The sequence below is a fragment of the Nothoprocta perdicaria genome, unplaced genomic scaffold (genome assembly GCF_003342845.1).
Source record: "Nothoprocta perdicaria isolate Ctin4 unplaced genomic scaffold, notPer1 scaffold_48, whole genome shotgun sequence".
Lineage (NCBI taxonomy): Eukaryota > Metazoa > Chordata > Aves > Tinamiformes > Tinamidae > Nothoprocta > Nothoprocta perdicaria.
Window position 1 is genome coordinate 4030302 of NW_020455732.1, and position 59741 is coordinate 4090042.

The window sequence follows — 59741 nt, forward strand, 5'->3', positions numbered from 1 at the left end:
TAGCCCTTTTCCCACCACCACCAGCTCCACCGCCCCTTTCTGGAATTCGGTTGGTGCTCCTGGTTTTCTTCCTGTCTTTTCCCTGTTCCAATTGCCCATTTTTTCCTTTCCCACCACACTGCTCCTCTCCTCGTGTCCCCAGGTCCCCTTCCTCCAACTCATCCTCTTCCCCAGCATCCTCCTCCATCAGTCCCCTCTTCTGCTGCTTCCTTTGTTCTTGTTTTTCTCCATTTCCTCCCTGTTTCCTCTTCAGGTCTTTATTCCTTCCTTTCTTAGCAATCTGCTCCTTTTCTCGTGTCCCCAGGTCCCCTTCCTCCAACTCATCCTCTTCCCCAGCATCTTTCTCCATCAGTCCCCTCTTCTGCCGCTTCCTTTGTTCTTGTTTTTCTCCATTTCCTTCCCATTTCCTCTTCAGGTCTTGAGCATGTGGCTCTTTCTCTGCTCTCCTTCTCTTCTCCACATTCTGATCTGCTTCATCCTGGATGGTCTCTCCCAAACCCACCAGCTCTCCATTGACAGATGCCACCTCCTGTAACACATCCTGCTGCCTTGACACCTTCTGAAACAGAAGGGAAAAGAAAAGGAAGAAATATTTGAGGATTTTCAGTTGGGAAAGATGATCCAAGAGTTTCAATGCACAGAAAGGAGCCACCACCACAGTCCTTGTCAGGAAGTTTCCTACCCCAACTCTCGGTCTCCTCTGTCCCACTGTCTTTCCTGCTTTCCAGGGCTCAAGCTCTGACCTGCAGTGAACAGCACAGCTGCTTTTAGCCACATTCGCCTCCCGTGCACATGTAAGCCGAGAACGCAAAGCATCAACATCAAAAGTATCAATAAAGCACTGAGATATTTGTATTCCAGGTTGGCACCATTGTGGCTGCTGCGGCTGATAGAGAGCTCTCAAAGCAGCAGAGACCTGACCCATCTGCCACAGCAACGTGGTGGCCCCAGATTGTGGATTTAGGGATAACAAAGCTCAAAAGAGCAGGACCATGAAAGTCTCAAGGGAAAAAAATAGAAAGATGGGCAACAAGTGGTAAAAAAAGGCCAAAATCTCTACAGGACCAAGGCCATGGTGGCATCTTCAGGAAATCAGGCAGGGTCACAAGGCAAGGCGGGGTCAGGCAAGCTCTGCTGGACCAGAGGTCCAGTTGCAAAACCTTTGGTCAGAGCCTAAGGAGGATTTAAAGGGTCCAGTTTCAAAGTACCATCAGCTCATCTGATACTACCTGGAAGGAAAGCCTGGGACCAGTTGAGTTTCTCACCCCAAAGTGAGGTTGGTCATGCTTTTAATCAAAGCATCCCACAGAGAGGATTCCCAGAAAGGGGAATTTGGGACTTCAGTGCAATGCAGGGCTCAGGATAGCCCCAAAGCAAAGTTGTGGTCAAATAAGTCATGGGGTGCTGCTAGTTTTCCCCACTGCCCTGCCCTGGCTCCGCAGTTTCCTTCCCCAGGATGCCCGGGACTCCTGCCGCAGGAGCAGCATCAGCATGGGGGAAGCAACAAGCTTGGAGCTGGACCACTTTTTCCCTGCACTTCTAAAGCTAACATTGCACAACTTCCACCCAACTCATTAGGGTAAATAGTTCTGCAGAACAAGCTCAGCTGCCCCAGTCTCACTAGGGAGAGAGTGTGGTGCCGAGGAATCCATGACTCAGGAGTCCTGCAAGGTTTCAGGATCAGCTCCTTCCCCAGAAGGTCTTTAATATTAGAGGCTTCTCCACCGGACATGAAAGCCCCTGAGTCTGAGACGCAGAGAGGATTAGTTGAGTTTAGTTTCGTATCTCTGCCCAGATCTGAAAGGTCTGCAAGAGGGAGAAACGCCCGTTTCCCAGGCTTTGGTCCCCCCACTACCACATTTTTCTGGTTTTAAGATCACACGAAGAATGTGGAAGTGGCAAAGCGGCCCAACGGACCTACCTTGGAATGCTCTCCTGCCCTAGAGCTGGTCCTTGGCCGAGGGTGGGTTCAGGCTGCTCCTGCAAGAGATGCATGGAAGTGGCGGCTGGATCTCACCCAGAATCATCAGAAGTACTGTGATGCTGATGGCATCTTCCCTTCCTCCTCCATTCTAGATGGAAACCAGGAGCAGGAAAGCCCAGAAGAGCCATCCCAAACTAGCTAGGTTTTCTCAAAACATAGGAACAGCTCAGACATTGTTCAGTAATGGGAAGACCAATGGTTGCCTCTACCAGCATTAAAAAGGTCTTTTTGGAGCTAGAACGCAAAAGCCATCCCCAGTCCAAATAACCACTTGTTAGATGTGATGCTGCTATTAGGGATATCCAATGCAAAGACCCGGCCAGGATGCACAAAGAGACAGGAGGGCTCCAGGAATATGATCCCGAGTCACAGTTTTCAGGCATTAGTGACAATGTCACCCCTAGCAGATTAAATGACAACTATAGCAAATGGTGAGAGAGATGGGGTCGAAAGCAGTAGGCAGGCAGCAGCAGAAATATGAGAAGGGGAAAGAGCAGGGAAGGAAGAATCGACAAGATGCAGAAATGGGGGAGAAAAAAAACAGATATGGAAGCTGAGGACAATATCTGGAATAACAGAAAGTGAGCTCAGGTGGGACTTAGCTGAAAGTCCTAAAAATTGACCTGCAAAGGCAACCAGAAACATCACTGTGCTGTGGGTACGTAGGTTTTAAAAGTTGAAATGGTCTCATCATGCCCTAAAACCAGGCTCAGCTGTGGCCAATGCTTGCCAACCATCTGGTATTTTGTTACCAATTCCAACTCCCTGAGTTGCCCTTTCCAAGGCTTTAAAGGGAGCCCAAAACCACACAGGGATTTCTTTCTGCTGAGAAAGAACTACGTTAACTCATTAAGGAGGAGGACAAAATAAAACAAAATAACAACCCCTGAGTTAATTAAAGGTTGGCTATGGCTACAGATACTTTCAGTCCTTGGGAATATGCCTGCTCTTGAATTCACAATCCTTTGGTCACTGTCAAAAATCAGCCTGGTAAATTCAGGAGGGTGCCCGCACCTTTCAAAGAAACTCTGCACATAAATGATGAGGGTTTGCAGTGGGAAGAGGGACAACACCAGGACATCATCAGGGAGGATACAGCTCAAGCCTTTGTCCTTACAGGGCCACAAACCCGCATCCAGGAGAGAGCTGAGGTACCTCTGGCAGTTTGCAAGAGGGATGACAAGTGAAGGGAAAAGCAAATTCCAAATATCTCTTAAGCAGCAAATGGTCTCATGGATGGGTATCTGCCTGCCAACATGCAAAGACCCTCCGTCTTCTCCTGAGCCACCAGGTTCTATTCACCAGCCCTGCTGGTCTGACATATCAGTTGGCCAAGTGTGGTCTGTTGTTATGGCCAGTTCCCCATCTATCTTGCCTTACAGCCCTCTCCAAGAGCAGCAAAGACCAAGCATTTTGGACAAGAATGAGTCACCAAGATCCTGATGCTCCCCATCAGGGACAATTCCCACTTTTGATCCAATGCTCAAAGTGACCCATCCATCCCCAAAGTCATGCATGTTGGTCAGTGGGGTACACAAGCAGAGAGTAATTTGCTCTTTAACATCCAAAGCAAACTTTCTGCTTAAACACAGACGGGACACTGCAGCAAAAGGAGATGTGACAAGTTTTCCGGAGGCCACTTTCTATTTGCAAGATCTTCTCAATCATCCACATGCTTTATCCTGGACTAGGGAAGCATTAAGATCTTCCAGTCTCCTGAGAGACTAGACCAGAGTCAAGGGCAACCTAGCTGCCTTCTAAAGCTCCTTGCAAGGTCTGTTCTGGCCATGCCATTCAGGGCTTCTTGGATTTAAATCCACGTGTTCAAAGGAATACTTTAAGGGGCTCATATCCAACTGCAAGGCCTCATGTGTTCCTCAAAAGCAAATCACATGAGTGCTTAATCTGTCAGCATAGGCACCATCACATACCGGTCCAGATATGGCTTCCTCTTTCACTTGGATCCCGTTGCACAGAGTTGAGTCAAGACTATTGCCTTCTGCAGCCTCTTGCTTTAGAGAACTTCTTGGCAAAAAAGAAAAAGTGAAGAGAAAATGCAAAGTTTTTTCTCCATTAAAAAAAAATAAAAAAGATTAAAACAACTCAAGGAAAATAGAGCTATCTCTTCTCTCCATGCAGCATCCTGGATCTCCAGCAGCTTCTTCCGCAAAGACACCCAAAATCTTCTCATACATCTCACACCTCTCCTTGAGACCCCATTCCCACTGAGCAATTGCATCAACTAGGGCAGAGTTGGGGAAAACAAGTCTATGGATCAAACTAGGAAAACTCCATCCCATTCTGTCCCAAAGATTCCAACATAAGCACTGGGAGAGAGATCCAGAGCCACCCTCAGCATCCCAGGAGATCACCCTTTCTGCTGGATGTGCCCAAGGGCTTCCAACACCTCCCCAGCCGCCCCTTCCAGTCCCACTTTTAGCAAAAACATGGGAAAAACTACCTGGTGATGACATTTTCCTGCAGTGGCTTCTCCTTCACTTTGGGTGTTCTCTTCTTCTGTTTCGAGGCAGGAGGCTGCACTCAGGCCAGAAGAAGAGAATAGTTTAGAAGGAATAAAAGGAATAGAAGGGAATAGTAGTAGACAGACAGGGCACAAAAGTTGTTGTACTTGTGCCCAGTGGGATCAGCTCCAGGGTCACCTTCAAAGTCCACACAGGGAGCGTGGCCAGCAAGATGCCTCCTACCTGATCTGTGCATGGAGTTTCCTCCTGCTCCTCCTTCACAGCCTTTCTTTTGGGCATCTTTGGCACATTCCCTCCCTTTTCCGACTCGCTCTTGCGTTTCCTGGAGAAAAGTCATTCCATGAGCAAAGGCATCCCATCATTACCACGGCCAACCAACATCTCCCAGTTTATGGCAAAGCTGCAAATACCCCCAAGATGAGCTATGAAACCACATTGCCAAGCCCTTATGTCTAGCAGCACCAAAAAAAAAAAACATCCCTAAAATGAAGTTGGGAGCATCTATGCCAGGGAGTTCGCAGCGTCCTATTTTATGGACAAGCTGCCTTACAGATATCATGCGTTCACTTCAAGTAGAGTTACATAAAGCTTGGAGATCCCAAGCCCTTCTTCCTGCATCCCACTCAGGATAGCAAATTGTACCCACCGACTGATGCTGTTCTTCATCTCCACCCGTATCTTCATGCCCCTCGCCTTCGAGACCCCCATGGCTCTTTGTAAACAGGCACAGGGCTAATTCAGCATTCCCCAAAGATAACTGCAAGCAAGATGCAGCCAACAGCACCAAGGTTTTGCTCTCATAGGCAGCTCTGCCAAGGGGGTTGCTCCAGACTCAGTCCTGAGGTCCAGAGCTACAAGGAAGGATTCCTAAGGACTCCCCACCAAAATCATTGCTTCTACTTGGAAATTTGATCCAGGAAATGTAAGCAATAAAGCTATATCTGAAATAACAACTAGGTGTTCCCCATCCACAAACAGGGAAAGAGACTTCACCTTCTAAGGAAAACCAGCAATTTTCAAGGATAAAAACACAAACCATGAAGTAAAAGGAGAGGCCCTGCAAACTTTTCAGAAAATAAGGAACCAGACTGAAAACCTTTGTGCTTTATCAGCCCTTCCATAAGTAGTTTCAGCTGCTAGATCTCCACACTCACCTCGTGCTGCTTGAGTTGCTCCCTTGCTGCTGCTGAGGTTGGAATGAGATCTCAGCTACCTCCTTAAAGCCAATGCCCCCCCTCACATGGAGCGTATTTCAAGACTCCCTTAGCCCTGATTGGAGGCCCCCAGCCCAAGATGCATCCTGGGAAATGAAGTTTTAGCCTGAAAGATGAATTTTAGGAGACCCAGGGGTCAACATCTCTTCTGCAAGGGTTGTTGCTGGGTAGAAAGCACTTTGCACCACTCAGAGATTGGGGACTTCCAAAGAGGATCCAAGAACCATGGTGCAAACAGCTTAGAGTCTTTCCCTTTGGAGAAAGATATCACTCCTGTAGCTAGGCAATTAAATTGCTCACAAATATTGGACTTGCTCAGCTGCCTCTCACCCAGTCCCATCTCAGGATGGTCCCTGAGCACAAGCCTTGGAGCTGGAAGCCAGAAGCTACAGTCCATCACCCTTGCACTAAACTCTTTGCACCACCCTGTTCCCCCTCTCTCCCAGCCCTATTCATGCAGAGGAGTCTATTGCTTGCACCTGTGGTGTTTGCTATCAGGAACCTCCTATCAGCTGAGCCTCGAAATGGGACTTTCTATCCTCAACCAGCATTAAGGCAACACATGGCATTGCAAGGATGCCAGGAAGAAGTGCTGAGTCCTCCAAGCCTCTTCTCCATAGGGAAATTTCTCCCACTCTGCACAGCACCATGCGCTTCAATCCACTGGCATGCAAGTGTTCCCAGGCCAGCAACACCCTGATTTTTAAGGAAAGGAGAAGCAAAGGAATGGCCACATATCCACCTCTCCAGTGTGGACCAGTAGCGGGCTGCGTGTTCCCCTGGTCCAAGGTTGAGCCTGGTTGCAGACCGGGAGCAAGAAGTCGCCCTGGGCAGGACTGGCTGTGGGAGGGCTCCTTTGATCCCAGTTGCGCCATCCATGGAAAATGCATCTAAGCTACTTTTCTTGATGGATGAGTAAAAGCCGTCCAGGGGGTGGGAGCTGGCCGCGGGGCAGGGAGCAGGCGAGGACTTCTTGCCAGGGCTTGTTCGCTCTAGGCCTCCTTCCGCTGGGTGACAGAGGTGCAGAGCCAGCATATCATGGGTTTTCCTCTTTGCTTTCTTCTTTTTTTGCCCTGGATCCTGTAGAAATTTATTCACCTGGTTCCTGGTTGAGAGGTTCTCCCAAGTTGTCCCGCCAAAACACAACCTACCTCAACCCCATTGATAATCAAGATATTTTTATACATCTCGATGTAACATCAAGATGTTTTCCCTTTGCAAGGGCCAAAGCTTTTTGTAAAGGACGAAACTGGGGAGGTAGGGAGCAGCATTGCTCCGTCCAGGGCTCTTCCACCAGCAAAACCAATCCGGGTTGCAAACAGGTCCCCAATGTGCCCAAGACGCTGACAACCACAAGAGTTGCATTGGTGGCAATAACCTGCAAGGTGCTAGTGCAGATCAGGCTGAGCACGGCTCCCTTGTCAGCAGAAAGTGAACTAGAAAGACATAATGGCCCCAGAAAACTGTGCAGAGGAGCAGGAGCCAGCCATGCATTTGGGCAGCATCATAGCAGTAGCAATTGAACTGACAACTCGTGTATATTTAGAGTATTAGAGGGTATTTTAAGGAAGAGAAATGTCATTTCCGTGCTTCGTGTTTCTCAACAACCCTTTTTATAGGAAGTGCTGAGACTGGGACCCTTTTGCCCTTCTGCAAAGTCGCCCCTTGGGACCTTTGGTCTTCCAGGATCGCAACCCCTTCAAGAAAACTCCAAGGAAGAGACAAAGAATAACTTTGGGAAAGGAAAAAAAGGGAAGTGGCTTAGCCAAATCACGCTGTTATGAATCACGCACTGCAAACAGTTGAACGCACGTTGCACTCATTTTCTTTCCCTCCTTTGTTAAATACCCTGTTGGTAACAAATCAGAGTTGTCACAATCAAGTGCAAGTCTCATTAGGCTTATTTTAAAAAGAAAATAGGTTCAAGTGGGACCCTTGTCGGGTGACATGCACCAGCACACAGCCCCAGCAGATGCTGAGCCAGCTCCTGCATCCAGCTGCTGCTCCAGATGTTATGGTGTCTGAACAGCCTGGTGTAGCACAGGGTGACGCAGAGGGGGGCAGTTTGGACACTGCTTTAGTGTCAAAAGCAGCAGGATAGACCTTGCTTGGAGCGGGGCGGGGGACGACAACTGCGGCTTCATTGCACCCCTTCCACAGCAGCCCAGATGTTGCGGGAGGCGGGGTGGCAAAATCCAGGGGTTGTGCGGGGTGAGGAAGGTGCAAGGATGCAGGTAATGCAGGGGATTTGGGGGGGTGGGCAGGGGCGGGAGGGGGCGCCCAGATGTGGAGAGCGCGTGAGCGGGTGGGAGGGGGCGCCCAGATGTGGAGAGCGCGTGAGCGGGTGGGAGGGGGCGCGCTAGGGGGCGGTGCGCCCAGATGTGTCCGAGGGGGGGGCCTCGAGCACGCCCCGCCCCACGGCGCCGCGGCCCCGCCCCTCCCGTGACGTCCTCGGCGTTCTAATTCCCACCGTTGCCACGGGCGATGCCCCGCCCCCGGCTCACCTCGAACTGCTCCTTCCCCCTCCTCGCCCCCTGCCGCGCTCCCATTGGACAATGCAGCCGTCCGTCACCGAGACTCGCCTCTCCCATTGGCCGCGGCCGCGCTTGGCCCCGCCCCTCCGCGCTGCTTATGCCCCGCGCCGGCTCCGCGCTCGCTCCTCGGGGCCGGTTCTGAGGCCGCGGCGGCTCCTGCGGCTCCTCGGGGGCGTCCCGGGGCTTGACCCGGTACCGAGCAGCGCGTATCGCGGTCCCCTCGGCCTTTAGGGCCGGCTGCACGCGAGGTCTGGGGGCGGCGGCGCCTCTAAAGGGTCTGGGGGCAGCAGGGCCTGGGCCCGGCCTGGGGTTTAACCCCTCCCCACAAGGGCTTTTTTGGGGAGTCCTCCCTTTCTGGGGGAAAAATCTACTCTTTTAAATTTTTTGGGGGATAAGGCACCTTACCTGGGGGTGCCCCCCATAAAAGCTTTTCTGATACTTAGTTTTGCCCCATTTTGGGGATGCACCCCACCAAGAGTTTTGGTGGCACTTAAGTTGGACACTTTTGGGGGTGATTCCCCCTTTTAAGGATTTTTTTTTTCTCTTTGTAAGGTTGGTGCATTTCCACCTTTTTTGGGGGTGATTCCCCTTAGGGGGTTTCAGGGTACTTGACTTTGCCCCCTTTTTTTGGGGGTGAACCCCCCCTTTTTAAGGCTCTCTCCTGGGGCCTGCGGATGCCCGTCGGCGGCGATGCTGGCCCCCGCCGAGGAGCGCCCGGACGGTGCCACCGACGGTGACGCCGGCGTCGCGCTCCCGCCGGCGCCCAAGAGCGGCAGCGCCCGCAAGGTGAGGCTGGTGGCGGCAAGGGGACACTGTGGGTGACGTGAGGACCCTCCCAGGGGGACACAAGTGTCTTTAGGGGGTGGTTTGGGCCTGTCCTGGTGCCCACATCTTGCTGGGGACCTTCTCCTGTTGCTCCAGTAGCCCACAACCCATCTCCTCTTACTCCCTATTCCTCCTCCATCCTCCTTGCTTCCTCCTTGCAGCCTCCTTTGCAAGCCTCCTGCAGCCTCTTCTTTCCACCTGTCTAACACTCCTCTCTGTTGGCTTTTCCTCCCTTTTCTTTTTTTTGTTCCTTTTCACCTCTAGGAAGCCAGGTCAACCCGCTGGAGCATCGTCTCCTCTCCTGCTTGCTGCCGGAGGTAACCAGCATGCAAAGGAAGCCCGTGTGTGGGAGCGAAATGCGGCTGATAAACCCCCTGGTGTCACTCATAACCGCAGGGTGAAGCCAATGGGGGTTGTTCCAGGGTTGACACCAATCCATGGGGCTCAGTGTGACTTTCCACGGTGTTCCCTGAGTGCTTCAGGGAGTGCTGGTGACTCTACAGCAGTGATAAGGCAGGTGAACATTAGCTTACAGGTCTGCTTTAAGTGTCTGCCGTTAGCCCTGTCCTCTGGGAAGAAGCTTTAGAGACCTTGCAGTAAATTCTCCTTGTAATCCAATGCCTTTTACAAGGATATAATTTTAAAAACTTGTTCTCCAGCGGAGAGTCAGTGCTCTGAGCTCTTTCTGCAGCCCTGTGGCAAGGAAAAGAAAAACCTCTTTCATGCTCTGGAGGTGTCTTTTTCTCCAGTGCGAGGGTTGAAACTGCAGCTTGACAAGGATCAATCTGATCTCAAGTCACCTGTGCTAATGTCCAGCCTTTCTGACATCAGCTAAAGAGGCTGCAACCTTAAACCGGGTTGGAGCTCACCCAGAGCCTTGTCTAAACAGTAGGTGCTGCTTGCAGGGCAAGATCAGCAGGGCATCTCTTCCCCTGTGTGAGCAGTTGGTTTGCCCAGTTTGAGCCTCTTGGATGGTAACATGGAAGAGAATAACATAGGAAAATGTTGCAAACCATTTAAAAAAATTAAAAAAGCTGGCAGAGGATATGGAGCATCTGTCATAACATGATAATTTTTTTGACTGAAAAAAGCACCTGATTAGATTTCCTATTAGCCATGTCAGTTTAGAGACAGGGGAAAAAAATCGGTCCTGGATAGTCGTTTTTGTTGTGCACATTGGAGGCTGTGACTTCTGGTGTTTATTGTTTTGGCAGAGGATTGTGAATATTGCTGTTATCTTCTGCTGGGGTTAACGTGCTGTAGCCCAGGATTTAATACATCTGTTTCCTGCTGGCACTCTGCCCTGTGTTTCATGACATGCAGGCAACCCTGGGCATCCACCCATCTCCCTGGAGCCGCTGCGGGTTTCGAGAAAGGAAAGTGTGGATTTGGATTTGTGCAGGTCAAGCTGTTTGAAAAGCCAAATACTTTTTTTTTTTTTTTTTTTTTCTCTCCTTTTAATTCCCCCCTCCTTGTTGCTTTTGCTCAGTGCATTAGCCGACAGCCAGGACATTTCTTTGGGAAGTTTAAAACCCTTAATCCTCTGCTCATTTGTTAAAAGGCCGTGTGATGTAACCATATTCTCTATAAAGGTTTTAGAGGTCTTAGCTGGTAATGTCTCCCACAGGAAAAAAACGGCGTTCAGCTGGAGTGCTTCAAGAGATTAGTTTCACAATAGCAATTTTTATATGTAAACAGATGTTTGTGGTGGTGGCGGCTCTGGTAACCTACCTGTTGTCTTAGTGGCAGCCTGTGCTTTGAAAAAGAGCTTGGTTGGGAGGAAAATTATCCATAATCTTTTTAAAAGAAGGATTTGGGATTGTTTTTCTGCGCATGGAGGGGTCTCCTGGGTTTTATTTTGCTCTTGCTGGCTTGCTAACGTGGGTTAAACCAAAGTCACTCGTCCCCTTGCTCTGTGTTGTTCTTGTTCAGAAACTCGGGGACTGTAAAGAACATTAGCAACCTCAGCTGATGCTCTGGCTCTGTGGAGATATTGGTGTTTACACTCTAGCAGTGTTCAACATGAGCTGCAAATCAGGAGTGTAGCTTGATACGATGGTTAATTGTCCTCTTTGCTGTCAGTTCTACATCTGCAAACCCTGCTTAAAACATCAATTTTTGGGGGGATAAAACTTTCTATGTGTCTATGTCAGAAAATGAAGCTTTGAATCACCCCTTGTAGGCGACTGCTGGATGAAATTTGGAGTAAGAGCAGGCTGAGGTTACCCCTTTTCCACAACCCAAATCCCACAAGTGTCTCCATTAATAACAGTGGTGGCTTGTGTACTATGGCAGTGAAATATCAGCTCTTCCCAGCACAACCTGTCATGTGTCTGCAGATGTTAGTGTCACCTCTGAGCTCTTGTCTGCAAGCAGGAATTCCACTTTTTCTAACTATAGCACCAGTGTTGATCTTCTGGATCTGCACTGCACAGGATTTGAGAATGAAGAGCGTAACAGCTTCCTTTCACTTGCACTGCAGAATGTGCACTGGGTCTTCTCTGAATGTCTGCTGAATTAAGTTTGCTTTTCACTGATGTTTTCTGACCTTTCCAACTCCTGACTTTGAATTGTTTTTTCATCATTCCTGCTGGAGTTGCTGGGAATGATTTCCGAACAAAAACTGTTGGGTTTTCTTGAGCTTTAGCCCTTATTGTGCTATTAAATGTAAACTAGTGATGCCGATTAATGACTGGTGTTGGATTCAGTATGAGCTTGTTGCCAAAGGCAAGACTTACTAAAATGAGAGCCCTGAAGGATGGAGATCTTCAGAGTTAGCACCAAAATGAGTACAGCACTAGCTTTTCCAATGGCTCTGGTCCATGGTCCTGCCTGAAGGATGGATACCTCTTGAATGGAAGGAGGACTGAGGTGACATGAACCATTCCTTCCACAAAATCTGCTGTGGCTGCCAGATTCTGTGGTATCTAGAGTGTTCTCCTTATGGCTATCAGGTGTAAAATGGATTGCTGAGCTCTTCTTGTAGCCTGCTTTGCTCAGGTGCTCTGTTTTCTGTTGTGGTCGTGTTGTGCATATAGAAATAGCACCTGGAGTAGCTTCTGGATATAGCTGGGATAGAAGAAGATGAGACAGAGGTGAGTCATGGAGAGCCAGACCTGAGTAGATCTCCTGGAATTTTGTCCAAGCCGTATATTCCTGCCTGGGGCATGCAGCCTAAGCAAGTGATTGGTGCCGTGGAGGAAGATGATGATACTTAAGAGAGGTTGACTGGGTGAAATCACCCCTGTGTTGCCTGACAGGGGAATTGAACCACATCCTGTCATTTCCCTGGAGGAAAGGCTGGGAAGTAACACTTTGATGCTTCTTTACTTCCTCCCTTAGAAGAAAAATGTAATAACCTGTCTGGTGCCTCAAAGGGATAATTTATAAAATTCTTTTTTTTAAGAGAAATTCCCCAAGACTGAGGGTCATATGCAGAAAGTCTGGGGTAATATGTAAGCATAGCAATATAAGCTGAGCCTCATGGCTCACTGTAAATGCAGTTGGTCCATGCTGAAGAGCATGACAACCTCATGGCATCCAGCATCTCCTGAGTCAGTCCAAGCAGTGGAAACAGTTGATCTGATCCTGATACTTATCCAAATTTCCTAAGTTCTGGTTGTTTCTGGCCTTAGAAAACTGTATTGTCTTTTTTTTAGGGGGGGATCAGTACATAGAGTGAGTGAAGTTCCACGTCTGTGTGTTATCTGGCACAGAGGATAGAAATGCTACCACACATGTGCAGTGTGTGACTCCCAGCTATAAATCTTGGGGCAGATAATTCTCTTATCAGGAGAATGGGTGCCACCCTGCTAGAAAAGGAGGGCCTTACAGAAATTGCTTGAGGGGGGGAAAAAATGCTTTTTGTGAAGCGCCAATTTACGCCTTGCTGAGATTCATACTGTTGCTCTGTGCAGTATATAGATATTTACATAATTATACTATATGGTAGTAATATAGGACAAACTGCTGCCCCATGGTCCTACAATGATCTTCTATAACTTCTCTATCCTTGTGCACAATGTATTTTATTTTATTGGTGATGGGTTCTCAGCCTAGCTTGGCACCACGTCTCATCTTATTATTGTGGTACTGTGTGAATTAAACATCTTTTGGTTTCACCAGCTGTTCTGTGGGCATTCTTGAGCCTTTTAATTCATAACACTCCTGGTGATGAGTGTTTTGTGGCTGGAAAAAAAGCCCTGATTATTAGACTATGTGGTTCTTCGGTGATGCGGCCAAACTCTAGCTTTACAGATAGCTTTTGCTGGTTAATAGCTTGGGCTGTAACTAATCTCATAGCTACAGATCCCCTTCTGATTTCTATTTTGAGTAGATCTGTGCCTGGTTTATACAAACAAGCTCTCGAATCAAGTCTCTTCCTTCAGACAAGGATTCGGTGGCTGCTGTAAGCAACACAACTTGCGTTTCCATTTCTCTGCTGCTCGTAACTGGAGCTGCACATCCTCGGATCACATTTTCTTTTCTCACAGATGTGTCATGCTGACAGCTCACAGCCACCCTTTGATCACTTAATACGCTCGGCTTTTGTTGTTCCCGAGTTGCCTCCAGCTGCCAAGCGCCTATTTTCATAGCAGGAATTCTGCAGCAGAAATTAGCCGCTTTGTGCACGGTGGCTTTGCTCTTTGGACCTGCTGGCCTCCACCTCTTCCACGAGGTGATTACAGGCTTTATGTTAGTGGCGTTGCCTTGTCAGGAGACCCATCTTGTCCGTGTCTTTATGGTTCTGGAGACCAGAAGTGCAAAGTGCACTGGATCATCTGTAAACAAACATTCCCTAAGGACTTTTGAGAGAAAGCCTAACCACATAATTGCCCTATTTAACACCCCCACAGGAACGTTCATAAACTGGAAGAAGTGTTGGCTTTGGGAGTTACCAGCATAATTACATCATTCTATATGTTCCCTGCAAAGGCAGGGTTTAAAGCTGGCAGGAAACTTTGAGTTTGCTTATAAGGGGCCTTATTTGTCTTGGCTGCCTCTGGAAGAGCCTTTCTCATCTTTCCTTACCCCTTACCTGCCTCTAGAGCCTGAGCACTTTCTATAACATGGTTCTCCTTGCACATTGAGTGTTAAATATAGCATTTGGCAGGTTTCTTCCAGGCACAGAGTGGCCTTGCTACAATAATACTGGTTTTAATCCTCCTTTGAGCAAGGCAATAAGCTTCAGAGCTGGCTGTAAGTCCTGTAGCTTCATGGCCCTCATCTCATTTGTTTTCATCCTTGCTTAACATACGTGTTACTTGGTGTGCATGCGGTCTGTGCTGTTGTGCTTTATAGGTGCTATGCAGTTTATGGCCTCTTGTTGGTGGACAAGTTTGGTGCTTACCTAGTCTAAAGTCTTTTAGACTAGAGACTTAAAAATGCCACGTTCAACCTAGCTTGACAGGCACTCAACTTTATTCTTGTACCAATGTCCCTGGCCATGTCTGAAAGTCCAAAAAAAATTGAAAACAGCAAATAACCTTTTTTTCCCCCATTCTTCTGACCTTAAAGGCTTTATTTGAAGAGTTTATGCAGAGAAGAATTAAAGCAAGGAAAATCCCTTTTAAAACTTGCAAGAACTTTTTTATTGTACATTTTATGCCCTCTTATGCAAAGTATGCTTAAATCTGTCACTACTTGAGAAAAACTACTGTGGCTTTTAGCTCATGTTTGCAACTGAAAATGCATTTTGTGTGTTTAAATGTGAGCTCTGAGGGGCTGCACGTGCTTTCTTCTCTGGTCTCCCCCAACATCCCTTTCAATCTAGAGGTGGTCTCTGCTTGTGGTGATGTTTCCTTTCACCTTCTGTGTGAGCTGCCGTGGGCTAAACTTCTAGTTCTGGTGCTGAGTTTCCTTATTACTTCAATAGTTGTAGGGGAAAAGAAATTTCTGGAAGTCTTCAGGAGAAACCGGCAACTAGATGTAGTTGCTGTGGTGACCTTGGTGGGATGCTGATGTAGGCACATGAAGGCTGGTAATAATACTTCAGGAGAGATGGCAAAGCCTCTTGCAGCGAAATTGCTGCAATTTTGTGGGTGCAGTTACCTGGCTGCATAATGAGTGAAGAAAGTGAGGGGTGGGGAGATCAAGTGAAGTCCCTAGGGCAGCAACTCTTAAGATCCTGACTTGACATCTTCCTGAGGCTTTGTTACATCAGGTGCTCTAATACTTGACTTTCTGGTATCTTTTTTTCTGAATGGGAATAACCATCTCATTAAATCTGATTGAAAAGATGTGCAGCTTTCAGCTGGGGAGGAAAAAAATGCAGCTATAGAAATGGTTTAATTCCTGTCTTGCAGGGAGAAGCCAGGGCAAATCCAAACACTGCATCTTCCTGCTGCACCTCTTTTCCAGCTGCACCATGGCTTCCAAGCGTTCCTGGAAGGCAACCCCTCTAATCACACAGGGGAAGCCAGAATGATTAATTAATACCAGTGCTCCTGAGCTTGGATACTTGAGCAATGCTCTCTGCTCAGCCTTGTCTTCCAGACTTTGTCATGACTTGAGTTTTGCCTCCCTCCTTGGTGCTGTCTCAAGCTGGGCCTAGGAAAAGTGAGGAGCTGCCAGGATGATTAATTGCACCCTATAATTGCTTGCAGTGAAGAGCTTTGAATGCCCTCTTTGAATGCCTTGCAGAGCTGTCCTAGTGTTTTACACCTCTCATTTCTGCTGTAGTTGTCCTCATCGACCCTTGTCTTGCCTCCAGACAAGAATACCTTGTCTGTAGCCTAATGCTTGACACTCTTCTGTGATTTTGGGTTGTCCTTCTACATGTGCCTCTCTTGCTTCTGTCATTTGTCCTTGACAGCTCTGTGTCTCCTACTTATGAACTCATGTCCTTACTTCTCTTCAGTAAATCTTAAAACTCTCTGATTTCAACCAAGCCTTTAGAAGAGCTAGAGAGGTCTCAAAGATCCTGAAAGCTGCTGTAAGAGGAGTAAACCAAAGGCTAGGAAGGAAAGATGCTTTCTACCTCCCTCCCACACAGACCTCTGCTCTGGTGCCTCATTCCAGGCTTTGGGATGACCATTTCTGTGTACTCCTGGTGTGGGGGAGCCACTGCTGGGATTGCAGGCAAGGAGCTGGAGTTATTGCAGTGTGGAGGAGACTGCTGCAGGAAGCCAGCCTTTTTGCTTGTTTTTCTCCAAATAACTCTTGTTTTTCTCCTTTCTGAGAATGCAAATCTGGAGTTTAGCTTGACCTGTAACACGGTTTACTCCTTGTCCTCTCCAAGCTCAGCACAAGGTCTCTGCTTCTCTGGAGCTCTTGCTCTGGGGAGTTGACCTTCCAGCAGTTCTGCCAGATAGTCAGTGCCTGGTTACCTCTAACAGGTTGAAGAACCTGTTGTGCTAAACCCTAAACGAAACTCCTAGGATGCCTTGGACTATGTGGGTATGAAGAGCTCCTTTCCAGCCACAACTCTGTCCTTCTCAGTGTGACCAGGTTGGCTTGGAGCTCAGCCCCTTTTGCTGCCTGTATAAACAGCCTTCTCGCCCTCTTATCCTGCTCCTGCCACTTTGGAGGTTTGCACCTCTGTTTGCTTTGATTGCAGGTGATTAGAAGCAGTGCTTTAATGGACAAAACCATGTTTGTGTGAGAGTTGTGCCAGCCCGTTGCTTGGAGGTGCCTTGCTTGGCTATGGCCTGTCTTGTTCTCCACTGAGAGAACCTGGCACAACCCATCACTGGCCTGCGTGCTATGGGATTCCTCATCCTTTTCCACTTTCTTTCAGTGTTTTTGAGTTTCTCCTTGGGGGAAAGGATATGTATGGGGAAAGGGTGGGTTGCCCCCCAATGTTTCTAGAAAATTGGACCTTTCAGATGAGGGCATTTGTTCCTTTAACTATCCTGGAATTGGGATTTGTGCAGCAGTTGGTCTTATCCTTAATGTCCCATGTAATTACCTCTCTAGAATAATTGTCCCTCCAGCTTGCTCCTTCAGCCTCTAGTAATGACAACAAATTCATGGATTACTGCAAAACACTAAGCCTGTCGACTTACCAGATGGGCTGACTTTGATTCTTCGGTCTCTAATATCAGATTTGATCTCATAATTGCTCCGATTTAAATGAAAATGTGTTATCCCAGAAACTCTTTTGAACTGGACATTTCTTGTTTGACTGTAAATATATTCAAGAGAAATGTTTCTTGCAGACACTTAGCCTGAAGCATGCTTAAGACATAAAATTTCCCATTCACTGCAAATCAAAACTGGTGTCTTATTTCTACTTTTCTTTACTGAAAAGTGTATGTTTTTTCTTCCTCTTTTCTACCTCTCTGGTATTTAAGAAAAATCACTCAAACCCTTTCTAACAAATGATTTATTCTTCCCAGAATTTCATTGGGAAGATGCGAGACCTTCAGTTTTCCTAGAGATGTGACCAAGTGTTGCCCAAACCATTGGGTTTGAGACTGCCAACCATCCTACTGGATTTTCCAAACAAGGTTTCCTTGGAGCATGGTAGAGAAGAAGGACCTAGGGAAGAACTCCCCCAAGGGGTTTCTTTATGGAGTTAGCTGAGAAACAGCTTTTTGAGCATGACATGGACCACTGGAAATGGTTTGTCAGCACCCTACTGCTCTGCAAGGTCTCTTGGATGGCAAAGTCGCTTGTTTTGAAGGTGAAGGCTTCCCCAGCAGTGATGAGGGTAAAGGAGTAAACCCTCAATGAGAAGCAAATTGAGGATTAGAGCAAACAGGTCAGATTGAGGCTGCCATGTTCCTCAGACGCTTCATGTTGGGTGTTTTGCATCCCTTGGTTTTGGCAACACTGTCAGCATCGAAGACAAACACTTCACCCGGGTGTGATAAAAGGAGGCTCTGAGGTCTCCATCCTCCTGAACCACCCAGGCTTCTACCCTTCCAAACAGCCTTTTTTTTAATCTAGGGCCTCTGAGGGACCCTTTTCAGCTGTCTGAGCTGCTCCTGGCACAATAGGAATCATCTCTGCTTGGGTAGAACTTTTGTGGCCCTGATTTCCAACACCCCTTTTTCTCGGCAGCATTTCTGCTCGGAGCATTCCCCAGTAACCTTTTGCCCTCACAAGACAGAAGGATATTGCCATCTGTTATTTCCTGAAGTTGGAGATTAAATGTACTTCCCTGTCTGCAGCAAGTCTGAGCCATAGCAAATGAGGCAGGAATGGAATTAATTTACTGCTCTGTGCGACTCGCATTGCACGAACTCTTGACTTGCTGCCTGGGCTCTATTTTTCCATAGCTGTCAAGAGTTGTGAGTCGTTGTAAATGGTGGGATCACATTTATTTCCATTTATTTCACATCTATTTACCAGCCCTGGGGTTTGCTGAGCTCATCTGTCCTCGGGATGTCTGTCTTAACTCTTATGTTGTTGTCAGATGGTCAGACCCTGGAAAAGAGATATCTGGCTTCACTGTTGTATTTGGGAAGCTCTTTTGGAGTAGTTAAGAGGTTGTTGGAAGCACCAGGTTATATTAGGTGGTAAAGCTTTTTCAAAAGCTGTGCTGCATCCTGGGATGTTGGATTTCCAATGCCTTCAGCACGTACCTCGCCAGGGCCATACAAATACATGAAGCATCAGGGCATCTGAAATACATCACTACCATCACCCTTGAGTGTTGTGGTCTAAGCAGGGCTGGTCTTAGTGCTACAGGGTGGAAAATTTTCAGAGGAAATCAGGGTGGAGAGGAGATGCCTCTGCCCCTATAGCAAATGTCTTGCATGAATGTCCTTGGGCAGGGTGCATCTAAACCCCGATGGGGACGGTGTCTGGCCACTGTGCAGTGATCTGTCCCCATGCTTCAACGATGCCTGTTGCTTCCTTGTGCCCTAGCTGGCTCCATCCTGTTCCAATTCAAGCTTGCTGCTGTTCCAACAACAGCTAGGAAATGCATGCGGGTTGTGTTGAGGGCTGCAGGGTTGTGATATCCCTGGATTTTTTACCCCTTGTTGGAGTTGCCTTGTCTGTCATGGGAGATGGCAAGAAAGATGATCCATCTCCATGGCAAGAAGCCCAAAACCTCTGTGTCTGCATGTGCGTGCTGCCTGGGGGCAAGGTGAGCCCGTGGGAGGGGGGAAGCCACCCTTGTGCCCTAAGTGACACCGTGATGCTCTTTCTCAGCAGGGCTGCGATCCCTTCGCGCAGACGCAGCGCAGCAAACTGCAGCACCGCCGTGCACGCATCAACCAGCAGATCAACAAGGAGATGAGGATGCGAGCGGGGGCAGAGAACCTCTTCAGGTGAGTGCTGCTCCCCAGGGCATCAGCACAGAGATAGATATGGGGGATACATATAATATATCCCCTATATGGGGGAACATAGTCCAGTGGTGCAGGGGAGAAGGGACACCAAACTGTTTTAACAACTTATTTTTGTCATACACTGCAGTGAGCCATCACTTGTCCAGCCAGCACCTACTATTATTAATGCAGACTGCTTGTTCTGAGCAGATATTTCTGATTTTTTGTTTTTTTTCGAGACCATTTCATGGTTCTGCTAGGAAAAGGCAGACTGCCAGACCTCAGTATGTACAGAAACAGCCACTTTCTACCCTGATAACTCTCCTGTGTCTTCCAAATGCACTCCTCTCCCCCGGTATCACTATGGACAGACTTATCTCTGCTTCCTTTGGCAAGCCTTGATCTCCTCTCTTCTGATTTGCTCGGCTGTTTTGCTCCTGCCCCCTGTCCCACAGGCTCTCGGAAGAAATTATCCGAGTTGCCTAAAACACACAATTTTATCTTGGTGTCTGGGAGGCGATGGATGCTGTCACTGCTATGGCTGTGCCTTGCATCTGGATTGGCTTTTCTTTTTCCTTCCTTGACTTTGCAGCAACTTTTCTGCACACACTTACACTTTGCTCAGAGCAACATTGATTTTATACATTTTTACCATATTACTGGTCGGTATTTTAGTTTCCTGGAAGCCTATTACAAAACAGAGTGTGAGTGGATAATAGTAAATGGTAATAGTAGGAACAAATGTTGAGTTGAGCTTTGAATATGTACATGCTGTTTGATACCCCTAGCAAACTGGTCAAATTCAGCTTTGGGAAAATTGCCCCAGTATTTCCACCGGAACATTATCTATCCAAAATTTTGGATATTACATGGCTTTAGTCCAATGGCAGCTAGCTGCTCTCTCTCTTAAGAGGATACATGTGTGAATGTATTTATGCCAAAGCTGCATCTTTGAATGGTTTTCAAAATGCAGCTGGTTCAGCACAGGTAGAGCCAACTGGTTACTATCTTCCCTTGCTCAGTGGTGATGATAAAAACATAATGCATGGGCAGGTTTTTTACAGTTACTTTGTCTTTTCTACCTAATAAATGCTTTTTGTAGCTCATATGCATCTCAGATATAGTATATCTGAGCAGAACTTCACATGCACACAGAGGGTAGGTGTATATTAATGCAAAATAAAATATCATAAAGCTACTCTAAATGTGCTTATGAACAGGTTTTCCAGCTGCATATTTGACCTTTCCTGGGATGTTACGTCTCCTAATAAAATGAATTAACATTCCTTTTTTTGCTTGTTTGAATGATTTAGCATTATTCATAAATGCCATTTGCATCTGGAAAAAAGGAAGTTATAGCTGTACCAGTGATCTTCATCGAGGAACCTCATTTTACAGGCAAACGAGGTCAGCAGTGGTGCCCTGAAGAGCTCTGATCTTTGTGACATGCAGCTGCTCTGTTGTATCTGCTCCATATAGCTGCTCCACTGCATCTGCTGCTTTAGTTGGTTGGGATGCTGTGAACTGCAAAAACGCCAGGTCTCATCCCCTTAAAAAGGCCTTGAAATCCCCATGTGTGCCACTCCACATGCCTCAGCTTTGTAGAGCCAATGGGAAATGTGCTGTCTCTTCAGCAGTGAGCCTGGCCATGGTTTTGGTGTAAGCATCGTGAATCAGAGCTGTGAGGTCCCATCTACTTTCTGTGGAGGATTAGGGATTTGTGGGTGGCGAGCAGCTTTCCCTCCTCATCTCTGTGCGCAGGAGAGCTAAGAATAATGCAAAAACACACCTTAATTGGGCAAGGAGGAAAGGGGACACTCCTAGCAAGGAAGGGGCAAAATGCACCGATGGGACTTTTTTCTCCTGTTGGATCAGCAGTTTGAATGTCTCTTTTGGTAGCAGCAATTTTTCTTCCTCTCACAAACTGGCTTTGTGGTTGAGCAACATGTGGGTTTGTGGGCATTGCAAATTTTGGAGCTTGTGAGACTGGGAAATCCTGGGAAGAAGCAAACTAAAGGTGTGTATGTGAGGGGGAATTGCATGCAAAAGGTGGTGGTTATTTTAGGTTTGGGCTGCGCTGAGAAGTTTCCTTTAGCTTTACCTGGGCAATGTTAAATGCAAACAGGGGAAAACTGATTTGCCCAGTTTGGAGCACAGTTGCAGCTGAACATGCTGCTTTGCATCCCCATTTCCAACTTATAGATAGGTGAAAAGGAAAAAAAAACCTAAATGGTTCTGCTCAGTGCGTCAGTCCCGTTTCCTGAAGCGGCTGCCCTAAATGGTGCATTGGAAAAATGCACGTCGTATTTGCTCAACAGTGCAAGGGCTTTTCTTTGCTAGGTTAAATAAATGGGCAGAGGCAACGGAAACCCTTTCCATTCCTGTTCAAACACTGTGTCTTAACTAAGTAATCGGGGAGATAAAGGTGTCGCCAGTATACCAATATCTTTAATAATAAAATGTTCAGTTAGCTAAGCAAATCTTTGGGAACTTCACCAAGGAGGTAGATTAGGAGCTGAGGACTCTACGTGCTCACAAGGAGCTCAGTGTGTGCCCTACATGCAAAGCACGAGCCTAGGTAAGTGCAGACTTGTTCTGAGCAAACTTTACTATTGATAATTAATGACTGTTCCCTAAATTACCACTGTGAAAGGTCTTGTGTTCTTGATGCCTGCAAGTGCCATTTGTGGAGGGTGAGGGAAAATACCCAAAAGAAAAAATGGACTCTATTGCTGAAGTCCAGATTTAAAATCGTTCACTGTCTGAACTGGGTGCAAGCAAAGATGCCCTGGGATAAAATCGCATGTATGTGCAAAATTCAGCATAGCAAATTTTGCTGTTTCAGGCTGTGAAGCCCCGCTTCTGCTTCAGAGGAAGGGATGAAAGCATTGATCATAAATAAATAATGCTTGTACACGGAGCTAACCAGGTATCAGCTGGTTGCAAATCAGCACATAGTAAATGCAACTTTTGATAGTATTAACATTAAAAAAAAAAATCCTAGCTGAAAACAATGGGGAGAAGTTCCATTCAACCCAATTGAAACTGTAATGAAAGCAGAGTTGTAACTCCTTTCTTGAGGAAATGCAGTACATGAAGGACAAAAATGCAACTAAATGTGTATGTGGGAAGGGGGTGGCGATTGCTGTTACCTTATGGGAAATTGCAAAAATACCGAAGGATATTTCAGTGGAATGGGCTGCAGAGATTTTTGGACATGGGCTGGTTTGGTTTTGTTTATTTAAAAGAAAAAATATATGTATTTGTATATATTGGTCTTTTGGGAATCCCAGTAAAGGAGCAGGAGGGAACCTAATGGACGAGAGTTTTAAAATAAAAATGTTCCAGGCCCACATTGTGTCCCGAGCTGGGTCAGGGCAAGGCCACCGAAGGCAGCTATCGCTTAAAGCACGACTCAATGCTAACATGTTCATTATTGGGTCCCCAAAGGCTGCGGGAGGGCAGTATCCCAGCCCAGCAAAGCTCGTGCGTGTTGTTTTTACTGCACTTTGCTGGGGCCCAGTGTGATTTAGTGCGAGGGGCTCGAGCACGTTTCAGCGGCCAATTGCAGCCTGACAGCTTTCTGCTGCCGCTGGGTTATCTCTTCCCCTGCTTTCTTTTGCAGCAGATAAGAAGGGTATAATCAGCCTGGAAGTTTGTCTTGCCTTGTCTTGCAACTTGCCGCAGCTGAAATCAGTCCTGGGTGTTTATATCCCCTGACATGCAATAGAGGAGAGGGAGGACAGGGCCTGACACTGTTGAGGGGTGCCAGAAGGGTTATTTGTCCCCCAAAAGAGCCTTTTCCTGCTCAATTTGAGGGCTAGACCTAAAATGCCTCTTTCATTTGGTGTACATGGGTGGGGGTGATCCAATCTGGGAGCGCAGATGGAGTGAACAGAGGGTGGGGGTCAGTGCAGGCACTGTCATTGGTCTGGAGAAAGAAGGGTCAGATTAATCCAAGCAGGAATTAATCTGGTTATGAGCTGTGTGAAGCCTCAGTCTCCATGGCGTAGGGTGGACAAGGCAGAAAACATGTCCAAAAAAAGCCACTGGAGTTTGATTTTTTTTTTTTCTTCCCTCCCCCCCTTATCTTCCCTCCACATCTACACTGTAGTGTCCTGTAGAATCTACACATTTCCAATCTCTGTTCCCCTTGATTTCAATTCTCAGCTCTTCAAGTGGCCAAACTTCAATTTTGGAATAGGTGGCCAGAAAAGATCTTAAGTTTTTCTTCTGTTACATGAAAAGTTAGGTGGGAAGATCTGACCCATCAGTGTGAGGGACCTTCTGGGTGCTTTTTTCTCCATCTTTGAGCTTCTGAGCAGAGGTTTTGCCATGGCCTATTTGATAGCCTGCCTGAATTTTTGGCTTGCTCTTGCAAACCTAGACCTAACTGAATCTGAGGTCTCATGTGCATCTCTTGTGAGGGTCATTTGAGAGCTACTTGTGGCAGAGCAGTTCCCCAGAGCCTGGTGACAATTGTTTTGCTTTCTCATCTGCGGAAACATGGAGAAAGAAACAGATTGTAATAGCACAAAAAAAAACCATCTTTTGGGGCTTCTCCTTCTACCAGGGAGCCACTGAGCAAAATTATCAGGGTGTCCAAAAGTGCTTCCAAACTAGTGGAGAAACCACAGCCCTCCGGGAAGGTTTGGACGGATGCTGCACGTGTCAGGGAAGGGAGAATGGCACCCTATGGTCAGATAAGTTAATTGCTATTTATCAGCACAGCCCGGCTTTTATGGGGGAGTTTTGATATACATGTTATTGTTTTCCAGAGCCACCAGTAACCACAAAGTAAAAGAAACAGTCGCCTTGGAGCTCAGCTATGTGAACTCCAACCTACAGTTACTGAAGGAGGAGCTGGAAGAGCTGAACAGCTGCATGGACGTGTACCAGAATGACAGGTACGTGGAGCTGCCAAGCAGGCCGGGGAGGTTGCTTTGGCGTGGGAAAAGCGGTTTGTTTGGTGGGGATTTCTTTCGTCTTTTCCCTTCCACCTGGCACGCGAGGTTGTTTCTCTTCTTCCCTCTAGGCACCGTAGTGTCACATCAGCACCTATGTCAGTCTTGCTTCTGCCCCTTGCTACTTCCCTTGAGCCTCTTGCTCTGCTCCCCGATCTGATCCAGGTTTGACCCTCTAGCAGGGAGCAAGAGTTGGTGGCTGGAGAATAGGAGAGGGATGAGACACAGGCCACGTGCTGCAACGATTTGCTCTTTCCTGCTGGAAACCTCCATTGCTTTATCTCTAAAACCACAGAAAAAGCGACCCTGACTATTTTTCCTAGTGGCTATTTAGGATGTGTTTTAGGATGGATGATGTATTCTCTGCATTCTGATATTCCAAAACCAGGAGCAATAGGTCAGAAGTAATCATCTTGAGCACAGGAGCACTCTGCAAGTAAGAATCCCCACAATAATAATAATAATAATTAAAAAAAAAAAAAAAGTTTTTTTTCTTTTTTTTTTTCCAGCAAGTGAAACTGGGTATTTAACAGAAGCAATTAAGAGCCTGGCTGCTTAGGTACCCGACCTCCTGCTTGGGCTGCTCCTGCAATGGATTACTCAGTCATTTTTATTTTCCCAGAGAGGGTATTACGTTCCTCCCCCTTTCCGAGGTTAGACCTTTCATTAATTGCAGCGTGTTGTTTCTCTGAATCGCTTACCCAGCCACCTCAGCCGTTTGACTCACTGGAGCCGTAATCCTAGCACGCTCGCCAGCAGCAAACCAACGTGCCGGGATGGCTCTGCACTGCTATTTATCTGGGTGAGAAAAGAAGAGATCCCCGAGGCAGAAAAGACCAGGGACGCTGCGGCAACGTGGGAGCTGCAAACGCTCCTTCCCTTCCTAAGACAGCTGTATGGCAGGCCCATGCACATAGAAAATACGGAGAAAAAGCTGAGGGAACCTGTGTCTTAGTCTCCCTTGAGCATTCAGTGTGCCCATGGAGTCTGCTGCAGTCTGAGCACCATCCTGGGCATCTTCTTCCTTGTAGCAATAGGCTGGAAAAATTAAATTGTAGGAGTGAGTCCTCCCATGACACAGGCTTCTTACTCAAGCTGTTTCCAAGTGGGGATGCTTGGCCAGTGTAACCAACCTTGTATTTGCTGTGGTTTGAAAAGAAAGCAACAGCAATAACCCCAAAACCCTGTGCAGGCCAAACAAACCCCCTTTTGTTTGCTCTGTTGTATCCAAATTGAGCTGAAATCTCGTTAGAGAACGAGTGGTAACTGTTTTTTCATACTAATTATAGCTGTCAGGAAGCTGTTTATTCAGTGACCAAATGAGGAAGAGCAGGGCCTGAGGATTTTCCCACCGCTCGATTTTTGCAGCTTTTTATTTTGTCTCCTCGCCTCCGTGGACCATGATGTGCTAATGACTCATCAGTGGTGTCTAAGCCAACGAGAATGGTTTAGGTTGTCTCTTCTCACTTGAGGACATTGTAACACCACTCAGCGTGGAGGCTTAGGAACATCCCTAAGGAATAAACAGCTGTTCATAGAATGCTTAATGTTGGAAGGGACCTCCAGAGGTCATCTAGTCCAACCCCTCTGCTCACTCAGGGTCACCTAGAGCACGTGGCACAGGGCTGTGTCCAAGCGGGTTTTAAAGATCTCTGAAGAAGGAGACTCCACAACCTCCCTGGGCAGCCTGTTCCAGGGCTCTATCATCCTCACTGTCAAGAAGTGTTTCCTTAAGTTCCTGGGGAACTTTTGGTGCCTCAGCTTGTGGCCGTTTCCTCTAGTCCTATCGCTGGTCACCACTGAAAAGAGGCCGCCCCCTCCTCCTCACTGCCTCCCTTGAGGTATTTATACACACTGATCAGGTCCCCCCTCAGCCTCCTCTTCTCCAGGCTGAACAGGCCCAGCTCTTTGAGCCTTTCCTCATAGGGCAGATGTTCCAGGCCCCTGATTATCCTCCTAGCCCTGTGATGGACTCTCCAGCAGCTCCACATCCCTCTTATACCGGGGAGCCCAGAACTGGACGCAGTACTCCAGATGTGGCCTCACCAGGGCTGTGTAGAGGGGGACGATCACCTCCCTCGACCTGCTAGAGACACTCTTCTTAATGCACCCCAGGATCTCGTTGGCCTTCTTGGCCACCAGGGCACACTGCTGCCTCGTGGTCATCTTGTCATCCACCATGACACCGAGGTCCCACTCTGCGGGGCTGCTCTCCAGCAGGTCCCGCTGTTGGGACCTCTCCTGCTGGAGAGGTCCCAACAACGGGTTGGGGTTTTTCCCAACATTCCCAAATGTTGGGAAAAACATTTCTCTGCCAGAGGCCAGCCTGAGCTGCAGGTAGCACTTACAGGTTCTCATCTCAGTATCCAAGAATCGGGCTATAGATCTTTGTGTTTCTGGGCCAAGAGTCGGGATCCTGCAAGTCTCTATGTACAGTTTGAAATAAGTTCTTTGCTCCTGCTGCAGGGTAAAAAAGCTGTAATTTTCTGTATGCCCAAGGCCCTGCTCCTAGCACAGGTCACTTCACTTCTTAGAAAATGAAAATAGCAGCTTAAACCCCAAAAGGATGATGCTACCTGGCTGGGATGCTTCTTTGCTCCACAGATGACCTCTTTTGTTTTCTTTCCCTGATGTTGAAACACAAACCACTCCTCAGCTGGGTATTGCCAAAGTCCTCGTAATCTTTGGTGTTTTACAAGTATTGAACCACCTCTGTGTAAGGGCTATTATTAGACGACTGGTTTTAGTAGATGGAGGAAAATTCAGTATTAGCCATAGCTCTGCACCTTGGAACAAGTCCTTATCACTGATGAAGCCTGTATTAGCCTATGGGAGTTCATGAATTCCGTCATGCCCATTTCCCAAGAGTTGTTAATTAAAACAGCTTTGTCACTGCAGCCTATTTGGATTGCTATTATATTTGTTTTGGAGATAAAAAACAGTAGCTGAAGTAATAACAGACTGATGACTTCAGGCTGTCGTCCTCATGCACCTTTCCAACGTGCACCATCGTTCCTAGCATCACATCCGTCAACATGGATCATGTCTGACTTCCTTTTCCTAAATGGAGTCTGGTCCTCTTTAGTTTTGCCCTTCAATAGGAACAAATTAAACTCAGGGCAGAGAGTGTTTTTCCTTATAGTGTCTGTGATGCTCCCAGCATGGGCAGAAAAGAAAAAGGAGGTGCAACCCAGCATTGATTTTGGGGACCCCTCTGTTCTCTAACATGGGTGGCAGCTTCCCATCATGTCAACGCTGTCCAGCTTGCTGGTCCTGCCTGGGGCTGAAATTTATTCCTGAGCCTGGAGCCAATTCACTTTTGTCCCTGAAACACAAGAATTTTACAGCACTTAGGAAACAGTCACTGAATAGGTTGCTTGTTCTTCCAGTGAGTCCATCAGCGTCCCCATGATTCCTTTGGGCCTCAAGGAGACCAAGGAGCTGGACTTGTTGATACCACTGAAGGTAAGCCTTGAGGATTTGCCCACCTGATGCAATTTAGACTGACTAGGGAACCAAACTGGGGGATATTTCTGCACATGGGCACCATTAAGAGCTGTACAGGGGACTGTACAGCAGCTGCAGGCCATTTTCTTCTTTGGAATGGTGGCTTTTAGGACGTGGCAAAAATAAATCCAGGATGAGGAGGTGGAAGATGGGGAAAGATGCAAGGTTGAGGAGTGGAGCAGTGGGGAAGTGATCAGAATTTCCTGAGGCTGCTGGACCTGGCAGGGCTGTAGCAGCCCTGTGTGTGAGTTGGGAGTGTCCTGCATAAGTTTGGCAGAGGAGGAGATCACGTTCCTGGCTTTTCTTGGTGCAGATTTCCAAAGACTTCATTGAGAAAGCTGGTGCATTGCTTCTACAGAGTTCTCAGAAGTCACCTTTCGAATCTTGATTGTCTGTTTTCAAGGGTGACTGTGGATTTTCTTCTGTTCCCCCATCCAGGATCTCATCAGCGAGCACTATGGAGAGGACGGTGTCTTGTTTGAAAAGGAAATCAAAGAGTTTATGGAGTTGCGGCAGGTTTGTGTCCCTCAAATTGCAAAATCTTATTCTGGCTTGTGGGAAGTCTCACTGAAGGTGCAACTTTTTCCCCTGGGTACCTTCATGCACCTTCCAAACTGCACACTTGTCCTTGAGGCTCTAGGTACCTCTAGGTACCCAAGTACGTTAAGTAGTAGGTTCCTAGAATGCTTTGCCTTCAGCTCATAGGTTACAAAACATTATAGACCACTAAATTCTTTTCCTTCTCCAGCTAACACATTATATAGTAGTAGAGAAAAGGAAATGTAATATGGTAAAGGTGAACTTTGTCCTCCCCTACCTAATAGCTTCTTGTAAGTATTTTCAGTTTTGCCTTGCCATAAAGCTTTGACCTCATGAGCAGGAAGAAAATCCTTTCCCAACCTTATAAATGTTCCAGTTCTGCTCTTCAGGCTGTGGGAGGGGAGTCCTGGAAGGTCAGAGCCTGGGAGAGGACTCATGACTGAAACTAGGCGCTAACAAAAGCCATCAAATCAATTCCTCCCTCATTTTTTCTATTATTCTATTATCGGGTGGATTTCTCCCTTAAAGTTTATTTCAGCAGACTTTGCATGCATTTTTCTCTTAAAAAAAAAAAAAAGTAATTAAATATCCCAGCTTGATTTAGTTGAGCTTTGTCATCAGAACAAAGTCAGAATTGGAACAGTAGCTGGTTTTAGCTTGCTGGATTCAGTCTGTGTCCCCGACCTGGACTTTGTACCTCTCCAGTCCTTTCCATAGATAAACCCATAGTAGCTCTCACACAAGCAGCTGCCTTCCTCTGCTGCACAAACACTGAGTGCAGCACTGAGAAGCTGGGAAGTCATATTAGGAAAATTCTGTTCCCTTGACTGCATGTTCTGTGGGAATCTTGAAGGTATTGGCCCAGTGATGTCTTCCTGTCCACTGAAATCCTTTGCCTGGAAAGAGAGGAACTCTGCACAAAGCCTTTTGGGTGAAGTTTCTCCCATATAAGCCAATGCTGTAGCCCATAGAGCTAAGTACTGCTGAACAGCATCTAAATCTTGTGTTCCTCCTGTTCTCTCCTCTCTCTTCCCACCCGTGTGTCCATCCTCCCTCTCCTGTTTCTCCACAGGCAATGCGGACACCGAGCCGGAATGAGGCTGGGCTCGAACTCCTCATGGAATATTACAACCAGCTCTACTTCCTTGATAACCGCTTCTTCCCTCCCAGTAAAAACCTGGGTGTCTTCTTTCACTGGTATGTGAAGCTTTTTCCTTTCTGACCTTTACGCTTCCCCAAACATTCCTGAATGGGGCTGATGTGGGTGTGTTGAAGTGGGAGACCTCATGGCTGTCTGCAGGGGTCTTCTTTCCTTGTAACATCTGGAAGATCCAACCTGTCCTTTTTTTCACCTCAAGAGCAATGCAGGGGATAGCTGACACAGCGACCTGACTTTCCTTCATGCTCTTGGCGTAATATTGACTTACAGCCTCAGGCAGATCCGTTGAAGGAGGCACGTGGAAACACGTGCCCTGCGGGGCCTGGGAATGAATTGCTGGGGGAATTGCGGCTGCCTCTTCCCATCTCCAGGTATGACTCTCTGACGGGCGTCCCTTCCCACCAGCGGGCACTGGCCTTTGAGAAAGGGAGCGTGCTCTTCAACATCGGAGCCCTGCACACCCAGATTGGGGCACGGCAGGACCGTGCCTCCCTGCCAGGAGTCAACAGGGCTATCGACGCGTTTCAGAAGGCAGCCGGTAGGTTGGTTCCCCTTCCTTTTAATGTGATCCAATCTGTGGTGATGCTGCAGGTACAAAGAGGAGCTGTGCTGGGTCTGAAAGCCACCCAAAGGCCTCTTTCTCACTGCACAGATCTATGATGTCTGCACTGGGCCAGCCTACAAGAGCCTGAAAGGGAGAGGAAATAGGAAAAAAAAACAAACAAACAAAACCAGAGGGCTGGTAAAAAAAAGTAGAGAGCAGGAAAGGGAATAATCAGCCTTCCAATTATCCCCTAGGGAAATGCTGATCAACCTGCAGAATTTGACTGGTGCAGAGAGGAAATAAATGTTATTTCCTTCTTGTGAGCAATTGGTAGGAGGTGATAGCTTGAACTCCAACAAAAACTCTTGGTAAATGCTAGAAAAACCTGACTGGCATGGAATTGTGGTCATCCCGAGCTTTTAAGAGCAATCCACAGGCATGAGGACCCATCTTGCTGCCTGTTGTGGGCGGTGGTACGTCTGCACAAGTATCCTGGAGCTAACTCTAGGGATATTCCTCCTGTGGTGCTATTGGAGACTGAGCTGAAAATTGTTTTCCTAGGAAAGCAGATCCTTCCCGTTTGCAGCTCAGCTGTAGAATTGCAAGCAAAACAGCTACCTGGAGCTTTTCCCTTCTGCAGGTGCGTTTAACTACTTGAAGGAAAACTTCTCCAATGCCCCCAGCCTGGACATGAGTGCCTCTTCCCTGAACATGCTGGTGCGGCTGATGATCGCGCAGGTGCAGGAGTGTGTCTTTGAGAAGGTGACCTTGCTCCGGGCCCAGAGCGACTTCCTCACACAACTGCAGCTTGCCCAAGAAGCAGCCAGGGTAAGTGCTGCCTAGGGGTTCTGCAGCAAAGCCAGACAAGGGTGCCATGGGGAGAAAGCAGAGGATTTTATGGGGTTGTCACTGGTGGGAGCGAGCAAGAGAGGCCCTGTGAGCTGTGTTACAGCCTCAAGATCACCATGAAGCAGCTGGAGAGCAGTAGGAACATGTGGAAACAGCAGCCTCCTGGGCATTGCTTGCCTCTGCGCGCTTGCTGAACTGTTTGTAAATATTGCTGGTTGTTAATCCAGCTGTAAAGAAAAGAAACAATCCCCTCGGTGGTTTAGGGGCTAAGTCATGCACACTGTTGACATAACTGCGTTTCCTAACCTTGAGTTATGAATAGAATTAGCCCAATGTCCTTATCAGAGATAAGCCCTTAATCGTTCTACCTTGCCCTGCTGGGAATGTTGCCTTCTCTAGGTAGTTGTAACAGTGCCAGGCCCAGGCCAAGAATAAAGCTGAGCTTCGGAAGATGCTCTGGCTGCCAGGCCCCACCTCTGACGTTGCCCTGAGATGGCTTTTGAGATCTCTGGGCTGCAGCAGCTGCTCAGTGTGATATCAGATTTGGCAATCAGAGCATCACCGTGTCTGGGTGTGCTAGAGCAGGGCAAACAGTTTATTTTTCTCAGAGAAGGATTTCCAAGGGACTTTTCTGTGTCACTTTGGGCAAGGGACTGAGAGAACCTGTGCCTCAAATCAGCTGAAGAGAAATATCTTTATTGTTCAAATATCCTGCAAGTATAAAATGCTTTTACAAGAGTTTCATGTGCTGGGTTTGAGCATATTCAAACTCAGATACCAGAGTCCTGTGTAGGTTATGGTTCCCAGCAGGACAAACCATGCAAGATGGGAAGCACTCATCTCATGCAGCTGCCTCCCTGCTGTCCACACAGTAGGAACACCAGAGCTTCCCAGGACAGCTAGAACTGGAACCCCTGGCTCCCACACACTCTTAGGGCAGGCCTAGCAGGACTGTCACAGATGGAGGCCTCCAGATGGATGTGATAAATATCCCATGTGACAACTTGAGTTTTGATGCCTGCAGGTTGAAGACGTCTACTCACTGGTGCATCAGACAATGACCCAGGCCCACGTGAAGGATTATGTTCCTTTCTCTTGGACCACCATGGTCCATGTCAAGTCAGAGCATTTCAAGGCCCTCTCCCACTACTTTGCTGCCATTGCCCTCTGTGATTGCCCTGGTGAGTATGAAGCATCTCAGTTTTGTGGTTTGGACTTGGCTTCCTGTTTAGCCAAGTCTAAAGTCTGGTTTGGTGTGGATGCTGTTGCAAGTCATTCTAAGAGAAGCCTAGCACTTGGAAGATTGTGAGAAAGAGCTAAAAGGCTATTCACAGAGTAACGGGGAGCCTCTAGAGCCTTTGGGAGGTTCTAAACTGTTGGTCCTACTTAACAGTTCTGAAAGAGACTTAAAAATAAGTACACACAGGCTAGATTCTCCCTCATTGCCTCACAGATTCAGAGAATGGTTAACGTTGGAAGGGACCTTTAGAGATCATCCAGTCCAACCCCCTTGTTCCAGCGGGGACACGTAGAGCATGTGGTACAGGGTGGCATCCAGGCAGATTTTGAAGACCTCCAGAGAAGGAGGTCTTCCCCACAACCTCCCTGGGCAGCCTGTTCCAGGGCTCTGTCACCCTCACAGTGAAGTTCTTCCTCACCTGGAGATGGAACTGCCTGTGTTTCAACTTGCACCCATTACCCCTTGTCCTATCCCTGGCCTCCACTGAAAAGAGCTTGTCCCCTTCCTCCCTACATTCCCCCTTCATATACTTATACATATTAATCAGATCCCCTCTCAGCCTTCTCTTCTCCAAAGGAAACAGGCCCAACTCAGTTTCTCCTTGTACGGGAGATGTTCCATTCCATTAATCCTCTTTGTTGCCCTGATTCTTTCTCTGATTTACACAGTCCTTGCAATGTCTTTCAGAAGAGGTCAGCAAAAAGATGCTTGTAGGAGTGTCTCATGCTCCCTGCTTTGGGCTGGGTGGATAAACACAGGGAAAGGCTGCCTGCTGACCAGTCCTGCCACACTGGTCCTCCTGGCAGGCCAGCCAGCGGTTGCAAGAAACAGGCTTTCCCTGGACAAACTGGTCTGGACTACCCACATTTGGTTGCCAGCCTTGTGGCTGGCTATGTGGATGCACCAGCACAGGGTGGCATGAGTCTGCAGAGTTCAGGTGAGATTTGGGATGCGATCCATAATCTCCATCTACTCTGTCAGTGGTGTTTGAGGAGGTGAGTTTGGGTCAGGCTGAGGATTTGGGGGACAGCAGCCAACGCGTGCTGTGACCTGCGGTGTTGGCTCTCCATGGGGAGGGGACAGGCAGCAGAGCTGAGCTGTTTCTTGGGGTCATCTGAGGCAGCAGTGCAGCCCTGCAGACCCCTGTCCTTGCTCTCACCACCCAATCCAGTCACTTTTGCAAAGCAGTGAAGAGCCTTGTTGACTACTATGTCATCCCAGACACTAGCCCTGCTACTTGTTTGCCTGCACAAAGGGGATCCTGGCTTGTTAGCCATTGTACATTGTATCTGCCTCATGTACATCCTTCCTTCTGACTGCTTTCTTTCCCTACCTCATCATCCAGTCCCTCACTGAGGTCTTTGCAGGATCTCTGGGGAGCCAGGGAGGTTGTGGGGTCTCCTTCTTTGGAGGTCTTCAAAACCCACCTGGATGCCACCCTGTGCTTTAGATGTCCCTGCTGGAGCAGGAGGTTGGACTAGATGTTCTCTAGAGGTCCCTTCCTACGTTAACCATTCTGTGATTCAGTGATCTGCAGCTTTCCAGGACAGAAGGCTGCAGCAAAAGCCCAGCGCCCCAGAAACACGAAGGGGACTATTTTGGTGCGTGTTGCACTGAGTTGCTGATCCCTGGAGGAGAGCAACGTCACGACTGTGACTACAGCCTGCCCAAAAAAGGAAGCGTGGGGTTGGCAGCCCTGCCCAGGGACACAGCCGGCCACAGCTCATTCGGGGGCTGCATCCAACCCCCATTCTCTGCAGCCTGCCCAAAATCTTCTCGCCAGGTCTGGGCTGCGTGGGCGCTGCAGAACCAGCAGAGGCTTTTAGGGCTGAGCGAGAAAAGATGCTGGGTCAGAGGCGGGAGCAGGGCTTGAAGACAGAAGTGACAGAAGCAGCAGAGGACAAGAATGAGGTGAGGTTAGCAGGGACAGGGCAAACTTCTCCCCAGAGACTATGCAGCTCTTTACCTGCCCCAACAACATTAGCTGCTGGGGGAGATGTAAGTCTGCACATTTCTCTTTTATTTTTTTGAAAAACTGCCTGGTCAGATAACATGTGGCAAACTTTGCTGCTTCTCCAAGCATGCTCTGGCCTCGTTGCTCAGTATAACAAATCCCTTGCTCCTGTAACTGACTGTCAATAAGCTCTTTATGCTGTATTTTAATCCCCTGTGGGTGCTTGCACAGAGAGAGTTGGCATCCAGAGTCAGCCTGATGGAGCTGCTGGTTCAATAGCCCAAAAGGTGCCAATGTCAGGGGGATTGGATGGGTTTTGGCACCTCCCTCAGTTCGGATCAGCAATTCCTGGTATTATAGTATGGAGTCCAAGAGGCCTCTTGACTTCTTGCTGTCCCATCCTGTCCCTAGGCTGGAGGAGACCTTGAGGAAGAAAACAGGAATAGGAGAATGTCTTGGTATTGCACTGGGGTCCCAAGTGTAGCAGAGAGGAGGGAACAGATTTGGGTGTTCAGCTCCCTGTTTACACTGTAGCCTGTCATTTTCGTACAGCTCTTTTGCTCTAGTTATCATCTGGCTTAGCTCCATGTCACTAACCTTCAATGGGAATATTCAGGACCTTTTATTTTCAATCTTGCTTCTAAAACAGAGCAAAGGAACAAAAAGAGACGGATATTGAAGTGATGTGGAGAAGACAAATCCTGCACTTTGCTTCAAAGCATAGCGTGACCTTTGCAATAATAAATCTTCCCTCTCCATCAACTATTTCTTGGTGTTTTTTGCAGACTAAAGCTAAAGCCAAGCCCCTTTTGGATGAAAGAAAGTTACCTTTGACGCTAGCCAGACAATGTTCATGTTACCAGTGAGGATGTGACTCGCTGTCCACCTTTTCTTATCACCTGGGATTCCCTGCCTATGGCCAAGAAATGCTCTGACTTTCTCTAAGCGTATTCCCACCTCTGTTTCACACAGTGCCCTCCGATGCTGAGCTCCCAGAGCATGAGAAAGCTTTTATCCAGTTTCATGTCACCATGCCAGAAGGGCCATCTCTCCGCGTCCTGCTGCAGGATCCTGAGGAGAGAAGGAAGCTGGGTAAGTGCGTGCTTGGTGGCAGATCTGGGTTTGGGGCTTAAAGGCCAAAATCCAATATCAAATCTGATCTATGAGCAGAGCAAACCCTTCTGCAACCCAGCCACTCTGCTGTAAGTGCTTTATCACCAAACGTGTGTGCTGAGAGATGTTGAGGGGGTCTCTGTAACTCAAAGGCACTTTTTATCATCTGTTCTTTGAAAAGATGCCTTCCTGGGAAGGCTGTGATCAGAAAGTATCATGATTCCTTCTTTCCCTATGAAGATATTTAAATGCTTTGTCAGTCACAGGAGTATTCTCTCTAATTGAGCATATTGGATCTAACTTCCCTCATTTCCATCTCCTCTTATTTTGCATGGATACATCAGGCATGACACCAACCATGAAACATGCAAGCCTTCGCTTTTTCCCCCCTTGGATAACCTGTCTGCAAGCAGTAAAAATTGTGCAGGGAGCAAGGAGTAGAATAAAGCTATTGGCATTTGTAATTGCAGAGCTCCTGATGGTGATGAGCAAAAGGATCACGTTTTTCCTTCAGCCTGCAGACAGCGCCGGTGCCCAAGAACTGAGCAGAGTCTTTAAATATTGAGGTTTCTTTAAGTCACTACTGTGAAGGCAAAAGACATTGCAGCTAGGCTCGAATAGGAATAGAGAACAGATAGCCCTTCCGCCGCACAATTCCTTTTATTTATTTATTTATTTATTGCGTACGTCTTAATAAAGGAGTTCACTGCTTTTGTAAATGCTGTTGCTGCAGCTTCTTCCTGGAATTGCAGAGTTGTACTGAGCTCTTTCTGGCTCCCTCCTTGCCAACAGTAAAGATCCTGTGGTTTGAAGGTAGATATCTATATCAAGGGGAGGCTGTATCCCCCTTGTAGTGGACAGATACAAAAGCAAGCTACAAATCATCTCTAGGAACTCCGTTACCTGCTCCCTGGGAAAAATTTCCAAGTATTTCCAAGGAGATTTCACTGTAATGCTACAAATCAGCCCCACTGTTACGGGGAAGAAGCACTTGCATGGATGAGGGATGAGACAAGGGCCCTACAGCCAGGAACATTTAGAGGAGGACAGTTCAATAGACCATGATAAATAAAACAATCCACAAAGCTTGTACTGATCTGTCTTGCTGAGTTTGATGCTGACCCTGAGGTTTCCTGAGCCAGATAATGTCCTGCAACACATTGCGGGGAAACGTGTTTGCAGCTGGAGCTCCTGGAAGGAGTTTGGCTTCAGCTTTCAGCGATTGACTTGCCTATAAGAAGATACAGTGAAGGCCGGTGGTGGCTTTTTTTAGCTACATCAAAAGGATCGAGAGAGGAGAGCTTCCTCCCATGCTGATTTTCAGCTTAAGGGGAAAGATAGGAACACTTGCTTATTCAGCTGAAGTTGAATCTTAACAGCCCTCGCCGAAGAGGCTCGAACAATGGAAAGCTCAGTTCGCTCCTGCTAGCATGTCATCTTGCTCGCCTCCCACACAAGTGTCTCTTAGTGCTCTTTTCCCTAATTGCAGAAGTGTGAAATGAAACAGGCCCTACCCGGAATGAGTTTGTCACGTCGCCAGCCCGGGCAGAGTCCTCTCCTCGCCTCCTTTTGCGGCTAGCGGGTGGGAGGCAGAGGACGTTCAAGAGCCCTTTTTTCCTCACCCAAGCACAGGAAGACTCCCTCAGCAACCCTTACATGAGCCCCCAAACCCAAGTATTATGATAAACTACCCCAATACCTTCATTTTTGGGTTTCCTGATTGGCATCAGGATTTATTGGATTAGATTCATTTGGGTTTCCTGATTGGCATCAGCCAAGCTTCCAGCTCTGCCTGTTCTTCTAAGAGAAAACAGGCTCTGCTCATCATTTCCTTGTAAAAAATTGAACATGCAGGCACCGGCCTCAGCTCTGTTTTCAGGAGGAAAGTTGAAACACTAAAACAATCGCCCTGATTTTTTTTTCCCCCCGCTTCTCTTATTACATTCTCTGATAACATTGTTTATATCAAGCATGTGACGTATTCCACAGCTTTGCTAAACTGAAGCCAAAAACTGCCTAACTTCCTGGTCAGATCCTGTTTGATCACCTGGTTGAACAGGCACTGTCATTTGAAATGTGAATTTACAGCCTCACGGGAAGGCAGTGGCCTAGGTTGGTGGTGATTTAGAAAGCAACTAATGATCTGAGAGCTCTCAGGTGACCTGCCTCAGCCTGTATCTCCTGTGATCTCTTGTTATCCATTTATTCATCAGTAGAAATAGCAGCAATCAGTGACAATCATTACCAAGCCACATAAAATCAAGGCATGCCCGTGTTTGTGCTTTCCTTCCCCCTCTAAGTTACAGTTACTTTGATAAAATAAGATCTATGCATTTGCCAAGAAAACACAAGTGATTATTTTTCAGAACCCTTTCCTAAGTTTTATATGCAGCCTCAAAATATTTTCTTGATTGGAAATTGTATTTCTAAGGGGAATAAAGGAGCGGTATTTAGGTAACTGATTGATCTCCACTATCTCTGGAGCAAATCCTGGCCATCTCTCTGGATTATGTTGCCACCGTGTGTCTTGAAACTGGAACTGCTAGCAATGCATATGTTTTTATTATATGTGAATACTAAGCTTTGTTTTTACGTAGTTCAGCATTAGCTGTGGACGTCTTCATTGCAGTCTCTTTAAAACAGAGATGTTTGAATTTGTAGGTCCCTTATTCACAGGTCATCAGTGCTCACTCCTGATACCCAGATGTATCTGGCTCAGTGGAGTAGTGTTTGCGTCTCTCCTGACACTTTTTACCACTGTGCTTTTGCTAAGGTGAAAGCAAATTGAAGGCTCTTTGGGAGGAAAAAAGAATGGGCATCAAAGAGGGCAAAAAGCAGGACCTGCAGGGAAAAGTGAAGGATTGAGGTTTGCTCAGCCTAGAAAAGAAGGAGAAGAAGTATCAAGCCATCCTGAAGATGAAGGGCAGTCACTGAGAGGACAGGATCTGCTTGTCCTCTGTGCTCACGAGGGACCTCGGGAGCTGGAGAGAAGTTAATTTGCAGAGGAGATTGAGGTTAAACATTAGGAGAAACTTTGCTTGCTGCAAGGGCAGCAAAGCGCCGTCTCCGCCTCCCTCGCTTAGGTGATGGCAGCTCCTTCGCTGGCAATTTGAGGGAACATCTGCCAGGTATTCTCAGCCCCGTCTCCGCTGCCAGGGAGTGAAGTAGGTCACCCCTCAAGGTCCCTTCCAGCCCTACAGAGAGGTATTAAGCAGACGGCTGGGACCTACTCCCATTTAACACACGTTGAAAGCCTGGCAGGCTGCTAACGTGACTGGGCTGTCCCTGAATCACGTCGAGTGACACAGCAACTGAAACTCCTTTAATCCGTGGGCAGCCAAGCGAGCAAGACTGCCTGGTGTTGAAGAGGGAGCGACAGGAGAGCGGTGTGGATCTCCTGCTGCTGGCGCAGCCCGGCTGTGATTTCTGTTCTGCTTTTTCCAGGAAAGGCTCATCTGAAGAAAGCCATCATGAAGCACGAAGAAGCCATGAGAATCCACAGCTTATGCAAGATCCTGCGGAAGATGGATATTCTCCAGGAGGTCCTTTCCTTTGCTCACAAACGCTCGCTGAGCAAATACTCAGAAATAGACCATGAAGAGGACTTCTTTGAGACAGGAGATGCCCCAGATATTCACCGTAAGTGATTTTGGGGTGTATTCTGCATGGGGGAGAGTGTCTTGGATAAGGGATGCAATTTGCAAGGGTCCTACAGAGTGGGCAAACTCTACAGGGTTTTATGGAGTTAATGCGATATGTATCTGTGGGCAAAGAGTTGTGCATGTGCAAGAGGAGCTGGGCTCCCTGTACTGAAACAGAGCATTGCTGATACGAATGGGCTGGAGCTCTGGGTTTCCTGTTTGTCAGCTCTCTGAGCAGGTCCGAGCTCTTGTGGGTTACATTTTCCCTACCTCGAACGTGTTCACGGTGAGGGAGCAAACCTCGCTAATGCCGAAATGACATGACCCGTGGTGTGTGTGCTTTCTCTTTTTAACACTAGCCAAAACCCATCAGAAACCGGAGATAAAATCACCCAACTTCTCCCAGGTGAAGGTGACCGATCTCTTCCACAGACTGGTATGTACAGACGTGGAGGGGGGTGGCACTGTGGTCATGGGCAAGGTCAGGGATAAAAGTGCTCCCGTTATGCAGGGAACCTTTCCAGGCAGCGTTTAGGAGCACCCAAAGAAGCGAGAAAGCCCACGCAGCCTGCGAGGTTCGTTTTCTTCTCCAAAACGCCATCTGGAAAGCAAATGCTGCCTTCTTCTCTTATTATTTTGTTAGTCATAGAAGCAGCAGCAGGTTAGTTAGCTGAGGAGCAGGGCTGTCATCCAGCTTCCCCCGAGAAGGCAGCAGGCACACACACAAAAGCTTGTCCTTTCATCCTGCTCTAAGAAGCAGCAGGACCGTGAGTCATTCTTCCCCCCTGGTACAGGCACTTCCCTCAAGGGCTTCCTTCCAGCAGGAGATGAGCCACCTCCTCACAGGCAAGAGCTTTTGCAGGAGAATGGGCAAGGGAGTCCATATCTGTGCATGATCTAAGTGGAGCAAGACCAATTCAGTCCCCCAAAATCAGCATGGGCTTTGGAGTGAAGATTCTTGGATGTCAAGTAGAGTGGACACCTTCTCTCTTGAAGAGATGACCTGTCCTGGTGCAGTCCACCAATCCTGGCTGGTTGTATCCCCTCCAGAGCCAGGCTGTAGTGAAAACCTGAATCCCTGACCCTCATTTGATGATGAGTTTTATTTCCTTAAAGGGGAAAAGTAAGGAAAGGGGGAAATTGTTTGGTCCAAGACTGTAATGTTTAAACTGAGCTTACCCTGATGGTGAGACCTCCTTCTCCTTTGTTGCGTGAGAGGATGTCGTGATCTATGTTGGCTCTGCTCTGACCAGAGGTTGGACCAGAGACCTCCAGAAATCCTTTCCAATCCACATAAGCCTGTGTTGTTTCACTCACAGCCAGAGTCTAACAAGTGCTCTTAACTCTTCTAGCCTTGCACTGCATAAATCTGCTGCTTTTTTTGGCACACAGGTGGGCTGAAACCCTGAACAGGCTCAAAACAGGTCAAAAAAAAAAAAAAAAAGAGAAAGACAAGATTTTTTGTCCTCCTTCCTTACCATCAGTGGATATTTTTGCAGCACAGGCTCCGCAGAGAGTTGCTCTTGCACTGGAAAGTGTTTTCACTGTTTCTGCTTTGCCCTAGGGACCTCTCTCAGTTTTCTCAGCCAAAAACAAGTGGTACCCGGTACGACGAGTCCACCTGATGAGAGGTGAGAATGGCTTTGGATTCACGCTCCGAGGAGACTCTCCCGTCCTCATCGCCGGCGTGATCCCCGGAGGTTGTGCTGCTGTGAGTATCCCATGCACTTGCAGCCCACAGCTTTCCCCTAGCTAGGGATGTTGGAATTGGGATTGCCTTGAGGGCTGCCCAGCCGTTTTAGCACTTAACATTAAGCAGCATAACTTGGCAGCGACACTGATCTGTCTAGCTGGAGACTTAACCCTGCTGGATCTGTGCCTCAGGTTGGGTGCTTCCAAAAGTGTTGAGCTGTGATTTTAAGAAGATAACTAAGGAAAAATACAGAGGTTAGCTCAGTTTCTAACTGCTGTGAGCCTTTTTTTTTTTTTTTGGCAAGCACCCAGCTCTCCTGTCCCTCATTTTGGGAAATGAGAGTGGATGGAATAAAATGGCAAGTTTAGTACTTTAGTTTTCAGAGATTGTTTCTGAAAACTCTGAAGTGAGCTTTGACTTTTGGGGTTGGACTAGATGACATCTAGAGGTCCCTTCCAACCTTAAGGATTCTGTGATTCTGTAATTCCAGATAAAGATACCAAAATGGGAGTGTCCAGGTGCGTACAAGTTTCTAAACCTCCATTGCAGCTGGCCCTGCATGTCCTGGCTGGCATGCTCTTTCTCCAAACTCTACTAATGATATTGACTATTTCTCCAGGACCTATATCAGGAGCTCAGTGTGTGTGGAGGAACTGCATGCATCTAGATTAGAAATGGAAATGCATCCTGGAGTCTTGCCACTGAGCTGGACTGAGCCCATAGCCCCAAGCTAGTGTGTGTTTTGGTTTAAATGTGCAAAGAGCCTTGTTGAAGCCTGATTTGCAAAACCTGGATGTTAGAGCTTGCTCTAGGTCTGAGGGTCCAAGCCTGCAGACAGTGATTTTTTGGAGGCATATTGTGTTTATCTTCTAGCAGTAGGCAGGTCAGGGTTGGATGTGAGAGTTGGATAGAGCATCCCCCCTTGACAAACACACTGCAAAACAAATTTAGAATTGCTGGAATGAAAAAAAACATGAACAGCCTCACACTGCAGCTCAGACATGTCCACGTTCTCCATTCCCTTGCAGGAAGCTGGGCTGAAGGAAGGGGACTACATCATCTCAGTGAACGGCAAGGATTGCAAGTGGTCCAAGCACGCCGAAGTGGTGCAGCTGCTGAAGAGCACGGGGGAAGAGGGAGTGGAGATTGGTGTGATAACACTGCAGGGCTCAGAAGGGCCGAAAACTGTAAGTCGTGAGAGCATTTTGCAAGCAAAGCTTGGCAAAATCCTTAAGTAGGAAACTGCAACTGTGGGGAGAAATTTGCTTTGGTCTGCTTAAAACAAGGCTCTGCTTTGTTTCCTGCATGGCGGGTTTGTTTACAGCTGGCCTGGCAAATACAAAGCACTAGTAACTGCTTTCAGAGGAGGAGGGCCATCTATCTTCACTCTTAGCCACAGAATAGTCACCAAGGCAAGCTGACCCAGCAGCTGCTTTATGGAAGACAGAGGTTCCCTACTGGTCTATAATGGGCAGAGGTGACAGGGCAATGAGGATTTTTTTTTCTCCTTTTACTGCATGAGTTTCCTTGCCTTGCAGCCAGTGCAGCAGAGAGGCTTTAAATGAGACCAGTTCTGCCTGAGTTGGAGGCTGCTCAGCCTGTGTGCATGTGGTTTGTGCTAATGTGTGTCAGAAAATTAAAGCATCACAAGACTAGAGGTGATGGCTGTGAATTGCACTTGACAGAGGAAGCTGAAAAATTGAGTTCCTATCCTTGCCCTGGCTTGATGCTGCTCTGTTTTCAGATGCATCGTAGTCTCCCAGACCCTGACCATGTGAGGAGTTCCTGTTATATATAGGAAAATATTCAGGAACCAGCAGAAAAACTACAGAAATCAACCACTTGAGTGGTAGAGAACATTGATGCAGGGTCCTCCTTTGCCTTCACACCTCACTCTGGTCTCTGTCCCCACTCCTGACAGGCAGACAAGAAGGCAGCAGTGATGTCTTCGGGAGGCGGGCTGATAAAGAACAACAAGGAGAACAGCCGGAAAAGTCTAATGAACAGCAAGAGCGCCAGCACGCTGCTGGTCTGGAATAAGAAGAGCAAACGGAGCAAGAACAGCACTTACAGCGTTCCCTTCACCGCAGTGGGAGACAACGAGGCCATGTACTGAGACAGCCACCTGGCTAGGTCATGTTCTTCAAACTCTGGACCGGCCTGACGTTGAATCCTAGCAATGGCAGACCCTCAGCAGCGCAGGTAGTCTGTTTAGGGTGTCGTTGCAGCATGATGCTCCTCTCATTTGGAGGAAGCCCGGCTTCTAATGCTTTTCCCATCTGGGGACATGCCGCTGGTTGGATTCCCTCCAAGATGTGAGTGACACACAGCCCCTGTCACTGCTGAACTTTGGACTTCTCCATCTCCCAGCCCCTGCATAAGTTGTCCTCAGCTAAACAGTATTGGGAAACTATGATTTAGATTTACTTTTTTTTTCTCTCTTAAGGGGAAGAGGGACCTGTACTTTGGTATAAAGCAGGGACTGGTTTGTGTCTTCTGCTTAACACAAGGAGCAGTCAAGCCAAGCCCAGTCATTAAAGCAAAAGCTGTAACCTTCTTTAGTGTCTCTCTTAGGCTTTATCTGCTGTGTAGAAGACAACACTAATGATGCTGCTCACCATAAGCCAAGTCATGTGGCAATTCCAGCCCAGCATCTCTGTCAGAAGAAGACTGAGAGAGAGGTATTTGGATCTACTGTGAGCAAGCCACTGAGTGGTACGAGGGTTTTCAACCCCCCCAGGGCAGCTGTGCAGCCCACAAGGCTTAGACAGACTGGCCTGAAGAGTCTGCAGGTTGCAGGGCTTCTCCGTGAATGCTTTGCAGCAATTTGAGGGAGAAATTGGACCCTGTTGTTTTAAAAGTGCTCAACCTGTGAGTACTGAGGTTGTGGAGAAAAGCATTCAGGTCAAGAAACGCTCATGAGTGCCCAAACTGAGTAAATTTAAGCCAACTGGCTTACAAGCCAGTGTCCCAGCACAGTCTCAATTCAGTGTGCATGTATCCTATTATAGCAAAGGGACTTCTGTCCCACTAAACCTTCTGTTACATAGAGCAGAGTAGGTGGATCAAAATGTCAGATTTGTCCCCATTTGAATGTGAAGGGAGGACAGTTCCCACTGTCCTAGGTGAATTTTCTAAGGAGCAGAACAACTGTGTGTATGTGTGTATTTGCTCTTTCTGGTCTACATTGACATGACAATCTCCATGATTGTCCTACTGAGTGAAGGGAGATGTATCTAACACCCTAGTAGTAGAAAACTTTAGCATTTTCAATACTGCAAGCCTTGAACCAATGGATTAACAAGACTTCTTGCTGGCCAAGCTATGAAATCAGAGCTACACTCAGATTACATTCAGTTCCCATTTATTGAGAGCAAAATAAATGTGGTGTAGCTCAGATACTGATGAAAGGTGGTCACGGTATCATGGAGTTGAGGGCAACAAGCACCCAAAGCTCTGGAGGGCCTGAGTACTTAAATAGGCAGTCAGGCAGCAGTGTGAGTTAACCAAGTGACAGCTGAACGGGTTAGAGATTGAATGGGGTTGGCCACATGCCCACCAGCAGAGCTGGCAGCATGTCAGACCTCCCATCATTTCAAATCACCAGCGAGGCAGACCTTGGTCTGCTTATTCCTGAGTTTCACAGGTAATGTGTAGTTGAACCAAGTTTAGCAAAGCTACAGCTGTAGGTGAGCTACAGCTGATACCAACTTGAGCATCTGTTCATGCAGTGCTGAACTGGGACTTGTGCACATTTTTGTTTTAATGGGTGCATAGGTTTGCGCAGCAAATAGACCCAATTCCATAGCCTGCTTCTCTGGAGGAAAAGGGAAAGACTTACTATATATTTGTTGTCTTGCTTTTTTAATCAGTAGAAGTGGATTGCCCTAAATATGCGAGTAGATTAATAGCTAAGAGCCTTGTTTCTTTCTTGGTATGAGATTAAAATTCCAGGAAGATAGCTCCTCCAGATTATTAAACTACTAAATTTGTGCTAGTATTGAATCTTGCACACGTTGCTAATACCCTAACATTGTGCTGTCAGCATTCATATCAGAGCGGGGCTGATGGATGCATGCATCTTGGTAATTGTACTGGAAATGCTGGAAGACTCAGAATACATACTAGATATATTGGCAAAATTTTCTCAATTCCGTTTCTGCATTGTGCACTATTTTTCTGAAGGCTAAGGAGCTGTCTAATCTTGAGTGCTTGGATGATCTTGGTAGGTATAAAATACCCTTCAGAGATTCAATTGTATTTTTGTACTTTTTAAGTTGTGACAAATTTGTAACCATAGTTTAATGCAGTTAACTGAATATGCAGGTCCCTTGAGGCTGGCAGTGGGATATTTTTGTGTTTGCTTCCCTTGGGGTTGTACCTTGATTTGTTCTAGTGCTCATGTGCCAACCTTTTGGTCCTGTTTTGATTTATGGAAAAATGGAAGGAAGATTTCTAGCTCTAGATGGTATTATATCCAAAGCACATTAGTTAATGACAGACCTCTGCTCATGCAACATATCTTGCCTCTCCTGGTTTCAACAAGTTCTGTGCATAGACTAAGATTTATGCTCTTCACTCTTGTCTCCACACATGATGGTAAGGTCTGAGGTGTCCTGTGTTTTGGTGACCAGTCCTCAGGCTTCTGGACATGAGCTGGCCCTACCTTGACTGTTGAAAGGGATTTCCCTCCATGGAGGAGCCCTTCATAGTTGTAATTTTCTGCAGCTTTCCCTGCAATAACTGAGAGCTGGACATTGTCAGATGATTACAGGTCTGGGTTTGAGCATGAGGCCATCTGGTACTATCTGCTTTTCTGTGCCATCTTACCAGCTGTTTGTTAGAGGAGTGGTAGGAAATGATGTAGGTTTACATGTAAGGCAAATTTGCCATTAACATATCTTGGTAGAAACTCTGGAGATCCTAGATGTGTTCCTGTGCATTGCATTTCCACCTATATCACCCAGTTCCTACATCTGCAATGTCAGAGGGGTTGTGCTTTATGTGAGATGGTTATTCTCCTAACACCAGTGGTTTGTTTGTTTGTTTTTTTAACTTGTATGTGGAATTTCACCATTTATGGATTAAAAAGCACTGATTTGAAAACACTTTGCAATGCATTTCTGTTGCTAACTGTGTGAGGACAGTGTGCACCAGCCATGGTATGGGAATAAACCATGAGCTGGGCTTGCAAATGAGGTAGTTTAGCATAGATCCAGAGCTATCAAAGTTGGGAGGGAAGGTTTGAACCCTGTATGGTCTGCTCTGAAGAAGCTGAAGATCAGAGGCAAACTGAAGATCAGAGGGAAACTGAGCTCTTAAACACTTAGTGAATGGACACCCCAGTGATTCCTGTGTGAGGTAAAGGGACAACATAATTGCTCTTTCAATAGACATGGGTGGATGGGAATGAACTAGGGTCAGGGCTTTAAACACCAGGTTATTGTATAAGAGGGTGGTGATCAGTTATTCTTATGAATCCAACCACAAAAGCTAGCCAGGCTTTGGTCAAATTTGCAGTCCCTTCAACATCAAGCAAAGCCTTTTAGCAGTTTCTGCTCTCACATTTTTTTCCAGCCTGCCCCAAACCGAACCATCCATCCTATGTGTAGATCCATCATGTTGTGATACAAATCTTTGCCAACAAACTGCAGTGTTTCTTCACCGAGGCTACGTTTTATCATGGTGCTTGGGCTCATTTTCTCCTCCCATATCTACCAAGCCAAGATTAGAATGACATCTGACTTCTTTTGACATCTTTTCGCAGTATAGGCAGTTATGACTTATTTTCCCCTTTGCTAATGTGCCCAGCATCAAAACCTTGCCAGCTTTTTTTATCCTTGCAATAGTCTCAGATATTCAAAGCCACCCACACTAATCTGTTCTGCTGCAGTAGATCCCTTTCCCACCTATATTCAGGGGATGTGGGAAGTGCATGACTCAACAGCCAGGGCTGCCTCCCGCCGTGGTGACAGAGGAAGGACTGACACATGCTCCACCAGCAAGAGCCTAGTGCTTCCTCTTCCCCACAATGAGGAGAAAGACTAAAAGGCCAGTGATGTCTCCATATGCCGGTTCATGACCCCTCACAGGGAACCTACTCAAGGCAAATCACTGCTGACCTTCCTTTGTCCGGGTAGACTTGCTATCCCATGATGGGTCTTGAGCAGTCATGAGTGTCCATAGGAGTGTGTGCTGCTTTGGTTCTGTCAATACAACTGTTCATTGCCCCCCTGGCTTTCTAGGAGTAGCATATCCTGCAGAAATGAGTCTTAGATACTCCAGCCTCTCCAAAGGGGCTGCAGAAGAAGTTCTTGGGGTACATTTGCTTACTCAGATCGAACCACTCAGTGGCATTCCTCATTTTCAGGGCACCCTGGCATACCAGGAATATCTTCTTACTTTCATTATCCTAGTCTAGCACGGATCATTCAAAATAGCAGCAAACTAATTTCCATCTAGGGAGCTGGATCGCTGTGTTCATCTTCTCCATCTGGACAAGGAGGTGGAGGGTGTCCTGTAGGAGCCAGGAGAAGGCAGTGTGGGCAGAGAGAGAGGAAGAGCTATTGCAAAATGCTTTGATGGTAGCAGGGGAGTTGAAATCTCTCTGGCCTGTCCCCATATGGAGAGGCTCTGAGTGGGCTTAACAGCTGAGCCTGCCCTTCTCCTGCAGCATCCTGGAGGGACCTGAGTGGATGCAAGAGCCTGGTGAGTCCCCTGGTTTTGCCACCTTCTATGACATGCCTCACGGGGCTGGAGTGAGTTTGACGTGTCCTCGTGCAACACTTCTCCAACTTGGTGCCCCATTTCCAACATGAGGATGTGACCCTCATCTAAGGTGGATCCCGGGAACAGCTTGTGACCAGAGATGCAAAGAGGCCTCTTTGCAATAGTCTCCCTGCATGAAGGACTTGTGTTGTGGAGTCCTTCAGCTGGGCCAGAGTACAGGGCTGCCCTCCTTCATGTAAAGCACTAGGGGAAGAGGATGAAGGTGTTCAGGACATGGGAAGTGAGAGCTGAGATGCTCCAAGGAAGAACTACGGAGCAAGTTGTTAGTGAGTGTATCCATGCAAAGGTTTCCAAGTTTGGGACTTGGAAAGGGGCCTTTTTCTTCTAGTTTAAACTAGAGCTGAGATAAGAGAGGAGGTGAGGTAGCAGGAGAGGTTTGACAGGTAGACAGATAGGAGAGCTGCCTCTTCTATCCATCACTGATCTGCTTTGGGAGCTTGGCTGCAACACGATGTGCAAAGTGACCCAGGCCGCAAACAGGTCAGCGAGTTCTGTTCAGGGACTTTCTCCTGCATCAGTGAAGCCCATTTAGTCCATTTTCCTGTGCTACTGCACAAGGTTTTATCCTTTGGCTATGCTGGTATGGCCATCTCTGCTCTTCAGTCCATGCAGCCAAAGAGCAGGCATGTTTTGGGGGTAACACTGATTCTTCCTCCTTTCCCTGGACCATCAGCTGTTTCCTTCCTGCTCAGACATGAAATGTCTCCTCTTTCTTCACGGGAAGAGGTAAAAATCCACAAGAAGAGAAAATCCTCTTTCTTCACAAGAAGATGGGTAAAAACGTCCATCGTTTCCTGCTGCTCTGTTGCATCTTGTCCTCTGCCTCTTTGGGCTGCACTTTACTGGACACAAATCCACATATTCCCTCCAGCTTTCCCAAATCCCCATGCAGACGGCTACCTTGTGTATCCCGCTCATCTGCCTCCATAAAGAAGCGGGATGCCCAGTGCCACCCTCCTTCCAGCCTGAGCCCACTGGAGGGCAGCAGCGCCCTGTGCATGGCACCCAACACCACAGCAACAGCACCAAGAGTTTCCTCACCGGGGCTGACACCCTCTCCAGCTCCCCTGCTCCCACTCTGACACCCAAGGGTGACCCGTGTGTCCCTGGGGTGCTTTGGAGGCCAGGGCACTGCCAAGCTATGGCATAAGCAGTAGTCCTGTTTGGTCTGTGGTGAGAAGGATGGAAGAAACGGAGCTAAGTGTTGCTTGGAGGTGCCAGAGCACCCTGACCTTGCAGAGAGGGAGGTGCTCGGGAGAGGTAGAGGCTGAACCTGTTGGTGGGACTAAGGCCCAGGGTGTGAGCAGCTGTGCTGTGGGTTGGGGTGGAATATGTGTGATGACAGAGAGGTAACAGGCGGGTCTAGGAGCCACCAGCAAGCTCCAGATGGGGTTGTGAGCCAGCAGCATCGCGCTAGAGGGCAGAGTCGATTCGTGCTGAGTCCTGCTCCCTGCAGTCCTGATGCCAGGTGGGAGAGCGGTTGTAGCTCCATCCCGGGCCCTTGTATCTCCATCCCACCCCTGCTACCTGCTCCCTGCCAGGCAAAGGACACGGTGAGCTGGTTCTTGGGCCTCTGAACCCAGTGTGTTCCCATGGACCAAACTGTGTGCAAACCCATATGCGCAGTTACTCCCAAGTCAGCTCTTGCTCTAGCAAATGCCTTTGATGCTGAAACCTAAGTGTGAGCCCTCTGCTTAACTGCCCATTTGTTAAAATGCAACCAGGAGAGGAGGGAAGGGAAGGGCCCTAAAATGCCCTCAAAAGTCCTCAGTGTCCATTTGCCCCAACTGTTTCCCATTGCCACTGTGATGGCTGTGGGATGACCCTGTCCCGAAGGACAGGGATGTGGTCCCCAAGGAACAATCTCCCACATCCCCACGTGTGGGACACATCCCCATGCATATCAGCAAAATCATCCTGTGGCAACACCCTGGCCCAGCACTGTGGGATGAAGTAAGTCCGGCCAGAGGAATGCAAAGTTTTTTATCCCAAATGTAGCATGTAAAGTCACGTCCATATGGGGTCTCCATTGCTACCCAAGGAGCTACCTCCAGTTGTCAATGTGCAATGGCAGTGCAAGAGAAGGGCAAACCTATGCTTTGTCCCAAAGTCCAACAGTGCAGGAGGCCATTTCCCAAGGCAGGGATTTTGATGTCTATGAGATGCACCATGTGGCCAACTGGACCTACGTGGTGCAATTAGGACCAAAAAGAGCAGGAGGTCCATGCTATGGAGCAAGAGGGTCATGCTGTGGGACAAGGGGGCCATGCTTTGATGCAAGAGGTCATTCTATGCATCAAGAGGGCCTGAAAGTCAGAGTACAGACACACAGATAGACCAAGAGTAGATTCATCTCAGTGCCCCACTTTCCAGTCCAAATTATGGGTGGTTATAAGCACAGATCCCATCCCAGATGGGATCAGCATGTCTGTGCTTCCCCATGTACTTCCCAACCCTTGACCATTCACAGTGTCCAGGTCCTGGAGTGGTTTCCACTGGGAGAGGTGGCAGTCATCTCCTGCCATCCTCTCCTAACCCTTCAGGATCTACAGCCCTTGATCTTGTTCAGTCTCCACCATGCCTCAAGCTTTGCAAGAGCTGTTGGCTCTCAATAGATAAATGGACGAAAGCAACCAAGTCCGATACTGAGCAATTTTCTATCCAACTGCCTTTATCCCCAGCTTCTCCCAACAAGCTCATCCCATTTTTTTTCCTGTCTTGGGAGCAGTCTCCCTCTTTTTTCCCACACTCATCAAGGGCCTCCTTCACCCAGGCCCGGTCTTTAATGGAAGGGACAGAACTGAGCCGTTCGGAAATGGCTCCTGAATCTTTAATAAAGCAAACATTGCCTGGGCCATAAACATATGATGACAGCAACAGAGGCTCTCAAGCTTATTGCCTGGCTGCTAGTTCTTTACTTAACTCTGCCATAATGGCTTTAATAGCCCGGGAGGGAGCTGAGGTGAAAGTCCTATTAAAAAATGTATTTCCGAATTTAATTGAGGCTCCATCTGTGGGGAAAGACAGAGGAGAGGTCGCTCCACAAGAGAGCCATGAAAAAAGAGCTCTCTTCACCTCCGCCTCCCCCTCTCATGCCCTGTAAAGACAAGCTGGATAGAAAGTGTCTGGAAGCAAAACTCATCTCTCGATGGCAGCCTTGGGATATGGGACCCTCACAGTGTCCCCTTACCAGGTGAGCCCCCAGGGATCATCTGCTGCAGAGCAAGGATGATTCCCCACTTATATTCCCTCCCCTCTGTCATTACAGGATGTCCCCTATTCGTGCACACTGGAATCAGGATGTTGGCTTTGGCCAAGTCACCTGAGAGCTGTTCATGGGGCTCAGCAGTGCACAGGATCAATGCAGGGTTCCGTACAGAGGAGTATTGACTGCCCACTCTCAACAGTGACCTAGACAGATGTGATCAATCTGGCCGTATCCCCATCCATCCACCCTGAACACTTCCCTCCAGTTATCTCTTAAACTACCCAGTTATCCCCGCAGACTCGCTATGCTCTGTTATTATACACACACACACACACACACACACACACACACACACACACATACATCATTAATCCATTTGCCCCAGCCCCACCAGTATCCATCCATCCTTCTACCTATCCATCTATCTATCCATTCATCCTTATACCTATCCATCTATTTACCCATCCATCTATCCATCTGTCTATCCATCTGTCCATCCATCCATCCATCCATCCATCCATCCATCCATCCATCCATCCACCCACTTCTCCTGTCACTAGCACTGAGCTCCATCCTCTCTGTGTTGAGTGCTTTGCCAGTAGCAAGCTCTGTAACAGCATGATCTGAAATGATTCCATGAGCCCAACACACACTGGACTCCACACACAGAAGACTGCGAGACATCTGTGTCTTGGGTCAGCACCTCTTGGGGCTAGATGCCCTGAGGTTGGGTATCTCTTCCCATAAAAGTGTCTGCTGGAAGAAGAGAGCTGGAAGAACAAGAGGACAACAGACAAGGTAGATGGGTGGCGGGTGGGGAAAGGAGAGAAGAAAGAGCTAAGAGCCAGGATCAGGCTGGGACATCCCCCAGTTCATTCTGTGCTGTGACGGATGTGGGGTTGCAAGTGGCCACAATGATTAGTGTTGAGGAAGAGGGCGAGAGAGAGGAGAAAATCAATCCTTTCTCCATCCTCTTCCTCCTCGCCCACACCCTCCCCTCATCCCCTCCTCGCGAGCATCACCCTGAGTCAGCAGATCTGCCGAGGTCACGCCACCCGCTCTATTAATTGGATTAATAAAGACGTACGTCACCGAGGTAATTACCCGCTAATTGGGGATGACAAGGTTGTCAGGGTTTGTCCCTTGAAGGGACAATTTCCCGTCCCTGGCCCTCCCCTTTCCCAACACGCACTAAGTCAATCGCATTAATTAAAAATCAGAGAGTCCATAACCTTGTGCTGCTGGACCCCAGGGAAATTGCCACCTCTGGAGCTATGGGGAAGATCAGGGTGTTGGCATCTGACACCTCGCCTCATCAAATCCATCTGGAGAGGACAGGCTGAGCTGATGACACTCATACAGCAAGTTGGAGGGACCGTTGACTCAAGCTCCCAAAAGATCTCTCCTGCTCTTCTCGTGTCCTTTCCAAAGGTAGGATCTGCAGTGATGGACCGCCTTCCATCTGCATGTAAATGCTCCTGCAGTAGGTCCCAAGCACCATCCTCCGCATCTTGAGCTCCATCACAACTGGCCTTCTGGCCAAATTGGGCAGTTGCTGAGCTCCAGCCTGGACATACATAGCAATTTTCCAGTGTTCTCCAGTTGCTTTAATGCCTTGGGGGTGGTGTAAGGAGTTAAGAGTGGCCATGCGGATGCTACAAGCAAGGCCAAGACATATGCCACTAAAGAGCACGTAGCACCTTCAGTGACACATGGTCCAGGACCTTCCTAGCAATCCAAGTCACTTAAGACTGGGTGTTGCAGAGCCAGCTCTTGCTCTTCCCACCCAAATGGACTCTTGAATCCATGGGCTTTGCAGGCTCATCACAGGTTCAACACCCTCCCTGCCCTGCACACAGCTTATTCCTCTGTGTAGTCCCTGCGCTGGGAGGGCACTGCCAGCCCAGGCTGAAGTTTCTGGGAGCTGCCAGCTGGGGAAAACACGACCTGACAGGTCTCAAGGAGCATCCAGGGCAAAGCTCGTCCCTGCGGAAAATAGATGGGTCAGCAGAAATGAATGCCGGTGAGCAGGGGGGGCTCCCAGAGCATCCCTGGGCGTTGCCTCCACTCTGCGACTGATCTCAGCCACTTATCAACAGGGCTTCTGGTGAGGGTGGGTTATTGCCCCCCTCTGGGAAACTCAAATAATGGAGCAGGACCCATCACTCACTGCTATGGGGCTGAAACACAGGAAAGTGTATAAAATGCACTGAGAATAACCCATACTGGGCAATTATCCAGTTTTCTGAGGAAAAGCCCTGCCTGTCAGACTCCAAATTGCTGGTCGAACCAATCACCTCTCGTCGTATCCATCCATTTTAAGAGAAAAACAAACTCTACTCCTCAACCTAAGTCCCATAACACAGTGGTATCTCTTTGGGACAAGGAATGACTCACTGGAAATACCTTGTTAAAAAGCAGTCCCCTGAGGAAAGATCTCAGCTGGATTATCTCTCTGTGAGAAAACATTTGTGCCTTGCCAAAACTTTCCCTCCTCTTTTCTTGGAACATGTCCCTGCTGTCAGCTCCGTCTCGCTGGACGCTGATGTCGTGGGGATGACCTACATAGCCTTATGCTTTTCTCCTTGCATAGCCACGGTGTCCCAGGGTGCCGAGGCACACACAGGGGTGCAGATGTCCATGTGGCCAGATGCTGAGCACTGCGTGAGTGGATGATGAACATTTGTGAGCTTGGAACAAAGCCCTGAATGTCTGAACATTGAGCTGTCCACAAGGATACTGAGCCCAGCACATTTGGGTACCATACACAAGGATATTGAGCCCTGCACATCTGGATGCAGAGGTGTGTGCAGCTGGATTACTGTTCTCATACATGCATGCCAAGCTCTGCCCAGATGGATGCTGAGCCCTGATTGACTTGGTGCAGAGACCAGCAGAGCTTGATGCTGAGGCAAACGGAGGGATGCTGATCTTGTCACAGCTGGATGCTGAGCCCCGCACAGCTGGGTGGCAAGCCCTGCATGAAAATGCTGGCCTCTGGATGCTGAGCCCCACTGAACTTGATGTGCAGATGGACACAGCTGGGGGCTGAATGTCACTACATCAGAGCACAGCTGGATGCCAAGCTCTGCACAGCTGGATGCTGAGCCACGTTGGACATGATGCAGAGCTCTGCAGAACTGCATGGCCATCCCTGCACGTGGATGCAGATCTCCGTACAGCTGCATGCTGAGTCTGCACTGGGATGCTGAGCCTTGCGCATCTGCACAATGAGCACTGCCCATCCCTGATGCAGATATAAAAAAACGCCTCAAGACTGCTGTTGACTTTCGCAAGAAAAGAGGAAGATTCAGTTCGGTTTGGTTCAGGGAAACTGAGGCACACGGTTCCAGCCCACAGCACCTCCTCCCGAGCTGCTACCTGTTCTTTTCTCCCATCACGAGGCTGAGGAACGGGACACTGATGTTCCTTTAGCTGCTTATGTGATATAACCAAATCATTTAATCCTTGCTGAGCTGAAACCAGCCTCCCTGCCCATGCACCGGCATGCTGGAGAATGCAGATATATTAAAGTGCATATTAAATTGCCTGAGTAGTCATTAAAAAATGCCATAGATGTTTAATGTTACTGAGCTAATGTTTCTACAGAGACTTGAACTTCTTAATAACCCAGTTTGGGGTGTGTTTACATTCTCCTGACCTTTTTTTTATTATTTTTAAATTTTTCTGTCTTTTATTTAAAATAAATCAAGACCCGCTTAATTATTTCCATGATTCAAAAGAAAAAAAAAAATTGCAGCCGGGGTGACATCTTCACCATGCACTTTCCCCTGCCATATTCATAACCAAAGTGTGCCATCCTGGGAGCAGTGGCTGAAAATAAAACTAGTCAAAGCCGAACAGAAAGCAAAGGGAAAGAAGGAAATTCAACACACTGAATTTCCACCCTAGTCATGGAATAGATATAAAAGATGATGCGTTATTGAAGAGGCTCAAAACAAAAGTTTTGATCCCCCGGCCAAGGATCTGGTTACACCACAGAGGTAGAGGGGTGTCCTTTCCATGCTTCCCTCTGTAGCAGTAAAGACAAGCAATGAAACAGAGTAAAGAGATTAGCACTGGATCCTGTGGCTCCAGCAGCCTTCGAACAAAGGACCATCCCTAAATAATTCACCAGTGTGCCCTGCCGTAAAGACAAATAGTGGAGAAATAGCACCATTATTTTCGCCCAAATTCCCTGGCCCCAGACCCTTCTAGATGCCCCATGGGAGAGGAAGAGACTCGATGGGGCATCACAGGGCTCATTTCTGGAGGGATTAGGTCCCGGACCTCAGCCTCGATCTCTGCCCCATTGGCTTTTGAACCCAAGAGCTTCCTTTTAAGAGCTCTGTTGGAAAGACAGCAGGAGATGTCAAGTCGCTGAGAATGGATGCAGAAAGAGAGCGATTATCCAGGCTATAAATCAGCGGCGAGGAGTTGATGATATAATAATGGCAATATGATGTCATCCCAATCCTGCCCATTGATTTTTTTCCCCACTCTCGGTGAACTGGCTTTTCCCATCCATTACTCTCCCCGAGGCCCTGACGCTGCCAATGCTGCTGCTTCTCTTCATTTCTAGGGCTATTGATTCACAGCCACTGGGAACAAGGAGCTGTGCCTGTGCTGTGGGAACATGGCTCCAATTTGGGGCCATAAAGATTCACAAGGGTAGTCCACTAGAGGGGTCAAGCATTGGGATATAAACATGTTGTAATCTCAAGCTCCCTTCCAACTGGAATTGTGGCAGGAGAATTTAGGACATGGTTCATCCCATTCTGTTGAGGACCCTGGCCTTTGATCAGATGGATTATGCCCTGAAGGGCACCAAGATGCTCTTTGTGGGACCTAGACCTCACCCACAGTGAAAAGGAGAGTATTTGCTCATAGCTGAGATGGGATTTTGTGTAATCCTTGGTCCATGAGTAGTGCCAAGGGGACCTCTTCTTCTTGTCCTTTCCTTGCTCTTCCTCCATCTCTGCCCCTTGGATCAGAGGTTAAAAAAGAAATGACACCTGGTCCTGCCTGGCAGTGTCTGAACATGGGTATAGGGTGAGAGAAAAAGGGAAAAAGCCCAGGTGTACATCCAGGTCCAGGTCCAGGTGTACATCCAGGTCCATGCCAACACTGCACCATGAGGTTTTGATGGCTTGCCATGATGATGTGCATGCCACCTGCACAAAGACCCCAGGCCAGCTGCTTGCTTGAAGACCGCTACGTTGTCCACCTGCTCACAGTACCCTCCCACCAAGCAGGTTCTTTCTTGTCCCAGCATCCTGGCTTCAGTAGGAAAAGTACTAGGTGATCTGGTTCCTCCAGATCCAATGTTTTTCCACAAGAAATGCAAGAACAAACATTAATCCTCAGACTCCATGGATTTGGGCCCTGCTAAAGGGCAGGCGATGGCTCAAGCTGAAGAGCAGCGCTGCAGCATCAATTCCCAATTCCCAATCCTCACTGTCTCCATCTGTCTTCCAGCATCTGGCCCCAACACCCCATAGCCTGTAGGTCTCCCCATCCCTCTGCTAGCCTTGGAGACACAGGGCAGAGCTGACTCCCACATCTGGCTCTCCAAGGGGCCAAGACCTACTCCTACCTCAATCCAGTCAAGAGTGGTACCCAATGGAGCTTTACATTAAAAGTCTGGAATTCAAAGCATGGATATGAAGATGTTTTCTCACTGGTTTGCAAGTACGTAAAGTGCACTTCAAGTCTTGGATGTCCTGCAATGTCAGCCCAGGTGAATTCCATCAGGATGTCCCCACCGATCCATGCCTGCCATCCCCATCCTTGTCCCCTGGCTCTCTGAGCCTTGGGAATGGCCGTGGGCTCACCTGGGATGCCGAAGCAGTGAGCAAGGAGCAGCTGCTAGATAAACTGAGCTGCTGCCAGCAATTTCATGCCGGGTAAATCCATTTATCACCCCAGAGTGAGGAGGGGAGGCACTTGCAGCACGAGGTGCCAGTGAATGAGCACATCTGTCTCCATCTGGCAGTAGGGACTCCAGGGCTGGGGACAGCCCGGGTGATCTGACAACATCCAGATTTTTCTACCAGCTGGACCCCCCCAGCCAGGCCTTGATGATCCTCGGACTTTGGCTGTCCCTTCCCAGTGTGTCCCCTCCCTGTCTGCAGATGTCCTCCAGGGTTCAGATGGACCTGGGGACACCTTCATCCATAGTGGGGATGGGGAGAGGGGTAATTTAAAGTAAAGGCAACCGCGTCAGCATGAATCAAGGGATGGAAATGGGATTTTGTCCGAGACGGTAGATTCACGGCAGGGGATGGGAGACAGGGGAGGCGTGAGCTTAACATCTGCGGCTATGACCAATCGCTCCTACCTCCATCACCCACCTAGGACTGTCTCATCCAGCGGCACCACAGCGGAGGCGAGCGGGACCAAAGGAAGAGCCAAGGAAATCACAGAGGTGTGTGTGGGGAAAATTGGAAATGTCACAGCACCTCTTCACCTCTTCACCACTTTCAGGGCTGCATCCTCTCTCTGACTGCCTCTGGGCTTTGGTGCTGGCAGCTGAGGATGAGATGGAGGTTTGAGGGAGCAAACAAGGGATTTGGAAGGGTGTCTTTTCCTTGATGCAGAGGGGTCTGGAGCACCTCTCTGCTCCTTGCAGATTGGCAAGGCTTGACCCTGCCTGTTAGATATGATACTCTGACTGGTGAGCATTAGATATTCTGAAGTTTCAGGATGCAGGATGCTAGAAATCCAGCCTCTCCCACCCTAAATCCCAGTGACCATGTAGCTAGCAAACCCCTCAAGTTCCCAAGCCATGCAATACAGTCCTCTGTACAGATCTTCTCATGCTGTCAGCAGTTTGTGGAGCCCTTTCTCCATGCAGCTCACCCAGATCCATACCAAGACCCAAGTTTCTGTGCCCCTTCTTGTGCTGGGCTCTGCCCTTGCCCTGATTGCAGCTGCTGTAGTGAGCTTCTATTTCTGCCTGTGTCTGGATCCCCTGCAAGGGACACGTTTGGGCATGGGGCATCTTGCTGGCAGGATATAGAGCCTTGCTGCATGTGCGCCTTTAAGAGAGCACCGCGTTTCGCCGTGTTAGCACTTTGCAGCACGCAGCATTAGGGCTGCAGTGGGAATTGCTCTCTGATATTGAACAGGTAAATAAAGCAAAGCTCGGGGAAACAAAACAAAGAAAAAAAAGAAAGAAAAAAAAAAAGAAAAGCCTGATGAAATGTGCTATGTCAAAGGCTTCCTTAGCTGCGGCCCCCTCGTTGTCCTCTCCCCATCCCAAAAACAGGACAGTAGTCTGTGATGGGGACACCTGGGCAGCACCTCATCTCTCTACTCCCCTTTCCCATCCTGGCAAGTCCCAAGAGCTAAAACCTTTCCTTAAAAATCCCTTTTCAATCCTCCGTTTGAGTACAGCTCAGCAGCATGGTAGTGTTTCCTGGGAACAGTCCTGGGGATGCTGCAAACCCTTGGAGGTCTCCTGGGGATCCCTTGCTTGGGAAGCAGCTCAGAGGGGATGGAGGTGGGATTTAGAGACCAGAGACATCTATGGAGCTCATCTAACACAGCTTTGTACCCTTCTCACCACCATGGAGGACCAAGGAAAGTGAGGACAGAAAAGGAAATTGAGGCACAGAACCAGGGTGAAACCCCCTTTTCTGAGGCATTCAACAGCAGCATTTTTTGGATAGGGATGGACAACCTGGGGAAATGAACCCCGGCATCCCACCTTCTCCTCAGCAGCATCCCAGCTCATGGCATTGCTCCTCCAAACCTTTCCTATGGGACATTTATATAGTACCCACTCCTACATAAACTGATGTTTTCATCTCATTTTTAGAAGCAGAGAGGGAATACAGTAAGATGACCAAGATTTCACAGTTTTAAGCCAACAGGGACTGGGCTGCACCTCCCACACACTGTGGGCTCCTATTCCCATCCCCTCTGCAAATCCCAACCTAGTTTCCTCCTCCGAAACCCCGTGCTCATCATTTCCCAATTTGATCCCCTGCCTCTCTACCGTCCTACCTGATTATAAAGTGGCCACATCTCCCAATGAAGGGGATTCACAGCTGATATTATATCGGTATTTTCACCTCACCGCAGGGATCCATTTGCAGCCTTATTACTGCCAGGTAGACTGCCAGGGCGGCCGTTACTCCTGCCTCCGGACAGGTTAACAGTGTCGGCTCTGTGGAGGTTTCCTTTGGAAATATTAAATGGGAAGTTTATTATTCTTTCGAAGACGAGAGAGCAAGAAAAAGAGAAAAAGAGGAAAGCCCTCCAGAGCCCATATAAACCTAAGTTTGGAGAAGAAAGAGTTGGGAGACGGAATTTATTACTTATGAAAAATTCCGCCCCCCTCCAAAAAAATATTATTTCAGTGATGCATTTGTACAGTGTTCTTTTATTCCTCTAAATCCTGTTGCCATTCTCCAGGTGTTATTTGGGTCTATTTATTAAAAGCTATCTAAATATCTTCCTCTGATTGCTTTCTAGAAAGTATTTGCATTTATTAAAAATATTGAAATGAGTGTTTTCACCCTATTTTTGAGAAAAGACCAGCTGAACTGATGTGGAACAGCGGACATAACCTGTCTCCAGCCCCAGGGTGTAAATAGGGACAGGGCCCCCTTGGAAAGCAGTGGATATATTCCCAAATCTGGAGTCAAAGCCTGGGATAGAGGGGAAAATCCTAGAAAACAAGAGGGAAAAAGCATGCACATGTGCAGAAGTGGCTTGTTGTATTTATTGAGGGGATGAGGTGGTTGATGAGTGCATGCACAACTCCGTTTAAATAGCTGGGACCTGAGTGTGTGCATCCAAGCAGAGCCAAGGGTTTATCCAGGCTGATACAGAAGTGGTGGCCAATTTAGGACAGGAGTCCTCTGTGATTTCATCCTGGATGTTTCTCCATACCCTATAACAGCCCTTTTTTCAGAGCAAGGAGGTGGTTGCCAACTACAGGGAGATGCACCTCCATGTGGGGTCGTGTTCAGGGGATGGAGCCATGTGAAGAGCTGGCTCTAGCATTGGCCTCAGCAAATCGCTACCCATCAGAGTCAGATAAGGTCTCCGCAAGCACCAGGTCTGGTCAATGCACCTCAATGCAATCAATGGGCAAGCAGCAGTAATTACATTCCCAGGATCAAATGAGCACATACATAAATGTTTCATTTGGGTAAATGTTATGGTGTGGGTTTCTTTCTTTCTTTCTTTCTTTCTTTCTTTCTTTCTTTCTTTCTTTCTTTCTTTCTTTCTTTCTTTCTTTCTTTCTTTCTTTCTTTCTTTCTTT

At 47.9% G+C, this 59741-nt stretch overlaps 1 protein-coding gene across 1 annotated transcript; it reads left to right on the plus strand.

Moving 5' to 3' along the window:
* Positions 1-8528: 8528 nt before the first annotated feature.
* On the plus strand, positions 8529-45282 carry RHPN1 (rhophilin Rho GTPase binding protein 1). The gene is made up of 15 exons (XM_026047136.1): positions 8529-9001; positions 19145-19263; positions 24042-24170; positions 27617-27692; positions 28173-28250; positions 29347-29471; positions 29805-29971; positions 30618-30805; positions 31851-32007; positions 34993-35112; positions 38578-38772; positions 39134-39210; positions 40339-40485; positions 41496-41654; positions 42389-45282. The coding sequence occupies exons 1-15, from the start codon at positions 8906-8908 to the stop codon at positions 42581-42583; spliced, it is 2028 nt and encodes a 675-aa protein (XP_025902921.1). The 5' UTR covers positions 8529-8905; the 3' UTR covers positions 42584-45282.
* Positions 45283-59741: the final 14459 nt, after the last annotated feature.

What these genes read in the sequence shown, in the direction of transcription:
- RHPN1 (XM_026047136.1), top strand. Translation starts at nt 8,906, where the DNA reads ATGCTGGCCCCCGCCGAGGAGCGCCCGGACGGTGCCACCGACGGTGAC. An exon ending in GACGTGTACCAGAATGACAG is followed by an intron (nt 24,171 to 27,616) that starts GTACGTGGAGCT and finishes TTGTTCTTCCAG; the next exon opens with TGAGTCCATCAGCGTCCCCA. An exon ending in TTGCCCAAGAAGCAGCCAGG is followed by an intron (nt 30,806 to 31,850) that starts GTAAGTGCTGCC and finishes TGATGCCTGCAG; the next exon opens with GTTGAAGACGTCTACTCACT.